At 38.4% G+C, this 72089-nt stretch overlaps 3 long non-coding RNA genes across 3 annotated transcripts; 1 reads left to right on the forward strand and 2 right to left on the reverse strand.

Moving 5' to 3' along the window:
• The first annotated feature begins 5058 nt into the window (after positions 1-5058).
• LOC311432004 lies at positions 5059-7245 on the forward strand. The gene is made up of 3 exons (XR_014689770.1): positions 5059-5181; positions 5539-5613; positions 6105-7245. It is a non-coding gene; the product is annotated as an uncharacterized lncRNA (long non-coding RNA).
• A 12188-nt stretch (positions 7246-19433) lies between these two features.
• Positions 19434-37068, reverse strand: LOC311431426. The gene is made up of 4 exons (XR_014689420.1): positions 36865-37068; positions 36327-36449; positions 20936-21043; positions 19434-20840 (listed from the first exon to the last, which is right to left on the reverse strand). It is a non-coding gene; the product is annotated as an uncharacterized lncRNA (long non-coding RNA).
• A 4417-nt stretch (positions 37069-41485) lies between these two features.
• Positions 41486-48712, reverse strand: LOC311432012. Its single transcript, XR_014689775.1, has 3 exons — positions 48434-48712; positions 43902-43936; positions 41486-41778 (listed from the first exon to the last, which is right to left on the reverse strand). It is a non-coding gene; the product is annotated as an uncharacterized lncRNA (long non-coding RNA).
• Between the last annotated feature and the right edge of the window lie 23377 nt (positions 48713-72089).

Below are 72089 nucleotides of genomic sequence, written 5' to 3' on the forward strand. Positions count from 1 at the left end.
CGGATCTTTTTCCTTCCTTGCTGTAGGTACAAGGGGCTGCTCTTTCCCTTGTGCTTATTAAAGCATTACCTTCCAAGCAAATGAGGACAGTTGCCAGCTATTATAAGCATGGATTAAAACTACTTTTCATGTGCCCAGTTACAATAGTTACCTGGCAACAAGTATTCCTGTTCCTTTCTTCTCCCCAAACCTGTAGTGTATGCAAACAAACAAACAAGAAAGAAAATACAACCCCAACAACAACAACAAAAAATACCAAAAACAACAACAAAAACAATAAAACAACCCAACACATGAGTACTGAATTAATTCCCAAACTGAAAGTAAAACTCCTAACAAGGTGAATTTCTTGGCTGGGATTGGGGGTGTTGCTCCACCAACTCCAGCCAGTTCCACAAGGACCACACTGCTTCCAAAGGCTTTCCATTGCTTCTCCCCAGCTATAGGTATGGCAATAAAAAGCTTGACAGCAAGAAGGCAGGATAAGTGATCAGGAATGAACCTGAGGTCCTGTTAGCTTTAGAGAACCAGGTCAATGTTTGCAGTCCTCACCAGACTGATCCCAGTGTGTAGCTGCCTGTTCTCACCCTTCTGCCTAATTCATTAGACTTTAACCTGGTGGACTGTGAATTTATACGACGGTTATAGCAGAAAAGTGCACGGGCTCACTTGTGCAATCCAAATGATATGCAGACTCTCCAGTGAATTGGTTTCTTACATGACAGCATACCTAGATGAGGACCTAGAGCAGGTCTTGTGATTTCACTGGTCAATCTTCATGCTTTAATCAAAAGAGAGAAGTTTTTTGTTTGTTTGTTTGTTTAAACCTGGTAAGACTTTAGCTTCCTGCTTTTAAGATCTGAGAAATACCATGATGTAAAACAGCCACGTCCTTCCCATATTTGCTTACAACTACAAAGAGGACTCTAAGGCTGAGGACAGAATGGGAGTCCAATGTACCTACATTTAAAAAGTAACACAAACCAATAAATAAATAAATAAATAGAGAAAATCAATCCTGTTGCAGACTGAGCACAACATACATGCCAGAAGGTTCCTTAAAGCTTTGGGAGTGTGGGACAGAACAGGCTCTTATCTGCTGTCACATCATAAAAGTGTTTGTGCGCAGTTGTACAGACATACAAATATAAACAGCAACAAGCATCACACCCTTATGTCCAAGCTTATTCCTCTTCTCACACAAGCCCAGAGATCCCATTTCTAGTCCCAAATATCTTCATTTTGTAGCAATTTCACTTGGACAGATGAGGAGGCAGGTAGCCAAAGGAACTTCAGTGGGAAGGAAGGTTAAAGACTTGCCCATCGCAGGTTGCATGCACATCAGAAGGTAAACCCCCGTTCTCTGCTGACATGTGTTTAGATGATTCTTCATGAACTCCAGTTTGGTCCAGTGAATGCTTTTCTTACCTAGTCTGTTACCTGTAGCCTACCACTTCTTAAATCAATTCATTGTTAAAATTGCAGTTTTCATTCAATTTTCTCTCCACTACACATCTGCAAAACAGTCCTTCTTTTGGGAATTGTAGGAATTCTAGTTTCCATAGAGTTTTGTATCTCCCTTTTTCCTTCATTGCATTACCTCTGTCCTTTTATATTATTTTCTATGTTGTCAATCTGTCTTTTGCATCCTTTGGGCAGTCTCTTTGCTCCCCTCTTTCTTTCCCACTGCCCGGAGTCCCTATAAGCTTTTTTTTTCTGCTGTCTTTCTCACACCCTCAGCATCCTTCCTCCTCCACAGCTGAATCCATCTTTTGTTGCCTAGTGTTTGCTTTTCTAGCCACTCTTCTCAGCGAGTTTCTGTTTCCTACTGCCATCCACAGCTCATGGACAGGCACTGATGGGATGCATGGACATCATACACCTATAGGCACTTCTGGGATGACATGGACAACCCCATTGCATACAGCAAACCACAGAAGGCTAGCAATAAATCTCAGCAACATCATTGACATCCTCAACCTGGCCCCTAAGGTGACACTTCCCTATACCAAGTTGTGGAGCCCAAACACCTCCGGCATGGTGAGTAGGCAATGCAAGGGTGTGTGGGGAGAAAAGGCATCCTACCTCACCGCTGCACTATAATCAGAGGGCAACGACCTCACAGCTGCGAACTATAACCTTTTAGAAAGTGTTTAATGCAGTATTTATGGCAGCCATTATTTTTACAGTGTTTCCACTTTGAGAAGGAAAGCAGAGCAAAATGTTTACAACAGCTTAGCAAAATGAACCCCACAGGTGAGGTGAGGCACGGTGCTAACCTGGGCCGGCCTGGACCACCTGGCAGCCCATGACCTGCCACCGATGGGAATCCAAGTGGGGTGGTGGAAATGGGCCCTCCCGTGGGAAGGAAAAAGTTTCTTCCCCTGCTTCAGTTTTTGTTTGTTTCTTTAAGGAACAGACTGTTTCAGAAAAATAAACACACAGAAGGGCTCAGGGCAAAGATACATTTTGTATACAGCTTTAATGAAAACATGTTTTTCTTGTTAACACCTTGTTATATCCTAAAATCACAATACAGAAAAAACTGTGAATAAGGCTGTGTGCATAGACATCTCAGATTTTTAATGAAATTCACCAACCAGCAGAGCTTCTCCCACATGCCTGCCGCTACCACAGCACCCACAGCTCTCAGCATGCATGAACCTGGCTGATGCTACCTGCGTGCTTGCCCTACCCATGGCAAACGCTGCTCCAGAGCAGGTTTGTGGCACTCAGCTGTCCTCACCGGGTTGAAAAGAGCACGACAGTGAGATGTAGCTGTCAAAACTGCATGGTGGGAATGTTATTTTTCATTAGTGACCGCTCCTGCAGTCTAACAGTGTGCTTTTGTACAAGTCAGAAGCATCAGTCTGTAGGCTGGCTAAATACGAGAATCTCTCAGCATCTCATAGTTTGGGATGGGTTTTTGCTTCTCCACATTATGATTAATCCATTGGCAAGCCAACACCATCAGAATCTTTTATCCAAGCAACTTCACAAAGCCCTTTAGGACTCAACGTAGTGTGCTCCATCCAGGAAATGATATTTTTGCTTCAAAAGAATTCAGCAGCCTCTCTCCAAAAAAAAAAAAATAAAATCATAATTTAATTCCCTGCTGAAACACATTGGCCAACACCGTTGGGTTGCAGGTACTCAGGATTCACAAGACAGTTGCTGCCATGCCGAGCTTGAGAGGAAATGCCATTTGAAAAAAAAATAATAAAAAAAAAAAAAAAACAGGAAAAAAAAAACACGTGACACTCTTCTCTGATAATGACTCTGCAGCATCTCCGTTTGCTGGTAATGATGCAGAACCACATGTCCCTGCCCACCATGAAAGAGCGACAGCCATCACAGGAGGGCTCTGGGGACAATGCTGACGCTGGCAAGCGGGCGCTGGCTGTTCCACAGGTAATGAAACCCTGCTTGTAACGAGGAGATGAGGAAAGATGGTACTGGAAATTGCTGGCGTTTGAACTCTGAAACTCAGTGGGAGGGAAAAGAGAAGCAGTTTTTGTGAAAGACCTTGTTCTTGGGAGTTTCAGAGAAAAATCTGTGCTTTGGGGCACCTGAATGCTCACTCAGATCAACTCTTGAAGAAGAAGCTTGAATTCTCTCATATATTTAGTGGCAAGAGGGGGCCTTAAAACAGGATTTAGACCCACTTTATACCACATTATTAATATCGAGAAGCCATAAAAGACCTTTAGTGTTATTGCAAATCAGACTTCGAATCCCAGCAGAGTACAAAAACTGAGGCTGAACTAGAATATCAAACCCAGACTTTGGAAAAGTTCAGAAACGAATCTCCCTTTAAAACTCTTACTCGGTTTAGAAAATAGATCAGTCATTCAATATGTGAGCTTCAATTCCCTTCAGCTTTGGGGAAATTCTCCCATTGATCTGGACTCCTCACACAACTTAACTTCTGCATAATAATTACTGCCCTTGGAACATCACTACTTTGCTGTTTGTAAGGACAAAAGAAAACTACCACAGATTTGATAGGAATCAAATATTTTGTTTCTCGAAAGGCTGTGGGTCTTTCAAACCTGAGAGAGGAGTGCCTCTGGCACAGACGGGTAGGTGCGATATACCCACTCACTCCCACTACTTCTTCATTACAGATAGGGTAGCATTATTTTTAGCACAGCAGGTGTAGAAAGGGGTGGTTTTGAAAGAAAGAAAACAAAAATAATGAATTATTTATGCAAGTTAAATCAAAATATGCTCCATATAAATGTTTAATCAGGTTTTCACCAACTTCTCTCCATATGCTCTGCCTTGCTCAACAGCAGATTTCTAATGGAATCACTAAATATATTTTAATAGCTCTGTACATAGTATTATACAACTCAACTCCTGCCTATAGAGTTTTTCATTCAGAGAAGCCACAGTAAGATATGCAATAACCTTGCTCTGAGTTGGCAGTTAAAGAAAAGCTTCGGTAAAAGCTACTTTGGGATTTTCCGCCTACAGCCCATTCACCACAGGAAAATGTTATGGGGGATGACACAGATGCAGCATACATAAGTGCAATCATTGCAGCAATGCACATTGGGGCAGATGAAGGCATTTGTCACATTTGAGCAATACAAGTTGCATTTGCTTGAGAACTTGCTGGTACAGCTAAGAGAGAGGTCGCCCTGGCTCTTGCATTAGAAGTCCTGAAGGCACCAAAGCCTCCACTGCTCTGTATCCATCTTTCAAAGGCATTCACATGAAATCAAAGCCAGTTTGTAGCTTATTACACCTGGCTTGCTCAGTTACCAGCTTTTACCCTGCAGGCCATGTTTTAAGAGCTCCTGAGAACTAAAAGCCAATGTCCTGGGTGGGCTGTCAGTCACCACCAGAGACAGCAGCTCCCCAACTAAACTGAAATACCTACAGAGCTCTTCTTCCTTTTCCAGAGTACCAAAAGGCTGAAATGCAAGCTTTCCCCCCCCGCCCCCCAACCCTCCACCCCCTTCCAGAACATAAGCAATTCAATACCCCAGCTTTCCCCCAGCACTAGCCACTCTGTTTCTCGTCTTCCTTTCTGTACAAAGCAGCTGGTCCCTGCAGATTAACAGGGCCCAGCTGCATCTGGTCTCCAGCCACTTAACCCCTTCTGAGCTGTTTCCTCGCTCTTGTGGAAGAAAACAGGATTGTCTGCTTTCCAGAAGCCTCCTGGGGCTTGAAGTAAGAGCATCCCTACTAGCAAAGATAGTGTGGGTTTTAAATCAGGGAGAAAAAAGCTTGCTACACTCTGAAAAGATTTTTATTTCATGTAATAAGCCCCACGCTTTACAGAGTTTAAAAGCAAGGGCATGAGAGAATTAAGCAGACTTGGAAACAGTAATGTCATACCCCAGTGTACTAAGGATTTATGGATGTTATTTTATAACTTGTTGAGTTTGATGTGGAATGATCTCTGCTCTGTAACTACAGTAATTATTTCGTAAAGTACTCTATTGTTATGCTGTCACCCATTAAGCATGCTGCGTAGTGGTTAAAAAGTATTTAGACAGATTGCACACCTGTATGAAATTCTTCCAGACTTTCCAGAGGGGATGGGAGTCTGCATTCACAAGGGTTTCTTCTTACAGCTTGTGGAATCCTCAGAAACATGAGGTGAGTACTATATAGGTATTCGTGATGGTTGCAGGATTTAGTAGCTGTTAGAGAAAGTCACAAAAACTAAGCGTTAGTAGTTTGTGTATGAAAATGTCAGTTTATGAATTTAGCCATATTTGCAATAAAAATATATTTGCAAATTTTACATCGGCTATTCAAAAAAACAAACACCTGTAATCTTATGAATGACATTTGAAATTAGGAGTAAAGATATTAAGGTAGGGTGTGAGAGGGCTTCTTTCTTTTGAAATTTAGTAATTAAGTTTTAATTTTTTAAAATTATTTATTTAACATATCTCTAATATACCAAAGGAAGTGCAGAATAATTATGTCTAGATTAGGAAGATGACAAAGGGAAAATGGAGTTGGAAGGATAAAAATGCATTAATTTATACATTTTCTAGGATTGCAAATGCAATAGCCAGTTTTCTCCAAATTCTTCAGGTTGATTTCAATTAATGTTTTGATTAAAGTTTTCTTGGTCACAGTAGCTTTCAGCTCCTGTTCCCACCAAAGAATTTCCTCTTTGGAAGGCTGCTATACCCTTTCCTGGCAATTCTGGTGTAAGAGAGCAATCTGCGTAATATCAGTTGTATTGCCTTCCAAGTGAGCCATCTAAAGGACACTCAGGACTCACGTAACTGCAACCAGAGCTGTTCTCCAGCTCCCCGAACAGGCACCCAGACAAGCCTGGACGCCGCCAGTCATCATTCCAGACATGATGTAGTTTGGTTTTTGCTGTGATGGAAAGAAACACTTCTCACTGCGTCTGTGTCTCCTCCTTCCAATGATTGGAGGAACTGAGGCCATCCAAAAGCACGAAGCAAGATCTTGCAGCTTAGACCAGCTATTAAGGCTTTTTGAAATCTCAGTAGGTGCAGAGAAATAGCCCACTGCTCTAGCCCACCTCGAGTGCATCCGGTCTCCGGTGGACTTTCCTGTCTTTGACCAAATCTTAGCAGCTTAACTGTGGGACCCCAGCAGGTCAGCCTGTATCATCTGGACCAGAAAGTTTCTTCTAACCTCATTTGAGCCAGTATTTTTTCCACATGAGAGTAATGAAATTCATTTCTTTATGATGTGATTCTGACCCCAGGAAGCCCCAGAGCTACAGGAGACAGAGACAGCTGTTAGTCTAGCAGAAACTGCCAGGTTTGTGAAGACCTTGTGATGGACTCAGAACATCAGCAGAAGCAGAGGGCCCAGGGGAAAGAGCAGACCTTAGCTTAAGTCAGCCTGAACGGAGAACAAAGAGAAACAAGGAGGAAGAAGAGTTGAAGAGAAGAGAAAACAGATAAAATTCTAACCCTGAGCCAAGGAGATCAGCTGGAGAGTTGCTTGTTTGCACAGGGTGATAGCTGAGCTGGATTAGGGCTGGACTGAATCAAACGTGAGGCAGGAGATTATGGAAGGATCCGGTTAAGTTGGGAGGGGAAGAGGCTGAATATAGGGATGTGTCAAGTGACAGAACATAAACTTTAGAAACTAAGACAAGTATTCATAGAATTGCAGTATTAATTGTCATATTGACTCCTTTTCTTTCTATGGTGCTTATAACTGCATTAGCATATTAATGTATGATATTGCCTGAGTGCAGAGTATGGATTTCTTGCATAAAGCAGGATGGAATCAGATTTTGGTGGGGCAGGAGTGGCATCAGAAATTCCAGTCCAAGGAATCTACTTTTATTCCTGATCACTAAAAAAGATAATAATAATAATAATAATAAATCTAGAGTCAGTGCAATATCTACCCACTGATGCCCTGCAACACAATAGATGTCACTCCCTGTGCAGCCTAGGGTGAAGCTGCCCACTGCTTCCTCTCTAAGCTCATCACCTCCCAGTCCTTATTCATTTTCCATTCTGTAATATTCAGATCAAAGCATTCTTGCCATACTGGCATTTTTCAATGCATAAAGCTTTTTTTTTTTTTTTTTTTTTTTTTTTTTTTTTTTTTAAAAAAAAAAAAAAAAAAAAAAGGGAAGAAAAGCAAAAGGTTAATAGTTGAAGGTCACCCTCCCTGGTCTCTCACCACCTCGCCTGCTCAGGACAAGCGCTTGCTGCAGCTGGCATGGGGCCGGCAGCAGATGCACAGGGCTGGGTGCTGCCATTGGGGTGCACCTGTTGGCTTGCCACCATCTGCTAGCCAAAAATGGGACAAAGCCCCACCCCATGCCGGCCAGCTGAAGAGAGCTTAATCTCCTCCCCATGGGTTTTGAGCTGGTGGCCGTGGCACACGCCACACAAAGGCGTGGACCTGCACCTAATCTCCAATCCTTGCAGGGGGCTGCTTCTCATGCTGACAAGAAAGGGCTCTTTAAATAAATCCAGAGAGCTATTACCTGACAAGAAAGCCTCTTATAAACTGCCTTTTAAAAATTATTATTTAAAAAGAGAGAAAGGTATTAGGTTAACATGGATACTAATATTAAGTAAATTAAGCCGCGGCAGTATTTTTTTGGAGGCTGCTGCTGCTCCTTGCTAAAGGGGTGACTTGTAAGCTGAATAGCTCAAATGCTTGCTTTGGAAACTGTAGGCTTGGTTTAGTGCATGCCATGGCTGTGCCCTATAAGCAATTACCTAACCAGTCCCTGTGAATCTGAGCTGCCAAGGCATCACTGCTATATAAAAAAAAATCATGCTTTGGGAAGTTGGTCACCCAGGTACATTAAAATTATCAAGTTTCCTGCATTAAAATAAAATAAAATAATGTTTAAGCAGGATTTATACAAAAAGTAAAGGGAGTTTCAGAAACTGCTTATTCAAATCTCAAAGCTAGCCTGCGTGAAATACTGCAGACACTAGGACATGACCGACACTGTTTTAGTGTTTAACCTGTAAAGAGTTTTCTAACATTCAACTTAACAATAGGGAATAGGATGGATGCAAAGAAAACCTGCTACCACTGAACCTTGTGCTGAGCCCTTGTTTTGAAATACACCCAGTTTTGTCCAAGTGCAGGAGCAACAAACTCGACAACTCAGCTGCTGTCTTTTTTATCAGGGTGTGAATGCAAGATCCCTCTGTTTCTGAGACCTTGAGCACAGATACTTCATTACATCAGCATCCTGCACTGTTTGCATTTTTTGTCCACCTGTGCATTTAAGCCTGATAGGTACACCAGGAGCTCTCATAGACAGAGGTTTGTCTTTGCTATCAGTCATTGTTCTACAGTGACACTCCAATCTTAATTTATTTTCTGTCGTACGCATCAAGTACATTAAAAAGAATAACAGCAAATAAAATTATAACAACAATCTTTTAAGAGCTGCTCATCACCCCCAAGCACTGCAGCTAGGGTAAATAATTTTAGTAGGAAATATTTTTTTCAAGGAAAATACTGGAAGTTTCATTATTTGAAATATTTTAATTTAGACTTGATAAAGCAATGGTGAATATACAGCGGGGTAATGATCTTACATCCAGAGGGATTACGACTTTTCTATCTCTAAATTTGCAGAAGCTATCTGAAGGCAAACATTGACTAGGAATGTATTAAATTACCGTGAGCAATCCAAATTTTTTAAGAAAGTTAAATATTAAAATATATAAATAAATTACAAGTTTTCCCTTTAAAATATGCACGAGGTAATTCAGAGCAAATGTTAGAACAAGTCCGTCTGCTAAATTAGTCACAAGGTACTAGTGGCTACTTTTCCATTTACGCTAATGATGAGAAATGTAAAAGGCCGGCTTCATAATTCAGTGTTCATTTCAAGAGGTTCCAAGAACACTTATGCTAGATGGGTCTGTCTAGCTAATCAGCCAGTTTCTTCTCTCCTTTTAAGATTGAAACACAATTATAGAACCTGTACTTCCAATCTTTGCATTTTTCCCCCCTGCACTAAAATGTATTTCAATGTAAGGAATGCTGGAGGATGATAGAGTTGAATTAACACCCTTAAACTAAGCATATTGCATTCTCTTAAATCAATGGTTTCACTTCTGCCCTCAAGCAATATGTGATTTGTAAATCTGAGACATGCTACCTTTAGGCAGTAGGCACTCTCTTTAAAAACACGAAAGTAGGCAACATATGGTGGCACTATGCAATATGAAATTGTTCTAAAGATACAAGTTTTCAGCCTCAGTGGTACAAGCCCAATTTTAAATAAAACATAGTATCATATGGTTCCTGCTTAAACACTGCAGTAAAAAAAACCTGGCTATATGGTCATCCTCTAAACAACAGAGGGAACAGTTTACACGAGTACACTTGGAAACCCACTGTCTGTAAACAGGCAGTCACCCACTACCTTTCAATAGATGTAAATACTGAAATATATCAACTTATGTATTTGCAGACCCTTGTAACTTATGGATTTCTCTATTTTTATTTGTATTCATTTTTATTTTTGGTTTAATCACACAAACACAACTGTGGGTATTTTTTGTTGTCAATGCATATGTGTATCTCATAAACTACACATTCTATGTTCACATTTTTCTACTGCTGAGACCAGCTGGGTCACATTAGTCATGTCAAAGCATGTCAAGGACTATAACATGTAATTCAGTCCAATGTTACGGTGAAGGTGAATCTTTTCCATTATCCATGCAGAGAGGGGATACTGGTATTTTAGCTCTGGGACATGACTTTTTCCTTAAGTCTGCTCTTATCCTCAAATGCAAAAATGAATTCCCAAAGCATAACATAACATTTTAGCCTTTGGTGACAAGGATAGTAAGGAACTCCAAGGAGGAAAATATGTTTTACTATTAGTCATCAATGATCTGATATGGTAGTTTAACAATTGATTTGTGAAGGCGTAAAACTGGACTTGGTAAAGAGAAATTACTATTATACTGGTATGTGCACAGGCAGAGCCCAACCTCTATTCCTCTTTTTATTGTTACAAAACCTGTACAATTTAATTCTGTCTGTAATTTAACCTTGCACGTGCTGCACTTCACTATTCCAGTTTAGAAAACAAACAGGACTCTTCCTTATAAATTATTTTATTTTACATTAGGGATAAAGAGTGTTATGTGGAGACTTCATATACTTCTGTTTTTGCTCTGTAGTCATTGTGTATTTTCCCTCCCCCAAATGGACTTCAAAAAGAGGAGTCTGAATGTTCTGCCCAATGACGACTCTAATCAGTCATTAATTTTAAAGGCCTCTTGCCTTTATCAGGTTGTCTCTTAGGCTCAGACTGACTCCTACAGTAGTTTAATATAGTGGTCTTTGGTAGCTGAGGCAGCTGGAATTTATGTTGGTAAGAATGTGATGAAAGAGTCGTTGGGGTCTGGACTTCTATAAAGGAATTTTTGAAATTATATGCAGCACAATTGATGGTGCCAAATTAATCTGTTGTCTTTAGCCATAGACAAAGGAAAGGAGAGTAGTGCTAAGTTCCTTTGGAAGCCATGCAATTGGATTAATCAAGAGTGCTTGGTGGATGCATCAGCTTATTTCTGTGGCAACAGTATTCTTTACAGACAAATGACCTCTAGGCTAGTCCTTTGAAACTCGATAGTTAAAGGTGTTGAGACATCTAATTCTCATTGACTTTGATGAGTTTAGACACATCCCTTTAAAATTCTGACTCTTGTCCATGCAATGATAAAAGTGTTAGGGCTTGGCTCGCTCTTTTACAGTCCCCATTCTCAGGGACTGAACAATGAAAAATCATAGATAAGAACAATGAAGATGAGATAGAAATGTTTGTCTTTGGGAGGTGATGTGGGTGTGTGTCTGTTTCTCCTGATGAGAAAATGAAAAAATTCTGAATATTCTTCTGTGACCTCAAGACAGTAGAACATCACTGCATGTTTGTGTGCCTCTCCTGCAGCAAGAAGGACCTCCTCAGGGTAGGCCAGCAAAACAGTGCCCTCAGCTTGTCTAAATCATAGTGCTACTTATGATAATTAGCTAGGACAATTACTTCAGTTTTGTAATTGGTAACTGCCCTCAAAGTACAATAAATATACTGGTTTTATTTAGACTTCCTTTCTTGGTCACTGTCTACATTCAAATCATTTTCAGACATGTCTTGATAGGTACTGGAGCCCCTTTCTTTGTAGATTCCCTGTCAAGCATCAACCACAAAACTATCCTTTCTGTGATAGGCTTATACCTGTGTCTCTCCCTTGTGCATCTTCCTTATTTTCAAAATTTCTGCAAGATTTATTTGAATTAGCTTTATAGTTACTAACTTATTAAAAGCATTCTTACCTAAGTTTTTTTGTTGTTGTTGCTTGTTTGTTTGTTTGTTTTTTAAATCTGCTTCTTCTGCCTAATTTTGCATCTCACTTGTGTATGTATGTTATGTAATCACTGTCTGTGACTTCTAACTGGAATTTTGGGAAGTCATCTGGGCTCCTCCTCTTGCACAGCTAGGTACAGCTGTGCTGAAGTGTAATGAGCTGCGAGCTCTTGCAAGAGATATTGATCTTACTCCATATTTTATTTTACTTGTTATGACACTAATTGTCACAGGGTTGTTTGCCAGATAAACAGAAGAATGAGATTACACATGTGGACTACGGTCAAAGTAATGCCAGGTAAATATTTTGTCACTACTACTAATAATGACAATTACAGCATCCCCTTCATTTCAGCAGAAATAAACACATGTAAGTCCTTATGAAAGAAACACTGCAACTTGAAAAACTCAAAACCAAGAGAAAATTAGACCTCATGTTACAGAAGAATCAGAAAATAACAACATGCTATTCCTTTTCTCCAAGGTTTTGTTTCAACATTATCATGCTTCTGCTTATGGCTTATATTAAAAAGTTTTATAGTTTGACAAACAGACAAATAAAAGATAATTAAAGGAACAGCTCTATGATCCTTTCTAAAGCTGAATAGTTTCTTAGTCTACTCCTACTTCTCCTGTTTGTTGTTGTTGTTGTTGTTTGTTTGTTTGTTTTGTTTTGTTTTTCTGTTCACTTAATGTCTTTTCATAACCTCTAGTATCATAACGATGCTCAAGGATAAAAGAGATTCAAGTTTCAGTATTACATTATGGGGCCCTTTTTGCAGGAGTTAAGATCCAAAGGGAGTCTTTGCTAATTCATAAAGCTTGGACTGTAACTAGATTCATTTATCAATTAATTAGTGATTCACCCCACACAGCCAATCTAGTATTTAGGTACATATCTTTGGAAAAGTGCCCAAAGGTGGCACACAGTTGCCATGGTTACACCCACAAGTATATCAAGTCTACCTGGAAATGACCAACTGTGTTTAGCTGGTCACCTGCACATGCAAACCTTGTGACCTGTAGATACAAAGCATTATAACATCATACAAAAACTACACTCACTGTGAATAAAAACAGATGCACAGAAGGTTGCAAAAATCCTGGTTCATTTTAATGCTGTCAGTGGACATTGTGACAGCCTCTTTCTGCCCCTTTCTGCTCACAGCCATGGAAACCAGCTAAAACTATATGGCTATTGGACTGTGCTATCAAGATAAGAGAGATGTTTGATGAGATTCTTGAAACTTCAGAGGAGATTGAACTGTACTTACATTTTCACAACAGGATCAGGTAATGTTTCTGGTATTTCTTGCCAGCAGCTAATAATCAGGTGAAATATGACAATTTTGATTAAATTTATCAGAGCTCTGGGACTGTCCAAATGGGAAAATCAAGCAAATGTAAAATGATTTTAATATAGCAGTAGATACATATAAAATTTGTACATACTTTTATGCAGAACTGGTTTTGACAGAAATACTTTTCAGTACAGAAAATTTACCCATTATTGTAAAGATCTGCCCAAAACCTCAAAGGTGAACATGTCTCCATGTGGAGAATGCACAGCAAAGAACAGGGGGCAGATTTAGCAAGTCTCCTTCTTTCCATGCTTAAAACACACAGGACTGCACATATGAGCTTTATTTCAGACCTCTCATAAATACAGAGCAGAGGAAATGTTCTCATGGACCCCTGCAAAGAGAAGCCATCAAACTTCACCTCAGACTTGTAAAACAGTATCATATGCTTCAGGTACAATGATGTATTCCTACCTGCAAATGTCCTTATGCTGTCTGGATTTCATAAATCAGAGCACGGAACATAGAAAACTGAGATAGAAGAAGCCTGATAAACTGTCCAGTTTACCTCATTTCCACTGTCACATGCTTTCCGCTGTTTTGTCAGTCATGGTTCCAAATGGGCCAAGTGAAAAGGCTTCTCTAATAATCTTGCAATTTTATTCCATTGTTTAATGCACCTCATGGTCTGGGAATTTCCTCTTCTTATACAGCTTGAAGTTTCTCTGCCTTACTTTCATCCAATCATTTCTTGCAATATCCCCTCTGTACAGGCATAAATACTTAATCTTTCACCTGAGGTTTGGCTCATTTTAACAGGAGTCAAAAGGAACTGAATATTGAATATTTGCATGCATAACAAGAGTATCTAGAATCATTATAGCTAAAGACAATGTGGATTTTGGAAAGGAGATAAAACCTTTTTGAGAATTTGATCATACTTTTACTATCAGAAATTAGAAAGGGACCTTCTTGAGTGTAGGTTTTGTGTTGTCTGACCACTACGATGTTCTTCAGCTCACACTGTTCCCAGCACCTGGTACGGGCCATGCTTCAGGATGGCGTACTTGTAGCATTCTGCAAATTTGGGTTATTCAGGGACTGCAAAGTACTCCTGTCAGATAATTCCCACATACCTATGACAGAGAAATGGGAATTTCTCAACAATGGAAAACATAGATCCTAAACGTTTGTCAGCATCACCAGTAACTCTCAATTTTTGTGTCTGGATTCATGGGGAAAGAAAAGGAAGGAAAAGCTTTTAAAGACCATTTTATCTTTATTCAATCATATTTCCCACATAGACACATGAAAGTTTGCTATTTTTCATACCTGTTCCTAAAGGTCTGCACTAACATCATAACTTCGGTCTAGTGTCAGGTGAAGTTAGAAGTTTCATATCCACTTGCTTGCTACTCTGAGCACTAGAAACCTGTGGTGTCTCACCACAGTTGAAATTCTTCCCCACTCTCCACAGTCCCTAATAATATCCTGGACATGTACCTTCATCTATATTCATGAGAGTGCAGATGCAGCCAAATTAGTGGCAGCAAAGCACATTTTACACTGTAGAAAATACAATCTGTCTTCTTTTTGATTTTTTTTTTTATATAAAAAAGTTTTATTTAAAAAAAAATAAATCAGACAGTAAGATTTAAATTCAGCACCACCCGTTGCAAGAGTCTGTTTAAAAATGCACAGCTGGCTTGATGATGAGTGACAAATCAAAAGTCAGAGTGAAACTTCCCAATCATCTGAGCCCTTGCCACCCGATTAGCAGAAGAAAAACAGGGCAGATGGAGGGAGACGCAGCAGTTCGGAGGGAACAGATGGCCACTACGAACTTGATATATGAAATTAATAACACTTTCTCAAATACAATTAGTAGCAGGAATACATTACCTGAATTTTCATAACTGTGAGCAAGCTGACATTAAATGAGGTTTTTCAGATTAACAGTCAATATAGCATTGATATTTGGAGAGAAATAAAAAATTATATGGAATGTAATAAGGACCTTTCTGCTTTTTGTGCTATAACTGATTATGAGTGCCCAGCTGTACAAAGTCTGCATGATTCTATAGTTTGAAACTCCCTAGATATGTGCTTTTATGATTAACTCATTTATTTCTTAAACCAAAGACAGGCGCCATGAGGTTTCACACAGATTCTGACTGTGTCGTGAGAATCTGCATTATGGTGAAGGTTTATTCTGTCCTTACAGCCAAGGGCTTATATAAATCTGGAATATATTTTTCAGAAATGATGACTGGTTTTGGAAATCTAAACTGAGATATCTTAATATGTCCTGACTTCCCATGTTTCAACACCTTGTGAAAATCAGGACCATTTAATTTGTTTTTAATTGGGCATCTAAAATAATTAGCCTGCTTTGAGATTCCTGCTTTTACAGATATTCTGTACAGAAGGGACAGGATTCAGAACAAGAACAAGAAAAAATATGTAATACATTTCAAAGGCCAGATCATGGCTTCAGAAGAAACAGCACTGCAACAAGACACATAAGCCTGCTCAGTGGATTGCACTGACATACTCCACCTATATGGGTGGATGACAAGGATCTTGCCTGGTTGCTTACAAGCCCTGGCATACCTAGAAGGACAATTTAGTAGGCAATTCTTTAATCACATCTACTGCTCCTTTTCCATAAGCCAGTGGTGGCAGAATCAGCTGAGAGGTCTTTTCCTTAGCTATAAGAAAATGTTACAAAAGCAATTAATAAAAACAAATACTGACACTCTCCTAAGGCAACAGAAATAAAAATGATTGTCTTCAAACTAAAATTGGCTTTTCCAGAGTGTATGAATGCATGTGCAAACACACACCAATGAGAGCATTTTCTTTTTCTTCAAGACAAATTTTCTACTGCAATGCAACAACTGCCACTGAAGAACATCACATTTGGGATTGATCCTGTGGTCTATAAAAGGGACATTCCAGAAAAAAAAAAATAAATAATGGAATTGGAAGCACAAGTGTTACTGTAGAAACATTTTCCTGAAATGGTCTGAAATAAACAATGCCATTTTTACTCTACAGGGATTAAGTATTTTGTTCTGTGTTGAACTCTCTTGAAAGGCCTAGGGGATGTTTTTAATCCTTTGCTACCTGATACCTGAGATGATAAAGAAATGTAACTAAGTTTCTTCTAATCAGTGTCACACAATAGTCACTTTTTTCTCCTTTTCCTTTCTGTTTTGTTATTTTCTTTATTGTCATTTCCACAGCCATAGCCAACAGATGCAAATGTAATTTGTTTATGAATCACAGCACATATTTATGTGAATATACCATATGAATATGCTTGCAGTATGATTTCAGCTGGGTGAATACTGCAAAAGATGATTTGCAAACACTGCTATGAATAAAGGGCATGATACAAAGCTTGTTGTGATCCATGGGATGTCTCCTGTTGGCTTCCAGGAGTTTTGGCTAAAGTTTCAAGTCAAGACTTTCTATTCTGAGGAATTTTTACTTGCTGGTTGTCTTTTGTTCATGATTATTTATCCAGTCAGAGCTTTGTTCATGCAAATTCTGTGGAGAAGCTTCTACTTGGGGTAATGCACATTCCTGCACAAATACATGTATTTTTTCTATGACTACATATGGTCATATGCAAGTGTTATCAACACAAAAATCTATGAGTAATCGTTATTAATAACAGATACAGCAATGATCTACGTAGAGTTCAGGAGTCGTACACACATATGTTTTAGCTAGTTCTTCAAAGAAAGCTTTTTCTGTCCCAAAGAGAGCTGTCAGTCCAAGATTAGGAGGCAGCAGAGCTGTATCTGTTTAGCAAACAGGTAGAGCTTGGCCTCATGCTCCCTGAAGTCAACAACACATTTCCCACTGAATTCAATAAAGACAGGATCAAGTCTGTTCTCAGCACTGTAACGTACAAAAAAAAAAAATGTTGAAAATAGAAATGAACTTGGGCTTTAGGTTTCAGAGTTTTTAAGTATTTCCTTATTCCTTTAAAATTCAGTTCTGCAAGGTGTCATTTCAATGGACGCTAAACTCACAGGACCTTATAGAATTGGGTCACTGCCAAAGGGCATAGCTGTTTATCGGTCTTGTATTCATGGACAATGTCTATTGTCTTTACTCAGATAAAGCAGGATTTGGCCATTTTCCACATCAGACCCACAACACTATGATTAACATCATACTCTAATAAACAGTAATGAGGAAAAGTGTTCCAACAACAGAATAAAAATCTCTTTTAGTGCAAATGTTAAAGTATCTCTTTTTGGATTCTCACTGCCAACATTTAAGTTGCAGAATTTGGTAATGTTTATTCTTCAACTCTAGAAACTCTTTACAACTGCCTTCAGTCTTGTCTTTTTCACTTCCTTGCATGGCAGAAAATATCTGCAGATGACGATACAAACTGGCACCAAGCAAAATCTTTGTATGTATTTAAACTTTTGCTGTTCGCTTGACTCAGTGACCCAGCGGTATGGTCCAGAATTGCATTAACCAGTTCCAGGCAGTGGAGACAAAAATTCCTTTCATTCATCAGCAGATAAGGAGTTTTGACAACTCTCCCTTGCGAGCAAGAAGGGAAAAAAAAAAAAAAAAAAAAAAAAAAAAAGGCAAGAGATTACAATGTAATAATGCAAAAAGCACAGTCAAGGAGCCAAAGAAAGACTGAAGGAAGCTGTAGGGCTGCCTGGGCAGACAGGGAGACTGCTATCAGAATTGAACAAGAGAAAATCCAGATCCCCCTTCCACTCCTCTACCTGTTTCTTCTCAATGTCACTATCAGTGCACACACTGATATAAAACAGGTCCAGCAAGTATTCCAGTAACTCCTCAAGACCACCAGGGCAAAAACAAAAACATTCAGGGCTTGACACTTAACCAAGGCAACATGCCAAGCTTATCACATGTGAAAAAGCCTTGTAGAGGAAAATAATCATCTTCATGTTCACAGGGCCTGGGTGTTAACTCTCCAAAGAGTCTCCTGTATTTTCCACTCTTGACGGTTGCAGCTGAGGGGGTTCTTGCAGAGAAATTCAGACATCTGAATGGATTTCTATTAACTATAGAGCATGGGAAGGAGCCAGACATTTCTTTTGCATCACAGTACTGATTAGAGACAGGGCGCTTTCTTGTTACCACAGAGGCTTGTGTGGTGAGCTGGCCTAAAGAATGGCTGATTTTCTACATAATCCAGAAATCACACACGGAGCTGAGCAGAGACCAGTTCCACTTTCTCACAACCTTCAGAGTTTCAAACAAAAAATAATTATATGTATATATATTTATATATATATATATTTTTTTTTTTTTCTTGCAGTGGAACATGGTGAGGAAAAAAGAAAACTTTCAAATATGTTCTGCAAACAGCTTGTGTCAACAAGTTGTAGTGACCCCAGACCAGAAATAAGCCCCCCTGCACAGCTGCCAGTATTTGCTTCATGTCTTTCTCTGCCTCTGCAGCCTTATGCCTGGAGCCTCCGGGTTCAATGCCAACACATTTGGTAACAACACCTCACTCAAAATGTTCTTTTTGGCTCTAACCCAGGCTTTCTGGGAGGAGGTGGAGGGCTGTTTTTTCACCAGCCAGGAACAACGAAGATCCAAATTCAAGTTCCTGTTCTGCCTGATTTGGGGTATGTAAGTTGAGACACTGTTCTTGCGTGTAGGACAACCTCTAGGTTGCCCTCTATCCAAATCACCCAGAGCAGCAGCACAAACAATTTCTGTTGTAATTTCTGTTACTCTGCTCTGGTTACTACTAATCGTGAAGGAACAAATCTTGTTGCCAATAATTTTGTAGGAGTAAATCAGGACAAACTTTGAGTTTAGCACCTGATATTATCTGCAGGTACCATACAGTTCATTTGCACCTGAAGATGCATGATCATGTGGGAAGCTGAAGTCCTCACATCCTCTGCTCTCAATCACAAGTGGTAGACATTAATCAGTGTTAATTACAGATATCATACGCACACACACACACACACATTTCAGAAAATATTGCTGAATTTAATTGAATGCTTCCAAACATATCAAATTTGAGGTTTCTTTTCTTCCATTAAACACTGCATTATTTCTCTTCATTAGATTCCTGCTCCTGTATCTTAAGTTCCTCTCCAACTTATCACAAAATTCCCTTTTTATTTACTTTCATTTGAGTGAGGACTTGATTCTCTGATATACTTCACAGCTCAGTGAAGTCAATAATAGATGCTCAACTCCACAGAGTATGAGAAGTGCAGGGATTTTGAAGTTTGTGATAATTAGGAACAAACCTAGATATATTGTTCCAAGCCAAAAGTTTTTGCATCCCTATTAATGCGTTTTAGCTGGGCAAGTGAAAGAGGTAAAGGCAAACATGTTTGTATACTCAACTCCTTTATGAGGAAAAGTGGAAGCTGCAGGTGTTATTTCTACCTGATATTGGAGGGACATTGAAATATTCATTTAATCAGCATCTAAAACCAGTAGATTTCAAAGTATAAACTTTAACTTCTCACTGCAATCAAATGGAATGACACTGAGAACTGCAAATAAAAGTAATACAGATTCATACTCTGCCCCTGCTGAAAATATAAACTTCTTCAAAGTCATTCTTGGTATTGACAATTAAAAATAAATTATAAGAAAAAATCTCACATGCTTTTAAAGATGATTATGAGCAATTGGAATACCAACAAGTATCTGAGGATAAGTATCCAGTAGGATTACCGTTGAAGAAACAGGGCTTGTACACAAGATCTCCCTTACATTGGTAACATATGTTTATGAAAAGTTAACTCTTCCTGCTGGTAAAAACAGTATTTGTTATCAAACACTTAATGAAGAAATTGAGAGAAATAGCTTTATGTTTTAGATATACCTAATGTTATGGGTCTGCAATGGTATACAAATAATTACCATGGTCCTTACAGGTAAGTCAACAAACTGAATGAAACTGATGGTTCTGCAACTGAGAAACAGTAGAAAATAACTCTTTGTCTGCTTGTTATGTATGAAATCTTGGCTTAGTAAGAGAAAGGTTTTTCATTGTCTTTCACAAAGAATAATCAGGCTGACAACATCACACAGAACTTCCTAACTCTTTTCAGCCAGTTGAAATGTTGCCTTCTGACTGGAGTCCTTTTTTGCCTAATTGCTCTGTCTGAAGTTCCCATGGATGGTGAGCTACCCACTCATGGAATACCCCTTTGCCTGAAGCCTGACTGAGGATCACTCTTCTGACCTTACACTGTCTCTCCTTCCCTCTCTGAAGAACTTGCTTTCCTGTGTTCCAGTTTCCTGGCCCATCTGCTGCCCTCCCACACGTGGCAGAGGGCAACAGATGGGTGATAATCATGCGGAAAAAGGCAAATGGAGGCCATGCAGAGGGGAAATGCAGCTCTGTGGCATCGTGCCCTGGCAACACAAAGCCACCACTAGTCATCCACTGCACACACACCGTGAATCAGTCAGTGACAAGTAAGGCGTGTGGCTGGTTGGAGTAGGAACAGGCTGTGACACTGCCAATGCTGGGTGGCTGGTTTCCACTGGCAAACATTGTCACTTATGGTACAGCACCGCTCAGAAGTAACCAAAGAGAACCTTGTCCACCTCTTCAAGAAAGACTCATCCTCCAGTTTAGTATGAGGGAAGAGATGTTTCATGGTGTCTTCTTCAGTGCTCCTTTAGGACATAGACACAGAGCTAAAGGGTGGGGTGTCCTGCAATGTTGGGTGAAGGAAAGCATGCATATAGCAACAACCAAAGTCTGCACACCTTTGAATCTTATAGGCTTGACATAGTATGTACAGCTCACCTGCTTCTGATGACAACTTGCTAGGACATGTAAACTGGCTGGTGACAGAAGAGGTGGACTTGGTGGTGTCTGTCAATCACAGGATGACTATGAACTACCCAGACAACACTGAAGAAAAACAGGAGGAAAAAAAAAAAAAAAAAGGCCCAAAGTAGTATAAGTATGTTATCATGTTTTCAGAAAGGGAAGTAGCAATGTAACAGTGCACATCTGAGAAAGATCTCTGGTAAGTTGGTGCATGGCTTCCTTAAGAAAGTAAGAACAGTACAGAGTAGAACTGCTCATATGATTCACATGAGGCTTGCAACACCAGGGCAAGCCTTTTGATAGTCTGAAATTTTCTTTCCAGTGAAACATAACTTACATTTCTAGGAAATACAGGCAAAATCAACTGTATTTTTTTAGTGAAGAGCAACTTTCCCAATAAATGAAGGCTAGCAAAGCTGTATCTCCATCAATCAAACAGTATTAAGCCTTTTAAAATATTTAAGTTCCTTACATGCAACTTTAGATTAAACTCAGGAATACTAACAGGTGACTTAATATTGCACAGCAATTTCTTTAACCCGTGTATTTTTCCTAATTTTTAACTTTGAAATGGTATGTAATACATATGGCTTGGTAAACAGCAAGTGGGAATACAATATGCAGACAGGGTAAATATGTTGTGCAGTTGTGCATGCTGTATTACTGTCTGTTTGAACAGCCAAATGGACAGAGAAGTTAAAATCTGTTCCCTTCCAGCCATGTAACAGGGCTGGTTGTTCAGATAGGAAATAACATCTGGAAAACTGTAAATAAAACCTCCGACTGTTAGGATAGTGCATACAACCTCCAAAACTTTTATTGTATTTAAACAGTATTTGTACTATTATTGTTCACCAGAACTTCTTCCATATTTCTACCATATGCATACATATACACTGTATTCAAAGGGTTCATTTTTTCCATTGCTTCTTCGCTCATGCTTTGTCATACTTATCTACCAGTTATCGCTCTTTTAACACCAGGATCTGAGCAGTAAGGAAGATATTTCAATATGATTTCAGGACTATGACTTAAAAATTGCGCTTTCCAAGGCCTTGGATCTATGGCACATAACTAATATTATAGTTTCCAAATAGGTCCTGCTCCGAGTGTGATGCTCTGAAGCAAACTTATGAAACAAAAATTATATAAAATTAGCTAAAGGAAGGAAAATATACATAGATCCTAATGACAATTGATTACATGATTTGTTATGACATAATTATCAGCTAGCAAGAAAGATCTGCTTATATCATAAGTCCATTTCATATTAATTAATGCCAATAAAATTTTACTACTGCCATACATGGAATCAAAACAAGGATGAGCAGTAAAAATGTAGAATGTTTGCAGTGGTTTGACAAGGTAAAACCAAATTTATTTTTGCTATCTAGTTTCCTTGCCAGTCATTTCTTGTCTAAATAGTAAACCCTTTGCATTTGAGTTTATTTTCCAAGAATAACAGCTTCAGATGTTTAGTTTGGCTGGAACTAAATTAGAAATGTTGGCCACCTATATGAAGAAAAATAAGACATTCTTGCAGATGGAAGTTCAGAGCTACATTGTGGATTTCTGAAAAAAAAAAAAATGTTTTTGGGTGCAGAGAATAAAGTAGGCAAAATACTAACACCAAAAAAATAATCTTTTGTGGACATTTTTGAGTTCAGATTAGATGAAAATGAATAAAAAAATATAAACATTCTCATCTCTAGTTTCAAAATAAATAGTGGATATATCATATCTTGAATGCTGTAGAAATGTATAGGGCACTATTGATTAGCCCAAAAAGAGTGGTATTGCACTAGCAAAGAGGTAGATGAGATTTTTTATATGCTCTTGAAGATGAGCATCCTATAAAACTAGAAGTTCACAGTGTGTATACAGTAGTTTTTATATACAAAATGGTCTTTCAGCAAATGAATTATGATGTGTCAAAATGAGTCATAGGGACTTTGCCACAGAGCAGAGTATTTGAGAAACTTTCTGCTGCAAAGTAAATATTTGTGTTTTGTTGATTAACAGGAACATGGCCGGTCTCTGACATTGCAAATCTAATGGTGATATCAGGGTTAATGAGTGAAAGCAGTCTTACCTTTCTCTCTCCTTTTCTTGCTCTGTCATACATGTACAAAACCGCGCTGAGTTTTGTACAAAACTCATATGCATAGAGGATTTTTTGTACAAAAGACCTCATATGCATAGAGGACTTAAGAAACTCACTCCAGTAGAAGAAGTATAGCATCACCAGGCAGAGTAAAGAACACCTTGAGAACTGCATCATCTTATCACAGTTAAAAGTTGTGTACGATAATTAAAAAAAAGATAACAATAATAATTAAAAAAAAAAAAAATAAAAAAGTGAAAAAGTGGAAGAGACATGGGGGCTTCTCAGGCTCTGTAAACCACATATGAGAGCAGGTCAAGAACCTTGGTTTGGAATATGACCTTAGCATTCTGCTTACAGAAAGATTTTGCTATAAATCTTGCAAGGTCAAGCTTCCATGAGAAGTGCCTGGGTCGTTTTTGTCTCAGCCATGCTGAAAATATAATATACAATGATGTTTCTGCTTGTTCATCTTATTTGCCTTCTCCTGGTGGATCATGCCACATATGTATGGCAGAAGGAACAGAAGGATGAAGGAGAAATGGGAGAACCACTCAGGCTTGCCCATCCAGCAGATTCAGTGATCCTGCAAAATGCATCCACAAAGATAGCTGCCAGCCCCCAGAGTGACCAGGCATCCCCAGATATACTTGCAGATATACTCCATGTGGAAACAGCCAGGCCAGACAGGGCTCCTGAAATGGCCCTTTCCCATAATGGCAGCTGTCAGATTTATCACCTTGGGCTGCACTTGTTCTGCTGCAAAGGGGACTCAGTCCCATAAAGGATCTTTCCCAGGTCCTTGAACACTTAAGATGCAAACAAGCATTGGAAGCTGTGAACGCCTTTAGTGGCTCCACAGCTTTGGGAACATTCTGCTTTGCAAGAAATTCCTCAGGGAGGTCATTTCCAGCTCTGATTTCTCTGAGCCCTTAATGCTGTCCAAGTTCATTAAAACACCTGAAGAAAACAATGTACTTCCAGAGGCAATATAAAAAGGAGTCTGCCTGCTTGAGCCAGTGAGAAAATAGAGCAGGTGTGTGCTTACAAAAGCAAAAAGAAATCTTACAAAAGACAAAACAAATTACAAATAAATAAATGCTTAGAGAAAAAACAGCACACCTCTCTTCTGAGACACCAGAATAGAACACAACCCTCACAGCATGATTCAGCCTGGTGGGCGTTACTCAAGGTGCTTCCTATTTTCGTTTCCTCTCTTTTCTCCTCCTGCTGCCCCTCCCCATACTTTTCTTTTCCCTCAGAGCTGTTCTTTACTTTAACTCCCAGAAAAAATAAATAAAATAAATAAATGTTTATACAGAGCAGGGAAATTTCATTTGCAAACTCAATCAGTTTTATATCCAGGAAAAACAGATAATAATGATTGTACAGCCAACAGATACCATTGACTTACTGCAGTTAATCCATTCTAATAATATTGATCTCTTCCCAGATAAAAGGAAAGGTTGGATAATTGTACTTTTTTCCACTCATACAATTACATTTTATTTGTAAGTGTATTGAAGTTTAGTTTGCAAAAGCTTTAGAGGCAGACCTCCATGGCTTACTTGTCCACTTTCTCAGATGACTTTAGAAAAACTGTCCATGTGATGAGATTAAGTTGCCTTGTATGTAATTTCATGCAGAGAATTCCAAGAATTCTCTGTGTATTTGATATGCCTAAACTCCAAAAACCTCATCTTTGATGGCAGAGCAGACTTCAGGGCTTTCTACATTGGCATGGCACAAACTTGAGGAAGGGTCGAGATGCTCCTGTCACAAGAAAGCTGTTTCAAAGGAACTGAACCAGGATGGAGACCAGAGAGTTGATCTGCTTGGTCCTTTCTGCAGCTGAGATCACAGCAAGGGCAGCTGATGACTCTGTGAGGAGCCAAAACCGGATGCACCCAACTCTTCTTTCCCTGGCAGCAGCAGCAAACCCAACTGAGAACTTGGCTATGAGACAGTTAAATTGCTCTCCTGAGTATCAGTGTCATCAGTATTCTTCTCAATCTATAATGTCAGGAAAGCCCACAGACACAGACCAAATCTGAAGGTCTAAGTTTTGAATTCTGAATGAAATGTTATATGCAAAACCACATATAAAATAAAAAGAAAATGAAAAAAAAAATACTAGTCACACTCTCCTGTAAATAGTGCTTGGAAAACAAAATGTACAGTCTTTATTATGATATACTGATCTCTATTTGTCTGGAGATATCACATTTACTCCTACTCATGATGGTTTACATGCTCTTAGAAACATCTATATTTAGTTTTCTCCTAGAAAAGATATGGCACTTAAAAATAAAGGAAGTGAAAGAGCACAAACAGCCTAACTGGATTACTGGAATGGGATATTATTTTAGTAGGAACACTACCAAGCAAAGACTTTCATATAAAATATGAACTTAAATCCTCTGAAAGTAGCTTCAAAAACTGGGCTCTGAATTTGTTTCAGTGATTTTGCTTCTGTGTCAGACCCATAAAGATTTTCCAGACTCATTTCAGATGTGAATGAAATCTCCTAGGAACATGGTTAATAAAACCTGATGGTACTTTTATGATTCTCTTAGCTGATGGGAAAAACCTCATTTCTGTTGAATCTTAGCCCTTACTCAACCCTGAACCCAAATTCAAATTCTAAACAAGTCAAATCCAACACTTGTTGGTGCTTTGATCATTGTTGCACAAAAGAGACAGAAAAGGGAGGATTTCTTTACTGTGAGGGTGGTGAGGCACTGGCACAGGTTGCCCAGAGAAGCTGTGGATGCCCCATCCCTGGAGGTGTTCAAGACCAGGCTGGATGGGGCTTTGGGCAACCTGGTCTGGTGGGAGGTGTCCCTGCCCATGGCAGGGGCTTGGAACTAGATAGGCTTTAAAGTATCTTCCAACTCAAATCTATAATTCTGTGAAACTGCCTGGGAAATTCTACTGGTGAACAGAGAGGAAAACTATGCAAAATCATGCAAGCCTCTCAAAGCCCTGTCATTCACAGCTTTAACTGCTGCTGAAGTGTTTCTAAGAGTGTAGGTTTGGTGCTTTTGAGAAGCACTCACATACATCCTCACCACAGCATGGATGATTTTTACAAAGGACTTCTAGTACTATTAGTAGGAAAAGTCAACATCACCTCCCTTAAACACACACGCACACAAAAAGGAGTATAATCCACAGCTTTCTTTCCAAGAACAGAAGACAGCATTCATGTGTGTGCACCAGGAACTGTTTCTAATCACCTAAATAAGGAGCTTCTCTACCTTTCAAGATACAAACATGGAGCTGATGGTGTACAGAGTACTTCAGGATTTTTTTCCTTTTTCCTTCCAGTCCATTCCTCTTTTAAACTTACAAAATAATAATAATAAAAAAAATAATAATTATCCCAGGAGAATGTTATGCCTGTGTAATTTTTTCCACTGTATCAATAATGACTGTATTTCACATGCCCCTTCTAATTACATAATGCCTGAGATTAAAATTCAACAGCCTCTCTCAAAGAGAAAGTACTTTAATATCTGGAGTGCTGCTCCTGTAAATTGGCATCTGAAAGACAGGCTAAAAAAGGGGCATAAATACTAACATTCCCATCCTTCCTAACTGACTGCAATGCCAATGAGCTGCACCGACTCTTTACACAGACCTCCCACATTCTTGATAGGATGTTTTCTAGCAGAGTGATCCACAAATATTATCATTCAATGACAATACAGTTTCATCAAGGTACGTCTCAATCCACAGGATACAAGCCCCACACAACAGACGGAAAATTTGGCGCAGTGATGCGCACACTGCGTGTGTTACTTACTGGTTATTGCAGTGGTCATACCGAGTCCCGTATGGCGTTATATTAACGAATGGCATGCAAGCACCTTCTGTTGAAACATCTGCGACAGGGAAATTTCAGGCATTTTTCCAGATATTTTTTGTGCTCTGGACCAAATTTTCATTAGGGCTATAAAAGCTGGCAGGCAGCATTGTTGTGTATGATTTTTTAATAAACTGGGACATGCCTTTGTTAGAGGAGTGAAGAAAAGGGCTCTTTAGAGACTTCTTCCTATTACAAAAAGTTCAGAAAACATATGACAGCTCACCAAACAGTGTCTCCTAACTTTTTTTTTTTCCTGTCTCCTCCAAGTGTAAGATTTCCTGCTTCTTTAGATGTATACAGAGATTTACAGGTTTTGAAATGAAACCAAAAATGTATTTTTTTTTTTTTTTATATCTCTCAGATTAAATGATTCCAACAGTGGCATTACTCGAGAACGTGTTCAAAGAGAGAGCACGCAGCTAACATAGACATTTAGCATCTTTTTGATGCCTGCTGCCAAGAATCTCACAAAGGATTTTCACTTGCTTAATAGACATGGACCACCCCCCCCCCCCAAAAAAAAAAAGGGGGGGGGGAGAAAAGAAAGCTAATGGGCATGATCTTTTATACAATGCAAAGCTCATGCATAGCATTACTCCTTTTTGTTTCAGAAACACCACATCACCAGCTCACTGCTCTTCACTTCCCCGCAAAACAACAGCCACCAGACACAAATCGAAGTTCCATTTCGCAATTCTCCCTGCCACAGTACGAACACTAATGCAGAACAAACATGCTTGACAGTAAATATGTACATTATCATTATGTAAATAGCTATGTTATCATTATAGCAAAATGATGATGTTCTTTGCTAAGTCTATATTCCCTTTCCAAGAATATTATGCAGTTCGAAGTATAATTTCCATTATGCCACTGGGGCTAGAAAAACACTTCAGTTCAACAATAATTAGTATACTGTATATAACAAAATGTTTACTATGGATAAAGATGATGTGCAATCCTAAATCGTTCTAGACAAACAAATGCATTTTTGCATGGTAGGGTTTAGCCTCAGCAACAGAAGCACTTTCAGATTAATATCCATTCTCACATCCAAGCTGAGCATCATATTATAACATTTTACACCAACAACACCACAAGCTGTAATAATGACATTTTAAATTGTATGAGGTGAAAGATCTACTGTTAGGATGAAGGAGATTTCATTTCTGAACCTTAAATGAACTAGAAATGACTGCATGTCACAGGCTGTTTGGCAATGTTACAGCATTTACACAAAGTCCATTGCTCATGCATAGATAGGTACATCAGCATTGCAAAACAGAATTCCTTAGGTTTTTAGTAACTCAAAAATTTATGGTAGTCAAAGAGCAAGGCAAGGCCAACTCCTGAGTTAATAAGCTCTAAGACTACTAAGTGTATGTCTATCTACATCATGCAATTACCTGTGAACTCTAGATATGCATGTCCATAAGACAGAGATAAAAAGTGCTGACTTCTTACAGAAATTAAATACATAAATGCTGGCATAAGTAAAATTGAATGAAAGTGTTAATTTCTTCACAGCTTCTTTTGAGGTAAGTTAATGTAAATACTTGTCTCTCTTTTCCTCTGTAAAAGTGGATTAATTCTTTAGAAGTTTGTAAATGGGTTCAAAATGTCTTCAGTTTCTTCTTTCATTTTGCTTTGAATGCTGCTTTGAACTGAAAAATTAACTTTCCAAAAAGGCAGATATGCCAATTAGAATGAAAAACAAAACAAAACAACAACAACAAAAAAAGGAAACAAAATGAATTTATAAACTATAAAATACAAAATGGCCAGATTCTCACTGTTCTGCTGCTCACTTCTATTACAGGTTCATGTACCACATTTGAAATGTGAAAATCTTGTGTGAAAATATTCATACCAGTCTCATCAGTTCCCACTGTGCATCAGCTCCTTTTAGATAGTCTTTTCATGTGGAAGCTCACATTGAAAGAATGAAAATAAAGAAGCTGGACATATCTTTGAGCACTCTCACAGAGATTGTGCATGGCTAGTCCTCCTTTCCCACATCAGTTTTTAGATATTTATTTTACATCTTCACCGAGTCAGGTCCTGCCCATGTAACCAAGCCACTTGGGGGGAAGCGGCAGCAGCAGGGAAAAGCTGCCCATATCCTTTTGATTAATGTTTTCATTTCAAACTGATCCAATCTCAGAAAAATACTAATTTCTTACCAAACCTCTTCCCACTTCTGGCCTCCACAGCGTACAGGGTTGTAAAATGGGACTGTGGCTTATACAGAAGAAATATTTCCCTTTCTTTTAAACATGAGACTCAATAGCACCACCGGATTCCTCTCATTCTTTTCCTGTGAGAATCAGTGAGTAATTATTCCCAATTTACATTCTGTGTAGCATTCATGACTTCATGTACCTCTCTCATAGCTTTAGCAAGTTTTCTCTCTTAAACTGAGAACTCTTAGTCTGTTTAGTGTCTTTGAAGCCAGTCCATGCCTACGGATGTCTTTGTTACCCTTACCTAGGGTACCTTTCCTAGTTCTACTATACCTTCTGCACACAGTATTCAAGACATAAAGTAACCACCGATAATGTAAACATATGATAATGCAATGATGTTTTCAGTCATTTTCCAGTACCTTGCAGGAGCACTCCAACAAAGAACTTGGATAGTTTCATAGAGCTAGTTACAGATTGAACCACACAAGTAATTGACTGAAAGAGTTGCTTGACAAATGGAAATATGTGATAAAAAAAAAAAATAAAAAAAATTCATTTCAACTGGAAACAAACAAAACAAAAATTGTTAATTTATACAAAGCAAATAAACGAAAAAGAGAAAGGGCAAGGGCAAGAGAAAGGGCAAGGGAAAGAAAAAGAAAAAGAAAAAGAAAAAGAAAAAGAAAAAGAAAAAGAAAAAGAAAAAGAAAAAGAAAAAGAAAAAGAAAAAGAAAAAGAAAAAGAAAAAGAAAAAGAAAAAGAAAAAGAAAAAGAAAAAGAAAAAGAAAAAGAAAAAGAAAAAGAAAAAGAAAAAGAAAAAGAAAAAGAAAATTTGGTTATTTCTAGAAAAGAGGTGAAATTTTTTATTTTTATTTTATTCTAAGGACTGTAACAATTTTTAAGGAATCTTAGGGAAGGGTTACTCCAAAGATCTCACTTTTTGAAATCTAAGGCAAAATAGGTGGCTGTTGTGAATTGCAAAAAGAAAGAACAATTAAAGCAACTGGATACAAGTAGGAGTCTAGACCAAGGTTTTCCTCCCCAGTTTATGCACCTCTATCTGTATAATTGTTATTCTTATCGCTTTGAGGTAGTTGACTAGAACTTGTACCTGGTAGACCTGCACTGACATTTAGCATTAAGCTTTAGCTAGTAAAACCAGTACTGCGCCACTGGCACAATGATGTGCTCTTTGATCTCAGTCCCTTTCCTACACCCTAAACATTTAAAGGTAATACTTGGGCACCAGCAAAAAACATCAAACACGTTGTCATCCTTTCTTGTTGCCACATCTTTCCAATTCAAAGAATGAACAGTTACCATGATGGACCCTAAGAAAACTAAACTGGGTGCAAGTAAGGGATCAGTTACAGATTGCCACTGTAGGGTGAGTTGTACCTGTCTTAGCTTGCAGCTTCTCATCTCTCTCACATGCAGGGTGCAACTGCCATAACAGCTTACCACTGAAGATTCATATATACACACACATATATGACTCTCTAACGTAACAAAGGCATAATGTAACCCAAGACAAAGCTGAACATGGTACAGGCCAAAAGTTTCTATGGTGAGAATGTCTAATCCTTGAAAAACATGTTCATGGAATAGGAGGGCACTGTAATCATTTCAAGTCTTTAAACATTATGGAGTAGACGCTACTGTTTCTCCAGCTGATAACATTTCCTCAACTGTATGTCTGGCAAAGGCTTCTCTCTCCTCTCTTGAGTTCTCAGGTACTTCCACAAGTCATTTAAGGAAAGATTTTAGGGATTGGGAAGACTTTGCCTGTGAAGAACCAGACACATTCTAGTAGGGAGGAGGAACATAGGGAGGGAGGGTTTTCTTTCTGATCTTCATGGACCTTACATCACCATTGGCTTCCTGCCCTGGATCTAAAAGGAGCTGCAGTAAAACCAACTTTCCAAAAGTTGGTTAGGCATCAAAGAAGAGGTGTGTCATGGTGGGGCTGCGCTTTGTACAAGGTCAGATGTCTGGGTTGCAATACACTATTAACTATTTAAAAAAATAACACAGAAAACATTGGAGTGTGCGGAATGGGATCTCTTGATATCTGTATTTTGCATGTCACTTTCTGAAAAGAAGAAAATATGCATTCCTCTTCCACTGAAGCATATTGATTGCAGCCCTGCAGATTGATTTTGGTCCATGCCATGAGGTTAATGCTCGTCTTGATCTGCACTGACATGAAAATACCATCTGTGTAACCCCAGCTTGCCTTGCTGGGAGAAGAGAAGATACAGGGCTCAGCAGCTGGTCTCAGCTACTCTGGGAAAAGTGTTTGTCTCCAGACCAAGTCTGGATCCAGCCATATCTGGCAAAAGTATCGTAAGTATATCACATGCATACTCCAGAGAAATCTTAGGAAGCTTAATGGAAGATCAGTTTGTATGCTGAGGCTGTTACATGAAAAGCATCAGGAAAAGCATAAACTGTTCTTATTTTGAAATCGTGCAGGGAAATTAGTATACAGTATAATAATGTCACAGGACTGTTATGAGTTGATCAAATATCTCTAAATGAAGATATATAATTCACATGATCTTTTCTTTCTCTTTGGTCAATATCTAATTAATGCATTTGTCCCTAAAAGAGCTGACTGCCTTTCTGGTTATTAGGACACAATACTGAATCTTCCCATAAGCATGCAAGTAAAATGTTTTGTGTGTTACACCAAGGAAAGACTCTACTGCATCCTCTTAACTTTCTGAAAATAAGCTGGAAACAGTGCTTGTCCCAACAGAAACAACCTTCCTATATTGGATCCTTTCCTGATATGCCAACATAAACATTTTTTCCTTAAAGATGAGCATATATTCTGGCTGTTTATCTGAAAATTTGAACTCAGTAAATTGATGCAAAGTTTATAACATAATTAAATGAAAAAAAAAAAAAAGGAATTATAATCCGTGTGTTGGATTGCTCTCTCAGATCTGCACTCCTTTACTCCTTGGAGGGGAATAAAGGCAGTTACAAACTCACTGCTGAAATCAACATGTGACTTTGCTCTCCTGTGTTCAAGCAAAATCCACACTCTCTAAATCCCTAAATTGCACGGTGACTTTCTTGAAGTTTAAGAGCAAGAGTGGAGCCATGGGAGATCACTTGCATGAAAGCATCCCTTCAGTTTCTCAGAGCACCCGCTCCACACTTCATGCCCCGCACTGGCCCCGCAGTACACATTTCAAAGCACCGGCTGGCTCTGCCCGCGCTGCCAAAGCACATGTGGCTGCGTGGAGATCCCGAGGTGACACGGTCAGTTTGATGAAGTATACAAAAGCTTTTGGCACTGCATATCTGCAATATCATGGACAGTCAAGGAGGCGCCTGTTATAAAAATACACAGTGAAACACAACTGGAGGACTGCTCTTTCTCAAAGGCTAACGTAATGCATTCCTTCTGTTTAGGCTCATTTTCCAGCCTTTCACATTCTTTGTGAACAAGAGTTATAAAACAAGCCTGATGCAGGCCAATTATTTTTACTTTGAAGGCCATTAATCAAGATTGACTAAGAAAATGAAGACAGCTAAGCAAAATTTCATATGTGACTAGAGTGAGATTAAAATAAAACCAGATGGGGATGGACAGAGACGTTAAGCTGCTTTCTCTCCCCCTTCCCTCCCCTTTTTTTCTTTTTTTGACTCATGTAATAAATGTCTTTTACAAATTACAGCACTCTTATTTTCTTACAGTAAATCAAATTGGGTCATAATGTACAAGTGGTCTCATTGCTGAAATGTCAAAAATAGAACCCGCCTTGTTCTTCCAAAGTAATTCCTCAAATCTAAACCAGCAGTGTGGCCTGACAGTCTATAAACCATCTACCTGGATGCAGATCTCTTTTAAGGTAACTGTCTGTTGCTGATAGATGCATTTTGCAAGCTCCCAGCATGAGCCATACGGTGAGATCTGTAGCATGTAGTCATTTTCAGGAATCTGAATTTGCAGGACTTACGTAAGGGTACTTCTAACAAATTTCAGGGAATTTCTGGAGCCAGAAATTTTTCTAAACATCAATTAACTTTAAGTCAAAGACAAGTATACCTATAAAACCCTGCAAAAGTTTAAATAATTTTTGCAGACCCCAGTTTTCATTGGTTAAATGAAAAACACCATGCAAACTGTAGAGATTACTTTTGAGTTTTCAGGACACTCCAAGAAAAAGAAGAATCAGAAAGATGGGTAAATACACAGAAGGATATTCCCACATCAGGCAGGTTTTTTGAAAATGTAGCTATTGCAAAATCTTTTACTTAAGATGAAATGGTCATGTATATATTAATATCTTTTTACAAGAAAAAAAAAAAAAAAGCCTATTAGAAAAAATTATGAGAAAATGGTCCCAAATATGCTTAGACTAGATAATTCAAAATGACTTTTCTTTTCTAGTCAGATTTTGAAGAAATATATTCTAGTAGTTAACCTCACTCATATCGTTTCTGACATTTCTAGAAGCATATTTTATTAAACTCTACTATATCACTGCCAAGAAAATAAAGAAATAAAAAGTAAAAATAAAAATAAATAAAAATAAATAAAAATAAATAAAAATAAATAAAAATAAATAAAAATAAAAAGGGATAGACCATCAGCATTTTATTAGAAGACCTGAGACCTAACTTTGCAAAGAAGTTAGCTGGTACAGTGAAAAACAAGAGCTATTTCCCCAGGTTTCACTGTGTTTGAAATATTAATTGGGTCTGAGGACTGGCTATATCCCTATGAGAACATTTTATTTTAAGGAAGGGAAGGCCATGAACATATAGACTGGAATTCTGTAAACTCTCTGAATGAATGTTTCAGTTCCCTAGTTTTTTTCTGCATCACCTCCCATTCATTTGAACCCATAGCTTTCTTCCACACGCTCCTCATAATGTTGTAGAAATAGGCCTAGAAGGCATATTAAAGGGTCTTTTAGGCCACCCTTTCCACCAAGACAGGATCAGCTGTTCCTCCATTATTCTTGACAGATGTTTGTCCAACTTGTTTAAAAAACCTTGTACAGCAGTCCGTATAGATTTCCTAGCCAACCCATTCTGTTTCTAGCACAGAAAACATTTCCTGGTGTATACCCTTAATCTCTTTTCCTGAAAATTAGGCTCCCTACTTCTTTTGGACATTGGCAACGGTTTATTACTTTCCTTTTCGCAGCTACCTTTGAGCACTTATCATACATTTACCCAGTTTGCCTCTATCTAGACTAAACAACCCCACTGCCTTCAGTCTTCCTTCACAGGTCATGTTTTCCAGACCCTCAGTTGCTCTTGCTCCTCTCCTTGGATTCTTTCCAAGCAATTCATATCTTTCTTGAAATGCAGTGCCCCAAACTGGACACAGTGCTCCAGCAGTGCTCTGGTGTGAGACCAGAAGAACTAGTTCATGTTTCGTACATATGCCAGCACTGTTTATACATCCCAGGATGATGTTTGGGTTTTTGGCAACAGCCTGACCTTACTGATTCATGTTCATTTTGTGTTTGCTTTGGCCCCCAGCTCATTCTCTGAAGAATGGCTGCTTTTCCATACACCCCCCTGTCTTGCAGCCCACATCTCCTCACCAAGTTGTGCCATTCTTGCTTTAAGCCATTTCTCCATTTTGTGACGATCATCCTGAATTCTGATCCTTCAGAAACTTCATTGGCACACTTGGCTTAGTATCATCTATGTATCAAGTATTCTACCATCTAGGGACTTTAATTAGACTAATTAATATCACTGGCCCCAAACGTAGCTTGGAGAGTACATCCTCTTGGTCAGATACTGATCTGGCATTAACTCTCATCATGGTACAATTTCCCAAGCAGTTACATATCAATAACGTATCCCTCATTTATTTTTGTTGACTATTGTGCAAGACAGCGTCAAAAACCCTACTGAAGTCAAGACACCTACTTCTTTGTTCTATTCAGAAGGCAAATTAACCCTAATTTATTTATTTCTGTAGTGGGCTACTTGGCATGTTTTGTGCTCTTTCACTCAGTTATTTATTAATCTTATATCTTGCAGATGCTCACAGGAGTCTGTTGGATGTTTGTATTTTTTTCTGCAGAGGAAGTGAATTTGCCTTTTTAAAAATTCCATAAATCCACCTTTCTTGTTTTATTTTTAAAGATGGTGGTGATTTACCAAACAATATTTGTAGGAGTAACAGAATATTCTGAAATGAAGCTAATTTGCTCCTTATGGCCTTGAAGACTGTATCCCCTTCAAAAAAGATATATTTATATTTATTTATTAAATTAAGATCCTGTTCTTACCTCCTCAGACCTCTTGTCACAGTTTATTTGTTTATCAGTTTCCTCACAGTACTTGTTCCACTCCAGCCTGTTTTCTCTGTCCATTCTCTCTCGCTATTGCTTTTCTCAGTTAAGTGGAATCCCAGTTAAGTGGAATCTGGTTCAGTAATGTTCAAGTGCAATTTAATGTTTTGAAATGAAGGCATTTGAGGTGCTTTAGTATAAAGGTTAATTCACCCAATTCCTGCTTCTCTTATTCAAATAACTTTATGAACAGTAGATCACAAAGTGATATCTGAGGGAAAAAGTGCTTAGGAGCACAAAGACACTGTGCACTCTGCCTTGTCTTTTCCCTGATCAAAGAGGTTTGAGCACTGCTGATAGCAGCTTTCAAGAGATATTACTGGTGGGGAAATTCAGTGCCCGTCTTCCTCGATGCTTGTTTATCTCACATTCCCTTTCCTTAATTTAGCTAAACATGTACCTAGGTAAATCTTCCATTGCCTATTGTCCTTAGTAATGCCTTTACTCACCTCATTTTCCATGCTTTACTCAGAGAGGAATGAATATACAGATGTGCTGTTATTAGAGTGTATAGAGATAGGTGAGGCAAAAACTAGAGACCTTTTCTGATCTCTACAAAGCCATGTTGTTTTGTGAGGACAGTGGCTTTTTAACGTTAGATTAGTCTCTGCCCCGAAAAAAAAAAAAAATCAAGCAATAAAATAGCATTTTAAAATAAGAAGCTAAGCTACTGGTTAAACTTTCCTATTTGTTTGAAGGCACTTTCCTCCTTATGCTTTAGAGGTTGTGACTCAGAACCTTGTTACAATCATTTTATACAGGGTTTTCTGAGAAGCTGAGACTTCCATGAAACAGCAACAGTGCAAGATATCTGAACCCAGGTACAATGGGAAAACACAGCCTGGCAGGGCTCTGCTTGGCTCACCTGTTGACATAAGCAGAAGTCGGTTCTCCAGCTATGACAGTTGCCCACCTCTTTCTGAATCCATCCTTTCAGCTCCCTCACCCATTCTTTCAGCTCTCTCTGATGCTGTCAGCCACAAACTACCTTTATAAACAAAGCCGCAAATATAACCTCCTGATGAAGGAAGGTGTTTATCTATTTTTGTAAATAACAGCCGTGTGGAAGTGGTAGAATGTTCATTTCCCAGAATTTCTATGTATTACCATGGAAAGCTGCAAGTATTCTTAATAAATAAATAAATAAATTAATTAATTAACCTAGTGTATTTGGTATTTTGGTCCGTTAAAGACTCTGTTTGAATTTGATGGAAAACCATTTGATCATTTCTGTGGAAATCTGTGCCAAGTTCTGTGGGACTGGCCCACCAACAGAAAAGAGCAATAACTCCTTGAACACTGCTTTGATATCCCCTTAGCACTTTGGTGATATCAAAGTGAGACAAAATTCATCCTCCAGATGAGCTCCCTCCCAGATACCTCAGGATGTGACTATTAGATACCTTCTCAAAACCGGAGGAAGATTAATCCATTTTCTTATTCTTCTTCATTAAAAGTTCAACATCTCTCCCCACTGCTGCACCTGACCCTTAGCTTATCAGATCACCACACAGAAGGTGAGCAGCCAAGTTGTACTAAACTCCTTGGTGGTCTGAGTCTTTCCAGGTGCCCTCCAGAACTCAACCTGCTCTCTAGACAGCAACACCTGCTTGTGAACTCTGCATGCTGCTCTGCTTCCCTGCTCAGGTGTTTCCTTTGTCACACGTACCAGTAATGATCTGCAGATGGGCTGAGCTGCTGGCTAGTGTGGTGCTTCGAGGTGTGCCTCAGAGAGGAAAGACCATCCAGATGGGATTTAACCTGCAGCATTGCACAGACTGTCCATTTAAAATCATCATCCCTGAGCACAGACTGCAAAAGCTTTTTCCACAGTGTGTGGTAGGAGACCCTGCCACTTCAACACAGTGGAAAACAGCTAAATAAAATCAAATAAAATAAATCTGTGTTCATTAGTACTCACTGATGACTCATTTCAGAATGCTCAGAGCCTCTTGAGCCTGCTCTTCCATGGTTGTGGCTAAAGAGATTCTCCTGCCTACTCACCAGATGCATTTTACAGCCTAAGCAGTGCAGTTCACTGAGGTGTTTCAGCCAATGTTAATGAAGTGGAATTTATGGCAAAGGTTGAAAGATGGAATAACAAAACAGGTAATTTGCTCTAAGAAGTATGGGGTTTGTGGTCTGTTTCCATTCCCCAAGGTAAGGGGAGGGAAGGAAACCTAACAAGTAATGCATAAAAGTCCCAAGACTTGAGTTTGGTTCAAAGAGCTGCTTTGAACTTCTTGTGCAACTTTGGGCAAGCCACTTTCAGTTATCTAGGCCTCCATTTCTTACTGAGTGGCTGTAGATTAAGATCATACATGGTGGCAATGAGCTGTGTAGAAAATCTTGACATGCAAAAACACCTCAAGAGGAAGCTGTGAAGTTATTTGCTAGCAGTTTGGAAGTAGACAGAACATAAGCCTGTATTTCTTTTGAAGTGTTTGCACCACATTGTTGCAGGAGTTTTCCAAAGGCCTTCTGCTGGGTGTAGGGGACAGTTGTTTAAGACACTTGGGATGTCAAGAAATCTTTCAAACCACAACGTGGGTTGCTGCTGGCTGCTGTATACAGGCTAAAATGCCAAGACACATTTTCAACAACATCCAGCTAGGTCTACTTGACTAGAAGTTTGGCTCCAAATGTGTCCTGCTCTGCTTTCCACTCACCATCAACTGGCAGTGTTCATCCTCTCTGGGAAAGTCCTGGGCTTACCCATGTAAAGGGCTTCATTGCCTGTGGTCTCATCAGAATAGCTATGCCTTAGCCCAAGCTTTCAGGGTTTTTTGCCAGCAGAGAAAGTAAGCCGAGATATAGGGGGCACATCTAATAGTTAGGCAGACCTACCATCAGCTTCCAGTCAGGAGTCTGGTCAGCAGTATTTTCAGCACATGCAATATGACTACACCAGAGTGTTGTGGTATCATCACTTTTTTTTTTTTTTTTTCCTCCCCCCCCCCCTCCCCAGTATATTTAAACAACAAATATTGTATTTACTCCTGTTTAAGGTTACTTCAAATCTTCAACTACCCTGTCAGGGAGTAGCTGCACTCCTGAGGCACAATTCAGTAGCCACCCTTACAGAGTTAAGATCTCTATTTGCTCCATAGTGAAACTAACTGAAGAATTGCTTCTGAAGCCCTTCTGTTTCCTAAGTATTGCTTTGATTCCTTGCCTACATCATCTTTTAGCTTAAACAAATATTTGCTGGCCTTATCTTCTTGCTTCTTCCTGAAGATGTTCCGCCAGTATGTACTGACACCCTCATTTATGATTATAACAATTATATTTACCAGATGTCAATTAAAAGATTCATTTGTCTCCCTGGTGTATGGATTTATAATGAAAAGCTTCTTGGGAAAAAAATAAATAAATCATATAATAGAATGGCTTGGGTTGGAAGGGCCCTTAAAGTCCATCCAGTTCCAGCCCCTTGCCCTAGGCAGGGACACCTTCCACCAGACCAGGCTGCCCAAGGCCTCATCTAGCCTGGCCTTGAACACCTCCGGGGATGAGGCACTCACAGCTTCTCTGGACAACCTGTGTTAGTGTCTTACCACCCTCTGAGTGAAGAATGTCCTCTTAACTTCTAATCTGAATCTTTCCTCTTTTAGTTTAAAACCATTCCTCCTTGTCCTGTCTTTATCTGACTGAGCAAAGAATTGCTCTCTATCTTTTTCATAACCCCCCTATAAATATTGAAAAGCTGCCATGAGTTTACTCCGGAGCCTTCTCTTCTTTAGGCTGAACAGTCCCAGCTCTCTCAGGCTTTCTTTGCTCAAGAGGTGTTCCAGCCCCTTGATCATCTTCATGGCCCTCCCCTGGGCGTGCGCTAACAGCCCCACATCCTTCTTGAGCCGGGGGCCCCAGACCTGGACGCAGCACTCCAGGTGGGGCTTCACCAGGGCAGAACAGAGGGGCACAACCACCTCCCTTGCCCTGCTGGCCACTCCTCTGCTGATGCAGCCCAGGATGCAGTTGGCTGCAAGCATGCCCTGCTGGCTCATGTTGAGCTTTTCATCCACCAGAACCCCTAAGTCTTTCTCTGCAGAGCTGCTCTGGATGAGTTTCTCTCCCAGTCTGTACTCTTATCTGTGATTTCTCCAACCCAGGTGCAGCACCTTGCACTTGGCCTTGTTGAACTTCATTAGGTTCACATGGGCCCACTTTACAAGCTTGTCCAGGTCCTTTTGGATGGCATCCCTTTCATCCATTGCATCAACTGCACCACTCATCTTGGTGTCATCTGTTAACTTGCTGAGGGTGCACTCAATCCCACTGTCTCTGTCACTGATAAAGATATTAAGTAATAATATTTAATATTATTATTTTTTTCTCTAATTACTATTTGTTTGGAATGAATTTGGAGGGAATAAATTCCTTCCTCTTCTGGGTGGATGAATTCTTATAACAAAAGAGAAAAAAGGAGTTTTATCTCTTGTGGACAGGTAACAGTTCACTTTAATATAGACGATAACAAGGATTATGGAATTTTAGAAATATTTTATTTCTTCCCCTCAGCTTCCCTCCTTTTGCCTGTGGCATCATTCCTAGAATATCTAGGCTGCGTGTAGATCTGAAGCTTAATTTTCTGTCCTCACAGTCCCACAAGGTTATATATGCATATGCAGTCCTACTTAGGAAGAGTATGGTCAGATCCTTACCTGGCTATTTTAAATGCTTTTGTAATATCTCTCGTGCCAGGAAAATATTACCTTTTTATTGAATGATCTCTCCCTGGTATGTCCAAGTTCTTCTTTTAGTTACATGTATATGTTTTCCTCACATATAACTAAACTACAAAAATGAGTTCTTTGAAAGCCAAATACCTGCTAGAAAAAAAATGGCAGTGTTCCAAGTCTGATACAGCACATGGGTAGTGTGAATGCAGTTTGTCCACCAGTGTAGTTGAGGCATGCTAACTTCTCTAACTAAAAGCAAAGAAGAGAGCAATGAATGAGTGTTAATATCTGATGACCTGCAGCTTCTCAGCCTGAATGATGAAGTGAAATGTTGCTTATAACTCTATCAACTGAGAACAACCTTCAGCACAGAACTGGAGTAAGGTGTGAACTCATGCCGCTGGTCTAGAGTGTCACACCATGACAATATAAATGAATACTACCAGTCTGAGAAAACAACGCTATTAAATTATGTCTACTTCATGAGCACCACCACCACAACAGAATTTTTGCTCTCTTGTACTGTTTCTGAGTAAAAAAATTAACCTCTGAGATTAAACTGAGAAAGTGAACTGTATATGGATATATCAAAAGAACAGGGAAAAGAGGTGGACAAGCATCTGGAAAAAATCAAGTTCACCCCTGCTTAGATTCTTCCAAAATAAGATTCTTAAAGGTTTTATTGGACACCTGAGAAATGTCTCACAGTCAGGTTTTTCACCTGGTGGAAAATGCTGGAGGTGCCAGTTGCAGAACAGCCATCAAATCTATCACACCTACTTATTTTCTTGTTCTGTAGGCAAGTGGTAGACTGATGTTTCTGGAGGCCTCCCCTGTTTGCAAGAAGTTTCATCCTGTTCTCTGTTTTGTGGCCCCATATTTTCATCAGGATTTCCTCTCTGCAGTACTGAGAGTAGCTAAGTCCTCTGTGTGATGCCAGTTACAAACCACCTGAACACCTGAGCATAGCAGCCACCCAGTTCTTAATCCACCACCCTGTGCTTCAGGGCGACTTCAGATACTGAGGAAGTTATAGATCTCCAGTAACCTATACACCGACTGCCTATGAATTTCTGGGTGGAGACGTACTTGCCAGAATTTTAAAGTATTGTGCCTGAGAAACTACTGTGACACTTGTTGAAGCTATTTCTTCATTTGTATCAGATCTGCAGAGCCTGATGTGCTGGCCTTACTTTATGAAGTTGCTCCTCATCCAGAACTTTCTACTTTTGGTGGGAAAATCAGTGCAAGAGTCTTCATCAGACTTAGTTCAACATCAGCCTCAATTCATTTCCCTTTGCCATATGTTGTTCTGATCAAAAACATCTTCATAAATACCAGATCCTGGCTCACAGATTTATTCTGCTCATTTTGTAACAGTGCCTGTTGGGCATCACGGTGTTTTTGTTTTACAGTTGAACTGAGACACTTGAAAGCGGACATAACAGAACAATTTTCAAGCAAGCATTCTGGCTTGGCAGCCTCTATTCCCATTGAAGCAAAAGTGAGTTTTACAGATTTCACTGAAGACAAAGCTACACCAGGAACAAATACATCCAAGCTGTCCAACTTCTCTCCAAGCTGTCTTGTCTTGTAGGTGAATGCTCTTCCTTTTAAAGAATATGCTGAAAGGGACTAAACAAATATGTAGAGAGATTATCTACTGTGACATCTGTGACATCTAAGATGAATGAATTGTAGGTACTTAAATTGAAATTCAAGAAAGCATTGAATGAGTCAGACCAATTAATTCAAGGTCTGCTGGACCAGTTAGCCTATGACCCCTTAAACACTCAAAGAGAGGTAGACACAACATTTAAGTTAAATACTTATAATGGCAGTCTTACTACTTCTATTGATTCTAGAGGGAACCAAGATCTGTTAGTCTAGGAAAGAAATCTAAATCGATTGTTGTCCTTTAGAGTAGACACACTGATGTACACAGTTCAAAAAGCCCCCTTCATTACTTTAAAAAGTATGTGGGGCAAGTTCTTCCCTCTTTTATACCCTTGGCAGACACAGGGGGTTCCATAAGATTTTGCAGCAATAATAGAAAACTAAATAAAATATTACATCATAAAGACCACATCTATATGTGGTCTATTTCCTTTCACCTTCTCCCACTTTCATCTTATCCCTCTATTCTGCTTTGAGATGCTTTAAATATATGCATATGAAAATTGACTGGGGGTTGTTCTGTTCATCCAATTAATTTTATCATTGCAAATTAAAATATAACAAACAAAAAACAAATAGAAATCTGTATTGTACAAGAAAATTACTCTCTTTTTCCTATACATTTCCATATATATATAAATAGACATATGTTTGTAGTTGGATATTTTTTCTCCTGGAGAGTATGTCCTAAATACAAATTAGTACAACAAACCCAAGCAGATCCACAGGCTATCATTTCAGGCAAAATGTTTGCCTTATACATATTCTATGACACACCAAAGTGTTCCTGTATAACAGCTAAGTAAAATATTTATCAATAAAATATTTAACTGTATTTATGTAGAGGATCTGAACAGCACTAAGACTACTTTTCTGTTGCTTGGATGGATGTCCAATTCTGGAGAAGACAGTAATGGAGATTTTGCTGAGCAGCATTCTAATAGACTAGGGATGCAAGCTTCATCATGTTACATCTTCTCCCAAGGATATATAGCTTCAAAGCTACTGAACAATTGAGGATTCCAGGACACCCTCTGCTGACCATGGTCTATATCCCCCTTTCTCCTCCCCTTTGTGCCAGGACATCTGTCTACATCTTCCTTGCTCAGTTGCCTGCACTATCATATCTTCTCATTGTGCTTGGTGGTACTTAAGTGTCCTCTTTCCCTCGTGTGCCCCCAGCTCTCCCCAGTATTATTACTGATAATTTTTCTGAGAGGTAAGCCATTCTGGATGTAAACGCATTGCACAGGGTAGATGGTATAGATATGATATAGATTACAGTAGAACTAGCTAAGCTGAGTGCAGGATGTTGCAGCTGATGGCAGTTAAAAAATCATTAATAAGCCATGTCTCTTTCAACTACATCCCTTCTGTGATCCATTCCAGCCTCATATTCCTCTGACATCAGATGAATTAGACAGGTTTTATGATTTAGCTTTGCTTTTCCAACTTTTTTTTTTTTTTAATCCAATTCCATGACACAGATTTCGTTTCTTTCTGCCAGTCCCTTCTCCATTATTCAACATTAGTTAGAGAGACTTGTTAACTTAAATGGGTGCCGAATAGGATATTTAAAGATTGACGTATAGAGATGTTGCTCATAAAAGCATGCACAAGGCCTTGACAAAATCATGCAACCTGTTTTCTCCTGACAGTTTAAATATTTTCCAATTTAGCCAATGACTAGACTTATCCACTATTTTATTCATGAAAACAGTGTCAAAATGAGAAATAAGGGCATTCTGCTTCCTCCCCTAATTTGAAATATCATCTTGAATTGGAAATGAAACAGTTTTAAAAAAATTACATGCCTCAAAACATAATTTTTTTGTGCCGAGACATTTAATCCTCCCCCCCCACCTTCAAACTGTGATTTTTTAGACAAGTGAATTTTTTTTCCAAATGCCCTCAACTCCCATGAAGTAGTTCCAAGGCATCCTCTCCAGTTATGTCAATCAGTTTCAGGCAGTCTGTAAAGAGACATGACATTTCATAACAATGACATACCAGCCTGAGAAATGATAGGTGGGAAATAAGCAGTTTTCTCAAAATAATTTCATTCATCTACACAAACTCACCTTATATATAAAATGTTGTCTTTCTTCAACTTAACCTGGTTAAATGCAGAAAATATTAAAAAAATGAATTAAAAATTGAAGTGCTTGCTACCTGGGAAAAGATTCAGGTTTCACAAGTAATGAGTGGGAAGAAAAAAATGTCTGATTTCTCTGCTGCTCATGGGTATTTTGATTGAATTTAACACATCTCAAGCTGCCAAAAGCCAATGCTACTCATATGAAGCAGCACTGCTTCTCCAATTAAAAAGTGGAAGCGCAGCTGCTTCCAGGCAAGTGGAAAGGAAAGTTGGCTTGAGTGGCAGCAAAAGAAGAGGAAAAAAAAAATAAATAGATGTGTTAATTTCTTCATATGATTTTTTTTTAATTATTATTTGTTTTTTTGTTTGGTTGGTTGGTTGGTTTTTTTTAGGCAGTGGCTTCTGTGGTCAAGAGAAACAGTCAGGATGACACAGGTGGAATGACTGTTATCATGCGTTATGAAAGGAAACACGGAGACATGAACTCCTTCCCTGTCCCGACATTATTTTCTTTTAATGGTTTTACCAGCTTGCAGGCTTACTCTTGTTCCCCCTCTCTCTTCCTCTCCTGCTAGGAAAAAATGTGTATATTGGACCCTTTGAATTCACTTCTTGAGAGTGAAAAGACTAACAGAAATTTATTTTTGAGATACCGCAGGAATAAGACGCGTATATATGGTACATATTCTTCCACGGTGTCTAATCAATAGGAGTATTTAAAAAGAGCAGACTCCAGTCCAGATGGAGTACTGGTGTCTTCTTATCCTCATTATTGAACTGACATGCAGTCTAGATCGACCACTAGCTGATCTGTCAAAGTTGAGCTGCAATTTGTACACACCAAGAGCTGTGAAAAGCAATAAAAATATCTTCATTGCATGTTAACACACAGACATGCCTAACATCCCAAAACAACCGCATGCAAATTTTATTGTTCTGACATTAATTATCCTGCCAATAAAAGAATACAAAAAGTAATCAGCTATCACAGCTCTGTTCCATTCTTCTTCAGACTGCTGGATTTATGTGCCATAAATAAATAAATAATGTGGCTTAAAAGGGGAGTCTGCAAACAATTAAAAAATGGATACAGACAAAACATTCAAACACTCTCAGATTCTAGGATATATTAGAATTTGAAGCAGTTGTACTGAACTTTCCCAAATACCCATAAATCATTATTAGGTCAAATACTTGATCAAAGCACATTATTTGACAGTATTTGGAATCCAGATATACGTTTAAACTGTGCAGTTGAAGAGCTGAGACATCCTCACGTTTACAGTGAGTTACCAAATCACCACATGCTAGCTAAGCTAATTTCTATGTGTGCTTTAATTTTTCATCAAATGCGAGATAGTTTGAGATCCCCTCCCTCTGAAAGGGAAGGGGTTTAAAATAATCCCTACAATCTTGCACTTTCTGTGGCCTAAGAGCATGTACATGGATAATTGATCCATTTCCACTCACTTGTATGTACTTGTGCTGTGGTAACCACTCTATTCTACAAGTCTGATTTTTAAGCAATGTATACAGATAAGGAAAAAAATCAAAGAACAAGATCTATACCAGATAATTTCTGTGGTGCCTACATAGGCTCTAGGTCTAGAAAATCTGGCAATATATGCCCTTCCCCAAAATGAGCTGTCAAGCAGACAGAACTTTCAAAGCTGCCTAAAGCACACAGGAACTTACACTGAATTTTAAAAATGTGATGTTAGCGTGCAAGAGGCAGGGCTTTCCTAAGACAATTTGGCATCTAACATCATAGCTAGATGTCAAGTAGGATTTTCAGAAATGCCCAAATCCCACTGAAATCAATGGAACTGTAGTCAGTCACACTGAAATCAATACCCAGTCAATACTCAAATGTTACTTCACAGTGGCAAGCAGCCTTTCTGATGGTTAAATGCACTAGAGATGAGCCATGAGCCAAGTTCCTTATGCTAGTGGCTGTTACATAAAATAATACAGACTTTCACTGCTATCATCTGTCTTTTAGATGTACTTGGAATATTCATGTATGAACTAGGAAGAAATAAAGTATCTGACAGCTTAGTGCTAGGCACATGGATAAAATAAATCATATTACTGCCATGTCAAAATTAAACATTATTAACGTTAATACCCACACCAAAGAACAACACAGCTTTCTTATCTGGGGGAATAAAATGGGAATTCTAGCTACGTGGCTGCTTTGCTGCAAGAAAAATTAACAGCAAAATACTTTTGTGTGAGGCCTTTTAAGGTCAAAAGAATGAAAACGTTATTACATCTGTTCTCTTTTGTTAATTAGATACACATTAACATTAAAACTCATTTATTAAAAACAACAGCAAACACACAAAAACAAAACAAAACAAAATTAGCAGTATTTCTGGTTTCATTACTTCAATTTCTGTCATGAAAAACATGAAAAAAGCAAAAATGGGATAGCATTAGCTGAACAAATTTATTGATAAGTAATGTATTCACCATAAAAAAATTAGAAGGGACTGTTGTTATTTGTGAACGTAACTGTCATTCTAAAAAAAAAAAAAAAGTGTTAGAAAAGATGAATTGAAACTTTAGAAAACAACTATTCTCAGGGTTTGGCTATTATTTTGAAATAACTATTCAAAAAACAACTGTTCATCTCCCTTCACATTAAAATAAACAAACAAACAGAAAAGTAAAGTATTTCCAATTTTCCAATTAAAAAACAAACAACAACAACAAACAACAAACCTTTCTTCTAGCAAAAACAGTAACAATTTAATTCCCTAGCTTCTCCTTCTCTAAACTCATGTAAAATCAGAAAGAATGTTGCCAACATTATTTTATGAGTAATAGGCTTTAATAATATAATCATTTTTATTTGCCAAAATGCTTAAGGTTTTCTTTGGCTTGATCTATACTGAAGGTCTGTCAACCACAATCTCAGTTCTAATACCAAATCAAAACCCAAAGCACTAAAAAACAACCACACTATTTCTTATCCCTAGTAAATAATGTATATAGAGGGACAAAGCCAACAGTCATTCTTCCAAAATACTCAGACATTACGAAAAACATTGTTCACAGATTTAAAGGTTTCACTCCTAAGGTATCCCATAGAAATGCTGCCCTGACACTGTTTTATCTGAAGCAAGCCCTTAAAAGTAATTTTTTTTTGAAGCTACCTTTGTGGAGCGATGCCCAAAATTTTGAACAGTATAAGTTCAGTTTATGGACAGTCACTTTCAGTTAAAGGATTTCTACCAGCTAGAAAGCTCACTTTAACAGGTATGTAATGTATCTCCCGGGTTGTCAACAGAGCTTGCTATCCTGACAACCATCTAAACAGAAACCTAGCTGAAGACCCATTCTCCTTAGGAAATGAAATGATTTCCTGCTGAAGCTCTATTAGCAATCCTTCTGGTGCAGAAGCAATGCATATTGACAAGTACGCCTCATGCATCCCTTGGATGAAAGAAATTATGCTGGCAAAAGAATTTGATGTTTCAACTAAGAGTATGTTAGGGAATCTGTCCGTGTAGAAGTACCATAAAAAATAAATTACACAGCCAGCTCACACTACTGTATTAACAAAAGTTGTTAAGAGCACATCTGGCTTAAGCAGAGCAGAGGATAATTTGAGGAGGGGCAGGAGAAGTTCTCTGAGATAACTTCAGGTGAAACAAAGCAGACGTCAAGAGCTGTGAGCCTGTGCTAGGCAGAGCTGCATGTTTTTCCTCTCTGATGCCAGAAGCACTGAGACTTACAGGCTTTGTGTAACTTCATTAACGTTGGGATTGTGATCTGACCTTGCTTGCCAATCTGAAAGCAGGCTCAGACCCTCACTGTTCATCATTACAGGCAAGGTGTTGCCAGATTTAAATAGGTACCCTCAAAGGAAAAGAAGATCAGTACATCAAAGCACTATCTCTAGTTTATTTAATGTGGACTGACCAAATGGCAGGCCTTTTTCATGTTTTAGACTAGAACTGTAAGCATTTATATCTGTATCATTGTAACTGATACCACCAAGCCCGTATGCTTACCAGGACCTCTTTCATCCTGTTTACTTTATATAGCATTATCACCCCGAGGAGGTCACATTGCTTTAACGGTTTTCTAATGTTTTATAGACATATGTGGTCTCTAAAGATGAAACAGGATACAGAAAATTAATACTCCATCCCATCTAGATATGGACATCTCAGGGCCGAGCTGCCTTTATCTGCTGCCTTAGTGCTACTGTGAATTACATGCTTTTTCACAGCTTAAGAAAATATTTGTATCAAAGCAACACAAAAGAAATGCAGCATAAATATAGCATATTTCCAAAGTCCTGCTAAGCCAGAACTAAGAATGATACACTAAAACAGAGCTAAAGAAAGAAGAACTAAAGATAGAGTTCTACTTAGGTGCAAATCACTTGTCAGTGCTAGGCCCTGCTGTAAGGCAAAGCTGCTTATTGCTCTTCTCTCCAAGTTAGTCTATCCAAAACTGAGTTTAGTGGTTACCTGATGATTTTCTTTCTCTTTTGCCTACCTCCTCAGTAGGATCTTTGGTTTCAGGATATAAATCCTGGAGGCTGAAGGTCTATCAGGAGAAGGCAGTGCAAACAGAAGTCACCCTAAGGCTTCTCTATTTGTGATGTGGAACACCCATGACCCCAGGACCTCTCAGGAACAAGAAGGTCAGTATTATCTCACTTTCTGGCACACTGTGTTCAGTCCCATATGAGGAGCAGAACAGAGATTTGTGCTTCTTCAAAAGCAGCAAGCAAGCATTTTGCATGCTCATTTCACAGCTGTTTCCTACACTCTAAGATCCTGCACCATAAACTGGAAAGAAAGGCAGAGCCTATCCACTACTTCGAACATACAGGCCTCTCTCTGTGTATGACACTCCTGATCAGCAGATTCCCTAGGACTCAAGTGAACACAGTGTTTTTTTCAGCTCATCAGCTAAGATATTATTTTGAGTTTGGGCCTCTCTTTTAAGGTTAGTTTGAAAATCAAGACTGGTATTCTTGCTCTTGGGTTTGGGTGGCTGCATGTTACTCAGAATGAGAGGATTGTTATAATCAAGGCCAACAGATTTCCAGGTGTTTGTCAATACTATACATATGGTTTTACAGCTTCAAAACAGCAATAGTGATACCTCAATTTTTTTTTAATTTACTCTTTCCCTATTTCTGTTACATGAACAATGGAAACCCTCTTCTGATTGTCTCATTGAGTTAAAGTCAGCTCTGTGGGGCTGTGGGGTAGCTGCAGGCTCCATTAGCTAGGTTAAATACTTAGCTCATAGTGCAGTATCCTCCTCTGCCACAGACAGTTCTCATGCAAACAGGCATCAAGGCTGAGCAAGCTTATAGTAGGAAAAAGGTAGTCTATCTGAACAATGTGAGAGCTGGAGCATCCAAACATACATAATCTAGAAATGAGAAAAGGTAAACCCCAAGATTTTGGGGTGGTTTTGTAAGGGAATGTGTTGAGCTGCATTTTTGAGTAAAGCATCTAGGGGAAAAAAAAAAAAAAAAAAAAAAAGCACCTTCTACGGTTCTATGGTATGGTTTGAGAAGTTTGCCAGTCTTTGAAAAAAGCATTAGTATTTTTAAAAGGAAGGAAAAAAGGAGGGATTTTTAAATTTATTTTAATGGCAACAAGCGTGCTGTATAGAAATGATAGTGCTTGACATTCAACATTTAAAATGTTTTCTCAGTAGATTTCTATTAGATTACTAGATAATTTGTAGTAAATGATACATCTCCCAAAGACTGATTGTCAAGGACTGCAATTTTTCCTCAGGAATTAATAACCATACAACTCATAACACAAGCCAGCACCTCTGCAGCACAGCTTAGCCCTCTGATTTCTCTAGACAGGCAAAACTAATCTGGCCACACACCTTTACAGGAGAAAATTCCTCTCTCAGACATCATTTCTAATGTGATTGTAGGTAGGGTTACACCAACTTATACTGTTCCATAAGGCAATGGAAATGGGGTGAGAAAAGAGAAAATTTCCAACAATGAAAAAAGGATTAGGATTTTATGGCTCCAAAGCCTGTATTATGCTATTAAGCTGTCGTACATTATCATTAACAGGTAAACAGTGAAAGTTCAGAACTTTCTTTTCCTGTGACCTCAGGCATCTAAGGAAAAATAAACGACAATGTTGATACTCATATCAAAAATAGAACAGAAGGTAGTGGATTTTTCAGGAGCCTAACAAAGTCACAGCACAAGTGTGTCTACCTCAAAACTCAGTTTCTTAGTGCTTGACATTATGCACAAAAACCTGTGTTTTTATTATGAAGACTAGCTCAGTGCATGGACAGCAAGGCAGCATGTGGCTCTTTTATTCTTACGCTATATTTTATCTTAGTCATATCAATTTTAATTTCAGTCAAATTAATGGAGAATTTTAGGGTAAAATTACACTTCACCACTTAAACTAATGGCAGACCAGAGATGAATGGTCATTTCCTGCTTTCCCTCTCCTTCCGTCCTGCCCTTTTCCTTGCCCCAGCTCTGAAGGTCAGCCCTGTGGTGGGCCAGGCCAGATCACTGGCCTGAAGACAGCTAAGGTGGCAGTTTTGATAATTTTCCTGCTGGCTTCAGAAGCTGATCCAGCTCAATGAAAGACCTGACGAGCACCAGAGCCAGCCAAAAAGAAGGATGAGGGACTGGTTGGCCAAGAGGGGAGCAGGCAAGAAAGAGCATGACCTCCCTCTGCGCAGAGTTAAATCACCCCAGCTTCACCCTTAGAGAAAGGAATTAAGGTAAAGGGCAGAGTAAGCAGGTCAGCAGCAAGGTTTTAAAGGTGATGGTGGGGACATGCTGACTGGGTTACGATGACCTCTTGTTATTCACCCCGACTCTTGTAGTTAGATGCAGAAAGAGAGTGCAGCAGCCTCAGAGGGAGCTGGAAGGAGGAGAGGGGGGAGAGAGGAGGGAGCAGGAGGGGCTGCTCTTGCAACACTGATTCTGGACAATTTCTCATATCCTTTGATAGGGGAAATAGCCTCTCTGGGGAAATACAGAGCTTTTGATATTTGATGAAAGATCTTATGAATATTTTGATATTTCACCCTACCGGTGACTCCTATGGGCAGGAAATGTCTTATGGGAAGCAGAATAAAGCAACTTTTAGAGCAATCGTCATCATATTTCAAGCAGTGCTAGCTAACAGGATTCTCAAGTTACTAAAAACTTTCTTCTGGCTAATATAGAGCCTATTAGTGAAGTATTATATTATTTGTCAAGAATGCTTTATAACACTGTCCATGCCTACCTACATGAACTAGGTCATGCAGTTTGGTCAGCAGTTTGCTAATGAGATTAGATACTGTTCTGCTGCTCACAACCTGGACAATTAATTTAAAATAATAATAATAATAAAGTCTTATGAATAAAGATACAAACAAACAACCATCCAGAAACTGAGCTCAGTGTAGGTGAGGTGGCAAGATGGCTCATACTGTCACTTCTGGTGACAACACTGTGTAGAAACTCTTACAATAGTCGCCTCTGAGCCATCTCCATTCCCCATCTACCTCTCTTTTGTGTTCATCTTTTTTTCTGCACATGGTGTTCAGAATAGTAACACAGTGTATGACAAATGGTGGAAATATAAATATTTGTTCTTCAGTCCAGCCATCTCCTACTCTGAGCTTGTATACTATTATTAAACAAGACCCTCCTCTATCTGTACTGCTGTTTGAGGCAATGTAACCACACAGAGATTCCTGTTTTTTGTTTTTTTTTTTTTTTTTTTAATTTGTGTGTGTTTGTGTGTGTGTGTGTATTCCTTCCCACCTTGCTTAAACTTAACAAGCAGCATGTAACAATTCTCACAGTGGCTCATCTCGTGCTATTACAACTTCTAAAACAAAATGTGCAGCACAGAAAAAATACAGGTTTATAAAACCTGTATAACATTTTCAAAATGTTCTTCAGATTTCTAGGAGGAATAAGCAAGACTAAAACCATTTCTTAGGCACCATCACTCAGCATGGTGGCACCCGATTTTGATTGTTTTGTTAGCTAGAAGAAATTATTCAGTCTGGTCTGAAAAAAGTAAGACATGGAAGATGATGTGGGAAACCCAGGCTCAGCCCATGCTTTTCATAAAGGACTGTATTTCACCCTTAAGGAGTGTGTTACTGGAGGACCTTTTTATGGGTGACCAGTGAAGTTTCTCCATTTCAGAACACATTTAACTGAAGAAGAGAGAATGAAGATACCTCTTTGCCATACTGATTACAGCACTCCGTTGCAAGGACAACTGTGTCCAGTCCCCACTCTAATTAATGTTTAAAAATGCAATAGATATTAAGTAATTATTAATATATTATCATAAGGTATAATTAATACCTATTATTATATTATATATATTATATATATTATAGGTATTAAGGATGTGTATACATTTGAGAAAATGAAATTGTCAATCAGGGATAAGATTCAGGTATTCCTTTCTAAGTATTTCAATCAATCATTATTTGATTTAGATGATTTTGATTTGATTTCAAATTTAGATGACATACCTGACTTTAGTCTTATTCTAAAAGTAAGATACGCATTTTCTTCTGTGTTCTGGTTTGTGACCTTTGCTGCTTTACAAAAGGGGAACCCCTCTGAGCATCATCTGCACTTTAGCATGGCCTCAGTTTACCCATCCAGTGTGGGTGGAGACGCCCACCACGCATCCCACCAAGGAATGGGGGCCAGGTACCACTTTTTGGCTGGAGCACAGAGGCCAAATCAGGAGAAACCTTTCAGGGTGGGGAGGCATTTCATGAAACACCTCCCCGTGGCAGGGGCATGCAATTTAGACATGGGAAGGTCAATGTTAGGCACAAACAAGCAAAATCCTTCATGGCTGAATGTGACTGATGTGCACAAAATCTCTCTTACAGGCAGCTGAGCAGGTACGTTCTCTAGCACTAACTTAGTCAGGGAGACACTCCAGAAAAAATTATAATGCACATTTTTTCTTTACCGCAAGTTCTTTTTTGTAGCAAGTCACAACCAAAAATTGTTGGCAATATGCTTGTAAAACACTGCAACACCATGAAACATCAATGGAGCTCATAAAACTCCACAGTGACAGGGCAAATATCTTCACCAATATCCAGCTTTTTGATTGCAAGAGTCATATGAAAGGGTAACTGGAAATTCAACAGCTACAGTGATGAGTGCTATTGAATTCTGTAATTATTTCTGCTTTTTTTCATACAACTTATGGTTTCACGCAATGTTTCATTGCTGGCTCCCTTGCACAGACCATGTGCTGCTTTAGGGGAACACAAGGAACCTGCCCCATGGGCCACCAAGGGGACCAGAGTGTGACTGCAGCTCTGTCAGATGTTTCAGCTCCAGGAAAAGAATGAAGTTGTTTGAGTTTTACTCATTTTCTTGAAGAAGTTTTCTTTTTTCCATATGTCTGTCTCACAGACTATGAGAAAAACATTTCTGATAGCAGTAAAACCAGAACTGCCACTTTTTCAAAAACACTAATCATAATGGGAACTACTTTACAATTGATATTTTGATAATACATTTGCATTGATATTGCAAATGTCCAGCTTTGCCTTTTTCACAGCTATGAATCAAGTGTATTCTTTTTAAGAAGCATGGAAACAGACATCAGCAGCAAACGAATCTGGACATATTAAATGGTACATGTTATTTACTCAAGTAGATTACCTCTTTCCTTATGTCCAGCATTTGGCAAAACTAAAACATTCAAAAATTTTTGCATATATAAATAAGCCAAATTGCTTTAAAGCTTGAGAATTATTATTTTTACATGTCTCCCCAGGTACCCAGTTTGAGCAGAGGTTTAGATTTTGCCTCAGAACTGTTGTAAAAAGTTAAAGTGAACTGCTATGTTCATGAACAAAGAAACTTTTTACACTCAGTGACGTGGGTCATTAATTGGACATCTCATTCATCATAGACCCTTACCATAGAAAACAAAGAACAAGAACTAAAACAGGACTCTGGCTTTGTTAAAAAAAAAATAAAAAAAAATATGTTTAAGGAATCTGCATTTAATCAAAACATGCAAAACAATCTCCAGATACTGTCTGGCAACAAATTTAGGATTTGCAGAGCTGAAGTGTTCATTTGCTTGGCTATAAATATTATGTTGATGAAAGACAGTCCTAACTCTGTCTTCCACCACTTCACTTCTGATAGGGAAGTTAAGATTTTATGTGTTTGCTTAGAAACCCATTAGATCTAACCTTTCCAGGAGAATTACAAAGGGGAATGATAAATGGCCATGTATCAGTTTAGGAGAGGGAGAGGTTTCATCTGGGGTACTGCAGGGGTAAGTACTCAGTCTAGGCATATTTGATGTTATCATTCATGGTGTAGCATAAAATTGAAAATCAAAGATTATAAGAAGGTGGGAGGACACACTAATATTAGTACAGAAAAATGTATAAAATGACATCAAGAGGTTAGGAAGAAGAGTAAGAAAATAAGATTAAAACTGGAAATGAAAAAAAAAAAAAAAGCAAGATATTATACTTGTGAGAACACATTTAAGGCAGATACTTAGTGGGAGGAAAAAAGCAATACGACAACAGGGGTATGGCTGAACAGAATATTAGGTATACACTTGCAACAGGAAAAGACAAGAAAAAGAAAGGAAGAAAGGAAGAAAGGAAGAAAAGGAAGGAAGGAAGGAAGGAAGGAAGGAAGGAAGGAAGAGAGAGAGAGAGGGGGGAAGAGAGGAAGAAAGAGAGGAAGAGAGGAAGAGAGAGAGAAAGAGAGAGAGAGAGAGAAAGAAAAGAAAGAAAGAAAGAAAGAAAGAAAGAAAGAAAGAAAGAAAGAAAGAAAGAAAGAAAGAAAGAAAGGGAGGGAGGCAGGGAGGGAGGGAGGGAGGGAGGGAGGGAGGGAGGGAGGGAGGAAGAGAGAGAGAGAGGGGAAGAGAGGAAGAGAGAAGGAGAGGAAGAAAGAAAGAAAGAGAGGAAGAAAGAAAGAAAGAGAGGAAGAAAGAGAGGAAGAAAGAGAGGAAGAGAGGAAGAGAGGAAGAGAGAGAGAAAGAGAGAGAGAGAGAGAGAGAGAGAAAGAAAGAAAGAAAGAAAGAAAGAAAGAAAGAAAGAAAGAAAGAAAGAAAGAAAGAAAGAAAGAAAGAAAGAAAGAAAGAAAGAAAGAAAGAAAGAGAGAAAGAAAAAGAGAGGGAGGGAGGGAGGGAGGGAGGGAGGGAGGGAGGGAGGGAGGGAGGAAGGAAGGAAGGAAGGAAGGAAGGAAGGAAGGAAGGAAGGAAGGAAGGAAGGAAGGAAGGAAGGAAGGAAGGAAGGAAGGAAGGAAGGAAGGAAGGAAGGAAGGAAGGAAGGAAGGAAGGAAGGAAGGAAGAAACTATGTGGTATACATTCTAAGGCCTTACCTCATCAACTGTGGAATTAGGAATCTCTTCCATAAGAACTGGTAGCCAAAAGGCCTTTACAGAAAAGAGTTGATCTGTGAAGTGTGTGAGCAGAGTTTGCCGAAGTGTAAGTCAAGGGTTGCTGATTAGTAGGTTCAACATCATCTTGGCAGAAAGATTTCTAGCTACCTACACAAGCCATGCCTTAAATCCCTTTGCAAGCATATTTGTAAAACTTATGCAGTCAGAACTGAGAGTTTGGGCTTATATTTTTGCACAACCCCCTCTCTTCTTTACTACAGGGTTAAACCCACAGCAAAAACAGGAGAGAAAAGTATCAAACTGTTCTTGAATAATAAAGTCACAAATACTGTTCCTTTGTTATGTGAACATTGCATGGGCTGTTACACTACCAATTTCAATTTGAACATCTATATTGGGCTAAAATATTCTTAGAGGAGAACACTGCCAAAATGCAGATATTTGGAAGTGGAATTTGAATATCTTATTTCATGCAACATCTTGGGAAAATATGGATCTAATGCCGCTTTATTTTATACAACGTCTTATTACACAAACTGTAACACCTTCTGAAAGAAACACCACAAAACAGAAGAAAATAACTGGTGGAAAATTCCAGGAAAATTAGAAAAATACTGCAAAATCCTCTTTTAACTGATGACACAGAACCTATAATCATGACTATTGTAAAAATTTGAATAAAATCAATGCATTTAAAAAAGCAAAAAATTTAGAATACATACAACTTTACGATTAGTGGCTTTTATTAAATATATATATATATACATGTGTGTGAAGGAAGAAAAAAAAATTCTTTACTCATACTTTCACACTTTGTCTAAAATTTTCCACACATAAACTCCTGGTCATGTTTTACACTGTGTTACATATTTAATAACCATTCACAATCAACCTGGGAGAAAAACCCCAATTTATCAGGAACTGGGCTGCACTCTGAAAGATTATCAGAGAAGACTATAAAAATACTGCTGCTTGTAAGAGGCCACTAGGAACTGTGTCTTATGCCCTGTAAAGCAGCCAGGGCAGTTTTATTAAGGTCAGATGGCATTTGAAGACAGAATCATGGAGAAACATATTGAAAAGGCTTTTATAGAATGTTCCTGTTGTGAAAACACCTTAGGGACTTCAGCACATGCACACATGTGTTTCTTGTTTTTATTTCCATGACTTCATGTACAGTCAGTTTACCAGTCAAAAAGTTCTCTTTCCTGTCACTCCTGTCCTAAGCTTTTACTATTTTTGGGTCTTCAAATTATATGTTCCATATGGCATGAAAATGAATTAGGCTTTTATCAATCTCACAGAACATTAAAAAAACATAACCAGATCAAAGGACAGAGACTTATGATATAGACTTTTTTTTTTAATTATGTACAAAATGTATTCCTTTTATAATTCATTAATTACCAGAGCTTTAAGACAGGGATGAATTTGAATTTCTGTCTCATGGAAGGCAGACATTGAACCTGGCAATGTGGTATAGGCTCCAAGGAGCTAAGAAAGCAAAGCCAAAGAGACGAGTCTTAATATGTAAACAAGACTGGGGAGCTGGGAAGAAGTTCAGAGCACTGCATTGCTAAAGCCCTGCTCCCAAGTGCTTTGCTTGAGCAAATGGCTATTGATTCTGTAGCCAGAGGTAGCCTAGTAGGAGGTAAACCATCCTACTCTTGAATTCTTGGGTCAGCTCTCCCCTTTCATTTGGTACATTGATACACGTTTGTGAAAGCAGGTTTAAAACCATGCATCTAAAGAAAAATGTGATGATAAAAAACACTTGGAATTGTATAAGGTGTTTTCTTACCTAAAAGTTGTACTTCTGATTTAGCAAGTATACAGTTAGTTGTAATAATTGCACTGGCTTTTATATTCACTCATATTTCTCATTGTTAATTTAAGATTCCTTAAACTTGCTTTGAATATGCTAACTAGTTCTAGTTTCCCAAGAAACCGTAGGACACAAGTTTTCCAGCTATCAGGTTAATTTTGTATAAATTCTCTGGATTTTTTCAGATTTCCTGTTTGCTTTTCTTTCTGTTTTGCTACAGTCAACAATACTGGAACAACATATCCAGCATTAATTACAATACAGACATAAATATGGTAACAACCTCTCCCATTGTGTATCCAAAAGTGGTTTTATATCATGCTGGTAGTTCATGTAAAGCTGGCAACTTATACTAATTTTATCCACAGTCACAGGTTTCCTTGAGAAAGGCCCACTTGAAGATTAGTTTATTTGTTCTTCAAAGCACAACCTGAAATTAAGCTGTCTTACAGTGAACTTATTTTATCAAACAGTGCAACCTGGCATATTTTATTGGTCCTCATCATTATTTCCTCTTTATCTTCTTCTAAGGCAGTGGAGGGGCAGGCCCTGAGCTCTGCTCTCTGGGGACAGCAACAGGACCCGAGGGAATGGCATGGAGCTGGGACAGGGGAGGATCAGGCTAGGTGTTAGGGAAAGGTTCTGCACCCAGAGGGTGGTTGGGCACTGGGACAGGCTCCCCAGGGCAGTGGTCATGGCACTGAGTCTGACAGAGTTCAAGAAGCATTTGGACAATGCTCTCAGACATAGAGTTTGATTTTGGGGTGGTCCTGTGTGGAGCCAGGAGTTTTAATTGATGATCCTTGTGGGTCCTTTCCAACTTATGATATTCTATGACTCTGTGATTCTTTTTTAATCATTTGATAATGTTGCCAGAAATGATTTTATATTACTTTTCCTGCCACCACCACAGGTGGTGTAATATAGGCAGAGAATAGATCCCAGAGTGACCACTAGAAACCTCTTGTCAAACAATGATTTCAATTTACAATTGCATTTTGCATTCCACTGGTAACTACATTTAATCCATTTAATACTGGCTGTATTTATTTCATATACTGTATTAGACCAAAATATTATGAGAGACTAAGCTAGATTCCTTATAAGTGTTTATTATTTGTGCAAACTTTCTTCATCAATTTGAAATATGAATTTGTCAAAAAAAAAAAAAAAAAAAGGTGTCAGATCTATTTTCACTGAAACCTTGCTGAAAGACACACATTACTCCATTATGGTTTCTTTCCTTTTTGTCTTGATTTAAACAGGACTGCAAAGATATAATATATCTTCCAGGTCATGATTTTTACTTTTTTTTTTTTTTTTTTTTTTTTTTTTTGTCCCCGAGTTATCTGGAAATAAAAATGAAAATAAACATATAAGATAGGGAAAGATATTGGATTAAGACAAGACAAATTGATTTATATTTGGGAGATCTGTGAAATTATCCTTATAATAAGATGTTTGATCTTATTAGCTACTATGCACCTTATTATGCTACTTTAGTATCATTTTGTTTTGTGTACAATTAAAAACAAGATTTGCATTTTTATTTATTTTTGCTACTATGAAGATTTTAGTGTGCATACATATATTAAAGTAGAGTATATGTATTATTTAAGTTGATTTAGAATATAGCATACATTTATCATCCCTATTCTTTAAATATATTTCTCATATCAGAAGATAAGTCTGATAGTATTTGCGAAAAGATAATCTGTACTTGATATGTTTGTGTTACTAGGACAGGACTTAGAATTCAACCACAGTACACAAAAGAACATTCAACAGTTCTTTATTTTTATTAAATAATACTATTTGACTGTGCTAGTCACCTTCAGAGAAATAAATTGTTTGCAGCATTTTTTTTCTCAGCATTAAAAAAAAAAAAAAAACAAAAAAAAAAACAAGCTATATAAGAAGTTTTGTTTGTGATTCATAGATATTAGGAAGAATTTCTTTATGGAAAGGGTTGTTATGCATTGGAACAGGTTGCTCAGAGAAGAGCTAGAGTCACCTTCCCTAGAGATATTTAAGAGATGTGTGGACATGACTCTTAAGAGACATGGTTTAGTGAACACTTGATAGTGTTCAGTTGATGGTTGGACTTGATGATCTGGAAGGTCTTTTCCAAGCTAAATGATTCCATGATTCTATGGCAATGAGTCTACAGAATCAAGAAATTTGTTTATGCTTCATCATCAAAGCAGGACAGTCATCCTTGACTCCCTTTGGTTCTCTGCATTCTTGTGATGATCACTGAGTCCCTCAAGAGTGTTGTGACTTTGTAACTATGTACTTTGTAACTGTCTGATAGTTTCACAGGAAATTGTTATAGGTATAGGGTAATTTATTCCAACACTATCATAAGCACCCATCTGATGGAATAACAGTGAATATATTCCTTCTTGGGTTTATTGGTTTAAAGACAGTGAAGAGAACAGATGAACAGGATAACTTGTGAACAACACTATTGTAAATGAGAGAAGGAAAAAAAAAAAAAAAGATATTCAAAGAAAATACTTTCATTACCATGTAAAATCATAATTATTATTGTTTCATTTCCTCCTGAGAAACTCTAAGAAAATCATGTACAAGTATAAAGTTGTTTGTCAGTATTGGTATAAAGTTGTTTGTCAGTATTGGTTTTATGCTACATTCTTATAATGCATGAAAACCTATTATAATTTCTTTGAGTTAGTCACTGAGTTTTCTTATTAAGTTTTAAAACACAATCTAGAGAAAAAAAAAAAAAAGAACCTTGGAAAAAAAGTAGACTATAGGAAATGTGAAGTTTCGTCTATTGCCTTCAATAGATTTTAGGAGTCATGCTTATATGATTAAACTTCATTTTAATGCTTTACTTCTTTTTGCTCAATCACTTCCAAAACATCTTCATAGATTTAGTCAAAGAATCCCAGGTGGGAGAGGCCTTACTGAAGTTACAAGACAGAAATTTCACTTTTATGCAGGATTTGAAGGTCTTTGCAGTACTACTTAGAGTACAAAAAAACAGCTAAGCTTGTACACAGACTTTCTTTGGCAGTGGTTGCAGCTTGATGTAGAGAATCTTGAGGTAGTTCTCAGCCAGCTAGGTCCACTGTCACTAGCTGTCTTTTCACAGCACAGTGAGCTGAATGCCAGCCACTTCATCATGCTTGTGTCCTGTGATGGCAATTTACCATAGCACTTCAAGCAGACGGAAAATGCTGAATTAAATGACAGAGCTACATGAGTCCCACTGCAGGCACTCTTAGCAAAGGATAAAAATGTAAGTAATGTATTAACATATAATAATAAAATGTCATTGAAACATTCTCTTTGTGTGGGTTCAGCTGCTGCTGTTGTTTATAATCTCTCCACACCTTTGCATTGCATTTTTATTTTATTATTTTATTTTATTTTATATTTTATTTTATTTTTAATATTTTCAATACGTGGCATTTAATGTTCAAAGTGTTGTTTGTTTTTTTTTTAAAGGAATGACTGAAGCTATCTGTTTAGCAGACAGTTACAGTTGTCTCAATGAGAAAGGCAGTTGTCTTCATTCTTCTGCATTCTCTATGTAACAGGAGTTGTCTTAAAGAGAAAGCTCCTGTTCTCTGGAATAAAATAAATAAATAAATAAATAATATTCTGTGGCTAGATAGGACTTGCTAAGGTTTTTGATGATTTGGGGGATAGAAGTTGCTTGCCAAAAAAAAAAAAAAAGTAATAATTTAATTAATAGGATGATACAATTTCCAACAATCAAAGTGATTTAAATTAAACCACTGAGCCAAAAACAATTATTCCAGAATCCTAATTGTGACTGCTAACATACTTCCTTTAGCAATGTTTATACTTTGTATAAAGCAAGAACTTGTGATTATGATCTTGATTTTGGTGCCTGATAAATGTATCCATAAGCAAATGAGGAGGCAGATTTCTTGATTAGGTGCTCTTCAAAATTGTACCAATCACGTTTTCTGCAAAACAAACCAAAACTCTAGCGTACAGCAGTAGAACATTTGGCAAATTATGCTATGTAACTGTATCTGTCTTTGAATGTTTTTATGCAATACCTTTCAATCTTTAAACTGGCAGAGCCTTTGATGTGTTTTATGCTGGCGTTGGATTTTATACCCAATAACCGGTACATGTCTTTTTGCTGACCATGGTGTTGGGATTGGTCCTTGTGTTAAGTGCACATAGGATTTCTCTAGAAAGTGTCCTATTTTTCTTATATCTCCTCCTGTTTTTCCATTCATGCTTCTAAAATTTCTTCCTGTTTCATGCCACCAGAGAAAAATCTTCAAGGACAACGTGACACTCTCACAGTGACAGACAAAAGAGCCTCCGAGATGCAGTGTAAAACCCAATGTTCTGGGTCAAAAGTTCCCTTATTTTATTGATGAAGAAGTGTTTTGGTAGAAATTGCAGAGTCAGGTTAATTTGGAGAGGTATTAATACCAAGTAAAGAAATCACAGCACAGATTTAGTAACTGTTCTCATGTTTTGCCAATTCATAAGCAAAAGTTCTCAGAGCTTTGAGACAGAAATGTCTCTCAAGGATTTCACCAGATTCTTACGAAGGAACTGCTGGGCTCAGCAGGAAACTCATCCATGTCTCTTTTGCCACTGCAACATCACTCAAAAGTTAGATTTTAAGAAAAAGTATGCATCAAAGTCCACAGACAGCATAAATATAGCGATGCGATTTCAGGGTAAAGCAAATTCTTGCACTGCTGTATTTAGCGTGTAATAGGGCAGTGAAAGAAAACAGTAAGTTGAGTATTAATCATTTATTTGGTGCTAGCATCAAAAATATCAGAATTCCTACAAGACTGTTTCAGAAATTTGCATTTTTTCCTTTCGGTCTACCACAATTCTGCCATAAGCCATAAGGTGGGACACAATAACAGAAGTTTTTAAGGTGAATTGCTTTTAATGTGATTTGGTTGCCCAAACTGTTTGGAAATCTTAGGCAACATTCTTTTCATTAGCAACATGTGGTCTTAATATTTTGAAACAAACAAAAATAAATAAGTAAAAATGTTCCACTTAAATGTTTATTCCCAGTGTGAACATTCAGGTAGCACACTGTTTTTTGCAATATCATAAACAGCTGAAAAAAGACACTAATCAATCCACCAAACCTTGGTGCCTTTTGAAAGCCTGTATAATAGGCTGTAGATTCAAATAAAGGATGGCAAAGATATTATGTCCTAGAAAGCTTATTCCCCATCCAGAAATCAAAAGATGTTTATAGCGCCAGTGGGCATTGGAAAAAACAAACAAACAAACAAACCAAACAAACAAACAAAAAAAAACCGCCTCAATCAAAAGCTCCAGGGTTGATTTCCTATTATTATTTCTATTATTAATATTTTATCTAGAGTCAAGAATATAGAATACATGAGGAAAGAAAAAGAAATCAGAAGTGAAGAAGATGATTGACCAGCTGCCAGATCATTTCCCATTTTGGAAGCTGATAAGTCATTTCCAGTTTTGCTCTTTTTTTTTTTTTTTTTTTTTTTTCCCTCTCCTCTCATCAGAAGACATTGCAAAACATTGCAACTGTAAAAAATGAAGTGAAGAATATATAATCCTAACCACCCCCAGAAACACAACCTAGATCTCATAGGAAGAGCACAGAAGGAGGGGAAGAGACTTATAGCTCTGAGACACATACTTTGTGTCATTAAAAGTAACACTAAAAAGCAGAAGTCCTCTTAAAACTCACAACATCAGAAGGATGACAACCTGACTAGGGCTTTTCCTGCATACTCAGGTGCCTGTTGTAGAGGTACATCAGCATCTTCTGCATTTGCCAGCTGAAATGTATCAGTTACACAACAGTTACAGTTCACGATCTAATTTAATTTCAAGGCCTTGTGATTTGGACTGTTTACAAAGGGATATCCACCAGCAGCTGAGCAATACAGGGATGTCAAGACTTCATGTCATAATTATTGCACTTCCAGTGTCCAAAAAAGCCAGGTGCCTTTCTGGAACTCCAAAAACAAGCATACAACCTAGACCAAACAGATGTAGAAGTGTGGGATGTTTGGGGAGTAGGTGAAACATACCAATGTTTTGTTTTGTTTTCCGGATGTTTTATCACTAAAAATGATTGCCTGTTTGCCTGGAGCAATCAGCACTGGAGTGGTCAGTAGCAGCTCTAGTATGTTTTCTCTGGGTAATTACACTTGAGCCTGATGGCTCAACATGATGCAGGGTTCAGTCAGGTTTAGTTCCCTATCCTTCCTTGGGCCAGTCCCACCACTCATCAGGTCCAGGAGAAGTCCCTCTGTATTAATCTGCAACCATGCAAAGGCAAAATGCTTCACTGCTGTCTATTGGCACAATTTCATTTTGCATGAAATTATTTTCCATATCACTGGGTAATATACATAGTCATTATAGCTAGTGCTTCTTTATGAGTGTAGTCATCTCATTGTCTCTCCAGCTTCTAGGTATGCTCTGGTCAGATTATTATATTATATTGTTTTCAAAGTGGACACAGACAGAGCTGAGAAACCACTGCCACCTACAGAAGTATTTTTCCAATTCTTCACTTTAGCCACAATTCAACAAACAAGCTCATGCCCATACATGGTTTTGCTCAAAAGAGGCTACATGTATCAGTCTTTTAGCAAACCGTAAAAGACTTCTGAAATAAGACTGCTTCATTCACAGTTTTCTTGTGGGAATTACCCCTTCAGATCCACAGCCATCTCTAATTGGGTGCCAAGGGTCCCTCTAAAGGAGTTGTAAAGAGCAAAATTGCATAGGACAGAGGGCTAAAGTACAGGGGTCATACCAGCTTTTTCTTTTTAACTCTGCCGATGCATTGATAGCTGTGAGAAAATCACTTAATATCTGTGCTTTCAATTTCATTTCAAACATTTTTTTTAGACTGGTGTTCAGGGAGACTGTGTCTTTCTGCAAGTTCAGAATCTTCACTAATTATAGGTTTATCAAAAATCATCATTGGCTAGAATTTCACCCCCAAACGTATACAGTACTTGGGAACAGGCCTCTTAGGCATTTAAATCACTTTAAAAAATACTAAAATATGTGGGGATTTTAAAAACAGATTGGATAAAATGAGAAGGAATCTATTCTTATTAGAATTTGTTTTTCACAATCTTTTTCTCTTAACTTCTTTTTTCTCTCTGTTAATCACTTTGTAATGAAATGTATTGTAAACAGATCAACATTATTATTCCACTCACATTTTAAGTGTTAATATCCTTTTTCCATTTTGCAATTCAACAAAATAAAAATGGCTTATAGAATATTTCAGATTAAGAGACAAGGATGCTCAGCCTCACAAAAAACATTTGGTCGGTTGATCTAGCATTAACAATTATGTTTAGGGAACAGTTTAGCAGCCACAAAACACAACCTTGTAAGCATTAAGCATAAGTGTTACATATTTTTACTATAATTAATTTCCAAATAAAACGTTGTTTTATTTGTACATAACAGAAATAAATAATAAAATATATTCTTTAATAAACTAAGGTATCATGAATACTAGAGGGAGAAGGAGGGTTCAGATTTTATTCATACCATTTAGACCGGAAGGTTTCTGACATTAAAACTAACTGAAACTAACTGTAGGGTTACTTAATTTGGATAGCATTTTGAGCTGGGATCTCTTGTATTGCCAATTTTTGGTATTAAAAAATATATGTTTGTCTATCACCCCAATACAACAAATTTTAAACAATTATATTTAATTTGGGGTGAATGGGTCCAAAAGTTTGCTTTGTGAAGACAAGGACAAATCAGCTGTTCTCCCCAGTGTTTCTTCTTCCCTGAGAGAAAAGCCTGAAAGAAAACACTATACACATAAGCTTTAAATAAATAAATAAATAAATGTATAGTTCAGGGACATTGATTCAAATAAAATGACTGCTGCTTTTAACAAACTGTAATGTAGTAAATCAGTCCATTTTCTTTGGAAAATGAGCATTTTACCTAAGCCATGAAGTTGTGCTTCTAGCTCTAATTTCCCAGGGACAGCCCTGGGCCTGTTCCAGCCCCTGAAATCACCCATCCTCCATGGATCCTCAACCATCATTTCTAATGGCTCACCAACCACCTTGGTGAATAGTCCAGACACGGCAGACTGGATCTACACCAAAATAATATAAAAATGTTTAGATGTGCTCTACTATTTTACTATTTTCCTACAGAAGTGATAGAAGCTAGAAAAAAATAAAAATAGAAATAAACATAAAAATAAAAAATAAATTTGGACAAAATTGTTTGATGTAGGTATTCCAAGGCATGGTATCATCTGGCTAAAACAAAAGCTGGACCACAAATGTACAGAAATATAGAAATATAGAAATGAAGGAGTTCTCAAAAATACATGATTCAGCTCCTAAAATGTATATGATAACTCACAGCATATAAAAAGAAATTCAGGAAAGTCGTATCAAACTTCAGTGATGTAAAGGAAAATAATTTTAAGTGTAGTAAGTTTTCCATGATTAGAATTAATTTCCATGATAAGAAGTAAAAACAACAGGAAAAAAAAAAAAAAGATTTAAGATGTCTTTTCTGTGAAAATTTTCACAGTGATTCTACGTCAATAACGAGTAATCTCAGGAAAGAGGATACTGATTTTAACCTAGGCAAGAGTCACTTTCATTTCTTAATTAACCAGAAATCCATAACACCATTTTTTGCATGTCCATTTTCACAAGATCATGTTTGTGCCTGCTCCACTCCACATTCCTGCCCTTCCATGCCATGTAAGACAAACGTTGTAGGATCTCCATGCTTTTATGAAATACCACCTCACCCCGGGCATATGGCAGAACCTCACATTTGGCTGAGCTCAAACACTCCCTTTTGGACAATTCTGTGTGAATAACTTTTTATTTCAAGGAAATATTTGTGGACAGCAAAAGAAGCAAAAGTAATGTGAATGTTCATTTAAATATAGACTCATGAGAACATTTGCACCAGTATTCTCTCAGCAGTGTGGGAAAGCTGTCTCCACTATTCATACAGTACACCAAAAATGCTATCAGGGATATTCTGTGGAGAAAAAAAAATAAAAAAAATCTCCATCTTCTTCATAACTCTTAAGCTTCACTGTCTGTGACAGTGGCAACAGTGTGCCAGCAAGCATGTGAGCTGTGCATAGACTAAATGAGACACACGTTTCTGACCAATGCAAAGTCTGTGTTGTGACCCTTTCTACATGTCCTCTGGGATGTGTATGAGATGTGTGGGACCCCAAAGAGACCGTATGTGATGTCTCCATATATCTGTTTAATCCACAAAACAGTTTCAAACACACTAGCCCATTTTAAACTCCCATGATTAAATTATTGTTGTAAAGTATTTAGAGAAAACAAAAAAAAAAAAAGTGAAAGAGAATTTGAGAGAATGCAATGCAGAAAACATTCCCTGGTGACTACTGCCCAACTTTCCGCTGGTTCAAAAAGAGCCGCTCCTAAATTGTGGTATACAATCAGAGTCATATTTATGTGTGAATTGCATTAGGTGCACAGAGTAATGCTGCTTTTGTTATGTGTGTTTTTTTTTTTTTTTTTTTTTTTTCTTCAAGCAAATATTGGTGGTAAGAGTGCATGATGGTCTGTGGAAAAGATCTGCCATTGGGATGTGTTTGGGCTCCCTCCTCATCTGCTCTTAAAAGCCATCCTGCTGCCTATGCTGATGAATGGATCCGAAGGCTCTACATGAGGATGTAATTCTTGGTGTCATCCCTAGAAGATCCTTTCCAGAGACCCGAGGAATGTGCCTCCTCGCAATGTGACTGGCATTTGGGTGCCCAGCTGAACTACAAATGGAAATGTCTGGACTGAACACACTGATGGGGAAGGCCTGCAGTGGTGGTTTCACCTGGCTCACTCAGAATGTAAAAATTAATAATCAAACCAGAGCATGTGGAATCCAACAAATCATCTCCAGGGTTAAAATGTCTAAGAAGGCATTAAAGACGTCACAAACAAATTAACAAACATAATCAGCCAGATCATCAGCTGGTATAAGTTGGCAGAAATCCACTGTAGCAACATAAGTTTTGCAAAGCTAACCTGAATTACACCAGCTGGAAAACTCAGTTTATTTTTTTTTCTGCTATTCTGCACATGAAATAACCTGTGTATCTTAAGCTTTTTTTTTTTTTTTTTTCTTTCTTCAGTTTTTATTTTTGTACAACTCTTGTCTTTATATACACAAATGTGCAAATAAATTAAAGGGTCAATTCTCCACTCCATCTGCTCTACAGCAAACCATTTGCTGCTCTTTAAGTGACAGCTGCTTGGCCCAGGAACAAGCTAGACTGCCACTGTGCAACACGCGTGTGTGCTGCTGGCAAAGCAGCAGAAATCCCCAGCTTCTCATCACCCTGCCCTGGCACCTTGCTCTCCTTGCTTGCGGGGATCAGGGCTGGGGGACACCTAGAAGGTAGCAGGGCCATTTGCCAATGAAGAGATCCCCTGAACAGGAAACATTTACACCTAGCATTAGTGTTTTTTTTTTTCTTTTTTTTTTCTTTTTTTTTTTTTTTCCCCTGTAATTAGTAGTAAGGGCAGGAGGTTCAGGTCTCAAAACATTTTTATGTTACAAATTAAGAGCACCATAAGGATCGTCTTAACAATACCCAAGGCTAATTCACAATTTCAAACTGAGGAAACACCAAAAGCTCTGAAAATCTATCTCAATGATATCCACAGTGTAGGGCTTATCAAATTTCTGCATTTGGAGCTTGCCACTAGGCTTTATTAATTAAAACTATCTGCTCTCACCCTCTTGAATTAATAAAATGTAGCTGGCATTCATTGCAATATTACAGGCCATGGTTGTTATGAAAATACAGTTGCTAGGTTACCTTCATTATTTCATCCTCACATTACACTGTTCTATCAATTAATGAAGAAACTTCCAAGCTACTTCTCAGCACATCTATGCATGTTCTGAACATACGACTCCTCTCCCCTTGTGCTGCCTTTCTCTGCTCTCATCTTTGAACCACAGTACAGGAAAGAAGTGACCACATCAGTTTGCAAACTGTGGCAGTGGTACAGCTCTCCCACTTGGCCTTTTCTCGCCTTTGTGAAAGTGAGGACAGAAATCCAGCTGTCTTTATATCCAGTATTTCTCTGCTGAATGGACTTAAAAATAAATAAATTAATTAAAGCACACACACAAAACACAACACGTTTTCAGGGACATTTTTAAAATTCTATGCTACACATTTAAAATATTTTGTCACTCAACCTCAGCAGTACAATGTCTATTCAAAAATGAGATCCTGCAAAATTATATATTTCTCAAGGCAGGTATCTGCTAAAGTACATGAGGTATTCTCATTAGATGCAAATAGGCAGCCAAAGCTCTGGAAATAGTCAGTCCCATGACTGAATTTGTTTGAAAGTCTGATGCAATCCAATAGACTACAATGGAAACTCACCTTGGATACACACAGGTACATTATCCTCTGCAGGAGTACAGAGCCTGTGCAACGCAAAACTCCTGACACTTACAATCTAAATGGGAATTAAGTAGGAAGCAGGCATCATACAGCCCTTCTGGTATAATGAATTTCACAAGCAAAGAAGAGTGCTCACCATTCACATCATTCCTACAGGAGGACTGGAAAGTTGGAAAATATTCTACAGTTAGTGAACACTGAGAGACAGAGAATAAACAAAAAAACATATCTGCATTTCAAACCATTTTTAAATGATTTGACCAAATATAATATGATGATCAAGTGAACAGAGCAGCTACTGACATTTCCAGACAGATCAACACATCTAAGTAGCTGATCTATAAATAGTCTGCTCACAGAATTGCAGCACATGCTGACCACACAGATGTGATCCTGCAAAGCAAGTACCAGAGACTGTACACAGCTGTTTTCACTTGGTTAAAGCCTGTGTGGTCTTCCCTCCAGGACAAAGAAATACACTCCATATTTCTGGAAAAAAAAATTTAAAAAAAATAAAAAAAAATACAAGTCCTATTTCACGAACTAGTAGATTTTATATATTAAATAGGTTAATTTTGTCCTGAAAATGATCAGTGGTTCAATAAGCAAATAAAGGCTCTCAGAGAACCAAGCAAAGTAGTTTGCATAAAACGTTAGGAAAATATTCCCAAAGCACTCCAGAATTTCATGAGATACTAATAATTTGACATGATTATGTATGATTTGTTGAACACACAAGCATGCTTGAGCAGAGACCTATGACTGCCAGAGAGGCGCTTACTGCATTACTATGTCCAGAAGTCTGACTTTTCAGGACACGTTGTGTGAAGAGCTGAGCACTCTGGGCTATCAGCAAAGCCCCAAGAAGCCAAGGAGACTCAGATGATTGCAGAAGATGCGCAGGGCATTTCAGGAAACATCCAGCAGTTAACAGCCCTTGGATATGAGGACCAAACATTGGGTCATGCCCAATACACTCCTCTGCTCTGCTACCACATCCCAGCCCATCAGCTTGGTCTGTCACAAGGTACTTTGAGCAGCCAGCCCTACAGCCTCATTCAGCATCCCATGGACAAACACATCCACTACGCAGCAGGAAGGCATGGTAATGTGGGCTGAGGAGCCTCATCTTGACTTGAGTGTCTTCCCTCCTGAGACACAACAGAGGAAAACCACTGACCCCTGAGCTGTCCCTGCCTAAAGGTCTGTACCTCCGTGTGACTACATGGGCCTGTCCTTCACTGCACGTAACACCAGCTCATATACTCACTTTAGATGAACATTTAGCAGCACTGGGATGACAAAATAATGCTCTGATGTATATTATAAAAACGTCATTAGCTATCAATTTGAATGTTCACCTCCTAAATGATGAAACCATGAGTGAAATAGATATGTGATCCCAAGCAAGTGCTAATTATAGTTCCCCAAGTGTGTATGAGCTAATCACCTATTTTGCCTTTACAATATTATACCTCTTTCACTGTTCTGCATGTATTCTTTATTCTATTTGTATTGGGACATTGCCTTTCATTGTCACACTCTCCACCTTCCTTTTATAATCAACTCTTCTGCCCTTTGTTTATTTCATGCCCATTCTTCTTTCATTAGGCCTTAATTATAGCCCGTGTCTCTAACTTTGTGCCTGTGGCTGTTTACAGAATTGGTTTGCTGCCTCTCTCACACACATGCACTTCACTCCTATTCTTCTTTAGATCTCAACTTCTATGCAGTCATCACCTTTTGAAAGTGCAAAACAGGACAATTAGTCATTGTAACAAGTTTTCCAAGGCTCCAAGGTCACATTACAACTCTTAAACTTCAGTGGTTTAGATGTTTTGAGATGCAATGTGAAAAATGTCTTTGATCTTTTTATTGCCTTGGTAAACTTTTTATGGGGCAATCCATTTACCTAGTCCATTAGAGAGCTCCATAAAATATTCTGTGCACAAAAATACTGCACTTTACCAATTACATATATATCTTTGCTCTGTAAAATTTTCACGTCTATGCAAAGGTCTAAAATATTTTATGAATATGAATGAATTTAACCTCAAAGCCCACCACTGAAGCAAATTAGTTGCTACCGTATTTTCTCAGTACTTCTAATCCATGGTATTAAGCATCCAGTCTTGAAAGTCAAGCCTCCCACCTATGAAAAATTAAGTCTTAAACCTGATATGTTTGCAGTTGCTGGAATCGCAAATACAAGTTACTTACTTGTGCATGAAGCCAGCCAGCTCCAAGATGTCTCTGGTTAGCTGTGATCCCATTTGTATGCCCAATTAGCCCTGCAAGGTGTCTGCAATTTGCACATGCTCAATTCTAAAAGACCTGACTTCAGGGATTAGGTAAACTCACAACATAAGCCAAGGCTGGAGCTGGAGTCACAGCACTGGAATCTTCATTGCCTTCCACATACACATTAAAGTGTAAATATATATATGATACTGGCAGCAGCATCTTCTCTCACATCCAAAATCACCTGCCTGTGAGTTCTAGAAGGACGAAAGGAAATTGCTGGCAATTTCAAACCTCTAGAGTCCCTTTGAAGTAGCTCAACTCCTCCTATTTGTGCCACATTGGAACATGAAGTAACTGCAAAGGCAGCTTCACTGTTCAGGGGAAGTTTATCCCCCACTATGAAATTGTCCACTGAAATGGACAGAAATTGTCTTATGTCTTCTCAGAGTGCAGGAAAGCAGCAGAGTGGGGCCAACGTGGAAGAAAATTTGCCATTCCTACTACTATTATGAGCATGGGAACGATAGGTGCAGGGACTGGGAGGGTTCACTCACCTTCAGCCCCTCAGTAGTTACCACAGTCCCAGACATCCAGGATCTTTCCTAGGGGCATGCTGAGAAAAGGAGTCAGGAAAGGTACGGCTATTTTACTGCCTCAGCAATCATTTACGGTAGGCACTCACCTACCATATTCCTTTGGCAGGTTTGGTGTGAACGAAAGGTCAATACAGCCTCATATGGACAGCTGCCGAACTCATCTTTTGAAGATCAGTTGCATTTCAGTAATGTACTGACAGTTCAGGAATTAAAGAATTGTTAAAGTAGCATAAAGTTATAACTGCTCCTGCCATGCATCAAAGATGGTTTGTCCCAACCCAAAAATGTAGCCTCCTTTTCCTTTCTCAGCCACTGAGTATGCTAGATACTTTCCTCCCTTTCATCCCTGTTTCTAGCTTTCTGTCTGCTGTACTGTCACGTCACCACTCCACCACAAGTCCACTTTTCTCTCTTCTCCTTCTCCACCTCTGTGTTTCCTCTCTGGCTCCATCACCTCCCTGCCACTTGCCACTTGCCACCAGTGCCCTGGGAGCCTGCTCATCCACTCCCTGTCTGCTTCACAGGACTTCAAGCCCCAGGTAGTGAGCACTGAGTATGTTGCAGACTGTTTATTCGGCCTTGTCTACCTCGTTGTTCCCCATTCTCCCTTCCTTTAAATTCTTCCTAAAAGCTCAGTGCCAAA

This window comes from Aythya ferina (assembly GCF_964211825.1).
Source record: "Aythya ferina genome assembly, chromosome: 2".
Lineage (NCBI taxonomy): Eukaryota > Metazoa > Chordata > Aves > Anseriformes > Anatidae > Aythya > Aythya ferina.